This window comes from Leucopleurus acutus, assembly GCF_964270905.1.
Source record: "Leucopleurus acutus genome assembly, chromosome: 1".
Taxonomy (NCBI): domain Eukaryota; kingdom Metazoa; phylum Chordata; class Mammalia; order Artiodactyla; family Delphinidae; genus Leucopleurus; species Leucopleurus acutus.
The window spans coordinates 150,338,152-150,410,240 of NC_139142.1; positions in this window are offsets into that span (position 1 = coordinate 150,338,152).

Genomic DNA, 72,089 nt, shown 5'->3' on the forward strand with positions numbered 1-72,089 from the left:
CAATGCTCTTGGAAGTTCAAGTGTTCCAGGGGGCTTTCAGCCCAAGGCCCTCTGACACTGAGCTAAGGTCAGTCCTTAACCTCAAAGAAATCACAAGTTCTTAGGCTGATTGTAATACTGTACTCCTCTAAGGTAACTGAATTTCAGAGCATTTATCTAACTTTCTGCCATTGAACTCTGGAACAGGGAACCCTAATATACCTTGATAGTATCCAAATCTTTGGAGAAACAATGTGGAGTTACATACAACCCTTTTTACCCAAAAGACTTTGGTTTTCTTATGCAATTCACACCTTATCATTGACCAATTCTACATCAGGGTGGAGATAATTTTATCTAAGTCTCAAAAGCAAAAATACTTCTGGTCGTCATCCTAACAGTGGGTGTATTCTCACCTTCATTCACAGAACCTTCCTCACAGCCTCTACTTCTTATGACTTCCTTACCGTACAGCAAAGTACTTGTCAACATTCAAATCATATGACATTGTCATCATTTTTGGAAACATTTAAGATAACCAGAAACATTATTAAGTAAGATTTTGAATTTTATTCTAAATCCACTGAGAACTACACAACAGTTTGAAACATGATAAGAACATAATCTGAATTACACTTTAAGAAAATAACACTTGTTTTGGAAAAAATATATTTTAGAAGAACTAGGGTAAAAATGGACCAGAGCTTGGGCGAGGTTGGTCGTAGTGGACACAGAAAGAAGCAAAAAGAGTCAAAATACATTTTGCAGATTAACAGGAATGGGTGGCTGGATGTGAAGGAAGGGGTGTATAAGGTATGAAGGAAGACGTCCAGATTCTTCCATGAACAATTGTCTAGGTGGTAGTTCTCTCCCTCTCCCTGCCTCTTCTTTCTATATCTATATTTATCTATCACCCATCTCTATATCTACCTATCTATCATCTATCAATCTGTATCTATTTATCATCTATCTATATGTATCTATCTATCTAGATATTTTTTAAAGATTTTGGAAGGTCATATTTGGTTGTAAAAGATAATCATGACTTCAGTTTTGAAGGTTATGCTAAGAATTCTATAAGACATTCAAGGGGAAATGTCATGGGAGCAGTTGGGCATGCCGGTCTGGCACTCAGGAAGAAGATATGAGCTAAAGAAATGTTTGTGAGTTTTTGGTGTAGGGAAGTTGTCGTAGTCTAAGCAAAAATTATTAAGCAAGAGAAGAAAAGGGTTCAGAATATGGGCCCAAGGAGCTCTAATACGTGGGAGAGGACACACAGAAGGTATGATTAAGAAAACCACTCCTGTCTCCATCAGGATGAGCTTTGGGGTGAATTTCAGGGTTGCAGGGGAGTTAAAAGACAGTCTTGAATCTAAGGAAACTGTCAGAAAGAACATTTACATCCCTTGCTTCTCAAACTACAGTCCATGAGCCAACATTGATATCAACTCAGAGTTTGCTTGAAATGCAGGCTCTTGGCCCCCAGACCTTCTGAATCAAAATCTGCATCTTAATGTGAAGCTCTTAAAATGTGTGAGATGTTAATGCACTTGAAGCTCTCATGCAAATTCCTGTTTCTCAACCTTGGCTGCACATTACATTCACCAGAGGATACTCTTAAACTCCAAATATCTAAGTTGTAACCGGAAAAGATAATCAGAATCTCTGTGGAGGTGGGGTGGAGGAGGTGAAACTCAGATATCAGTATTTTTTAAGTTTCCCTGATGAATCCAATATGCAGAAAAGTTTGAGAACAACTGGTGTAAATGGAGGTAAAATCCTACAACTTTCAGGGGCAAGAAACAATCCACTACTTTATTCTTTTCTAATTCTAAGGGCTCTGACTCAGCTCCAGCCCACCTGAGTTGGTAGGGAATTGAGTTGTCCCCATCCTGCCTGGGAGTGTCTCTGTCTCTATGTCTATATCTATATCTATATCATCTGTACCATCCCCAAAGAACATATTCTGTATGATTCCAATCTTATTAGGTTCTAGAACAAAACCAGAGGCTAAAGTAATCTATGATGACAAAAATCAGAAAGTAGTTTTCTCTGTTGTGTGTGGGTGGGGGGAGTTGCTGAATTTACAAGGACACTTTCTGGAATATTGGAAATATTTTATATCTTCACAGAATGGAACATTTAGTCTGTATATTTTACTATATGTAAGCTATACCTCAATAAAAAATATAACTGCAGGAAAAAATGTGTTCGGACATCTGAAAAACCAAATGGAGGGTATCATAAACCAGGATAAATTTCACAAGAACCTAAGAACTTAAAGAAAATAAAACCATAAAATGGCTAATAGAAAACATTGCAACTTTACAGCAGGTAAGTCCCTTCCAAAGCTATTTAAATCTACAAGCCAAAAAGAAAAAGAAAAAATGGTCATACATTTTATTGAACTTTTTTCTCTGCTTAGAATTCCAGGTCGTGCTTTATAATCTCAGAGTGTTTAGCTTGCTTTAAGGTCTAGCAGATTGTGAATTATAAACATGTTATTATACTGAAAAGTGACCTGAAGTGGTTAAGATGATGGCTTTGGGCACATGTGTTGGGGGGAATGGGGGTTGGGAGGGATGGTGGGGGGAGGTGCTAAAGGAGAAAGTCTAGAAATGAGCTGCTGAATAATTGTCATGATTTGAAAACTCAGTACCTCACATGAGGCATGGTCAAGTTCAAGATCCTGGAAGTCTACAGAATTTGTAGATAGAACATGGTCAGGAGACGCTGGCTGGGGATGAGAGTATAAAGGGAGGGGAGACACAGCACGTTGGCATAGCATTCTGAACAGAGGAGTGGTGAGGTCAGAAAAACAATTTTTTTCAAATTTCATAATTATCTAAGATATTTTCATTTGAAGAACATGATTTTTAAGCTATCAAATTAGAAAAAAGACAATCAGTGTTGGTGGGGTAAAGATAAATGCATTTTTAAAATATTTGTCTGGTTTAAGAGTATCAACTGATGCCACCATCTGAATAATGCAGTCGGTGATCGTTGTTAAAAGTCTAAAATATTTGTTTATGCTTGACCCAGCAATTTCATTCCTAGAAATTTATCATAAGCTTATTTATGAGGACATCTACAAAGATTTAGCAAGAAGGATATATTTCAGCATTGCTTATAATATCAAAAATTTGGAAATGACTTGATAGGTTGAATGGTATCTCCATATAACAGAATGCTAAAAGAGCCATTAATATTTCATATGTGGTTATTGACATTGATTCATGCTTATGATAAAAGTGAAACAAAGACTCTACATCAGTATATATAGCATGATCTCATTTACATGTTAACACATACACACATGCACATCCAGAGGCTGTAGGATAGTGCAGTGGGATGACTGTCCTGAATGATGGAACATACAGATTTGTGGCTAATTCTTATTTGTTTATTTCTAGTGTGTTCTTCAAGAGCCATGGGTGTTTCTTGGGTAATTTTTTTTAAAAAGTTAACACTATAAAAAATTCACACTCTGGACCAGGGAAAGTAAATAAAGTATATAAATATGAATTAGCAAGCAGGAAGAAATACATGACAGCTGTTATAACTGAATCATAAGTTTGGCTCTGAGCTCTCAGTCAGCCAGATCATAAAGGGAAACACTCAACTTTTTAATTCTCATTCCCATGAAGATTAAATATATCATCTCCAAGGGAAAAAAAGCTCTAAACAGAATCTCTTACATGAGGCACTTTTCATATCTGTTGTATATCTTTATTTTTGGCTCTATCTGTTTTTCTGCCTTTTGAGTAAGAGGGATATGATTATAGATTTTTGTTGTTGTTTTAATTTTTTTTAAACTTGGGAAGAGCATCTATTCTAAACTCACATGCAATATAATAAGTTGTCAACATTCAGAGATTTTCATGTATATTTGTCACAAGATTGACTACTTTAACAAGATTTTAACTTCCAGCAACCAGAAAAGCATACTATTATTAATTTATTTTGTTTTTACTTTTTCATTACTATGTTTCTTGCCTTTCTGTTTTCTCTTTTCCTCCTTTAATGACACTGACAGTATGAACTAATTCAGTCTCTTTAAAAGTGGTTTAAAAGATCATGTAAACAGTAGGTACATTTCCTTCTTTCAATAAGCAGACTCGATCTAGATGGCAATCTTTTTGGCATGTGCTTTCATATTTCCGGTTCAACTTGAAGCTTCATAAAATGTTAGAAATACTTTGGTTTAGGTTTCTTCCAGTTTGGTGGAGAATTTTAACTGAATTCATAATCAGGGCAAATAGCCATTTAACTCCAGATTTCTCCTTTTGCCGTCCCATTTAAGATAACTAAGCTCTTGACAGAACGGAGTCAAGATGGCAGAGTAGGAGGACATGGAGTTTGCATCTCCTCACAACTACGACACTTACCAGGTGCTGGTGGGGGACCTCAGACACCTAAGGGGATGGGAGGAACCCCTGAGTGACTGTGTAGGATGTAGTGGGGAGGGAGGGGGGAGGAGAAATAGGGGTTAGATGGGACCAGTGCCCCTAAGGGGCAGGGGGATAGGGAGGGGTTCCTATACCCGAAGGGACCCACTCAAAGCAAGGGGATCAATGGGGATGGGGAGAGATCTTCAGGGGATGGGAGGATCAGAAGGGAAGGTAGCCTGCATTTTCCCCTCCCACTCAGCCCCCGGCAAGTCTGCTGAGGTCCCTGGCCTTATCCTCTGCCATCTGAGGCCACCTCTGACCATGTGGGTCCTGGAGCCATGGGAGGGAGTGGGGGAGGAAAACTAGAGACTAGATGGTACCAGAGTCCCTGAGGGGCGGCTGGGGGAGAGGAGGAGTTACTGTGCTCGGGAGGTGCACACTCATGGTGATGGGATCAACGGGGATGGGGAGAGACCTTTGTGGGATCAGGGGATCAGAGGGGAATGTGCCCAGCATTTCCCCCATCCACTTGGCCCCCAGCAAGCCTGCTGGAGTCATGGACAAAAGCCTGCAAATTCCAAGGTCCCCACCAGCTGTGCCAGGACTAAGCCCCAAACTTCCAAACCCCCAAGGTCTTTTTCCAGCCATGTAGTCCTAAGCCTAGGCCCCAGACCCCGCCTAAGCCATGCCCGAGCCTAAGAAGCCCCCCAACAGCCAAGGCATTTTCTGGTTTTTTTTTTTCTTTCTTTTTTTTCTGCTGTTGTGGTTCTGTTTTACCTTTTTGCTGTGGTTTCATTTACATTTTTATTTTTTCTAATAAATTTTTTAATTTTTCTAATTTCATATTATTTTTTATTCTTTGTTATGGTTCTGCCCTCTGCTTTTTATTGCCATGCTGTGCAGCTTTCAGGATCTTGGCTCCCAGGCCTGGGGTCAGGCCTGAGCTCCTGTGGTGGGAGCACTGAGTCCAAACTTCTGGACTATAGAGAACCTCAGACCCCAGGGAATATTAATTGGAGTGAGATCTCTTGGAGGTCCTCATCTCAGCACCAAAAACTGGCTCTACACAACTGCCTGCAAAATCCTGTGCTGGATGCCTCAGGCCAAACAACCCATAAGACAAGAACACAGCCCCACCCATCAAAAAAAAGATGCAATGACAAAAATATATGTTACAGAAGAAGGAAAAAGGTAAAAACCTACAAGACTAAACAAATGAAGAGGAAATTTGCAACCTACCTGAAAAAAAATTCAGAGTAAAGATGATCCAAAATCTCAGAAATAGAATGGAGGCATGGATCAAGAAAATACAAGAAATGTTCAACAAAGACCTAGAAGAACTAAAGAATAAACAAACAGTGATGAACAACACAATAACTGAAATGAAAAATACTCTAGAAGGAATCAATAGCAGAATAACTGAGGCAGAAGAATGAACAAGTGAGCTGGAAGACAGAATAGTAGAAATAACTGCCGAGAAGTGGAATAAAGAAAATAGAATGAAAAGAATTCAGGACAGTTTCAGAGACCTCTGGGACAACATTAAACATACCAACATTTGAATTATAGGGATCCCAGGAGAAGAAGAGAAAGAGAAAGGGTCTGAGAAAATATTTGAAGAGATTATAGTTGAAAACTTCCCTAACATGAGAAAGGAAATAGCCACCCAAATCCGAGAAGTGCAGAGAGTCTCATACAGGATAAACCCTAGGAGACACACACCAAGACACATAAAAATCAAACTAACAAAAATTAAATTCGAAGCAAAAATACTAAAAGCAGCAAGGGAAAAAACAAATAACATACAAGGGAATCCTCATAAGGTTATCAGCTGATTTTTCAGCAGAAACTCTGCAGGCCAGAAGGGAGTGGCAGGATATATTTAAAGTGATGAAAGGGGAAAACCGATAACAAAGATTACTCTACCCAGCAAGGATCTCATTCAGATTCGATGAAGAAATCAAAAGTTTTACAGACAAGCACAAGCTAAGAGAATTCAGTACCACCAAACCAACTTTACAACAAATGCTAAAGGAATTTCTTTAGGTAGGAAACACAAGAGAAGAAAAACACTCACAAAAACAATCCCAAAACAATTAAGAAAATGGTAATAGGAACATACATATTGATAATTACCTTGCATGTACATGGATTAAATGCTCCAACCAAAACACACAGATTCCTGAATAGATACAAAAACAAGACCCATATATATGCTATCTCCAAGAGTTCAATTTCAGACATAGGGACACATACAGACTGAAACGGAGGGGATGGAAATATATTCCATGCAAATGGAAATCAAAAGAAAGCTGGAGTGTCAATACTCATATCAGATAAAATAGGCTTTAAAGACTGTTATAAGAGATAAGGAAGGACACTACATAATGATCAAGGGATCAATCCAAGAAGAAGATATAACAATTATAAATATTTATGCACCCAACATAGGAGCACTTCCATACATAAGACAAATGCTAACAGCCATAAAAGGGGAAATCAACAGTAACACAATAATAGTGAGGGACTTTAACACCCCACTTACACCAATGGACAGATCATCCAGACAGAAAATAAATAAGGAAACACAAGGTTTAAATGATGCAGGAGACCAGGTAGATTTAATTGATATTTATAGGACATTCCACCTGAAAGCAGCATAATACACTTTCTTCTCGAGTTTACACAGAACATTCTCCAAGATAGATCACATATTGGATCACAAATCAAGCCTCAGAAAATTTAAGAAAATTGAAATCATATCAAACATCTTTTCTGAGCACAATGCTATGAGATGAGAAATCAATTACAGGAAAAAAAAAAAAACCTGTTAAAAACACAAACACATGGAGGTTAAATAGTGTGCTGGTAAATAACCAAGAGAGCACTGAATAAATCAAAGAGGAAATTTAAAAATACATAGAAACAAAAGACAGCAAAAACACAATGACCCCAAACCTATGGGATGCAGCAAAAGCAGTTCTAAGAGGGAAGTTTACAGCAATTCAATCTCACCTCAAGAAACAAGAAAAATCTCAAATAACAACTAACCTTACACCAAAAGCAACTAGAGAAAGAAGAAAAAAGAAAACCAAAAGTTAGTAGAAGGAAAGAAATCATAAAGATCAGAGCAGAAATAAATGAAATTAAAATGAAGAAAACAGTAATAAAGATCAACAAAAATAAAAGTTGGTTCTTTCAGAAGATAAACAAAATTGATAAAACTTTAGCCAAACTCATTAAGAAAAAAAGGGAGAGGACTCAAATCAATAAAATTAGAAAAGGGAGAAATTACAACTGGCACCACAGAAATACAAAAGATCATAAGAGACCACTACAAGAAACTATATGCCAATAAAATAGACAACCTGGAAGAAATGGACAAATTCTTGGAAAGGTACAACCTTCCAAGGCAACCAGGAAGAAATAGAAAATATGAATGGACAATCACAAGCAATGAAATTGAAACTGTGATTAAAAATCTTCCAACAAACAAAAGTCCAGGACGATATGGTTTCATAGGTGAATTTTATCAACATTTAGAGAAGAGCTAACACCTGTCCTTCTCAAACCCTTCCAAAAAAAATTGCACAGGAAGGAACACTCCCAAATTCATTCTACAAGGCTACCATGACCCCGATACCAAAACCAGACAAAGGTATACCAAAAAAAGAAAATTACGACCAATATAACTGATGAACATAGATGCAAAAATCCTCAACAAAATACTAGCAAACAGAATTCAACAACACATTAAAAGGATCATATACCATGATGAAGTGGGATTTATCCCAAAGATGCAAGGATTCTTCAATATATGCAAATCAATCAATGCATATTAACATATTAACAAAGACTATTAACATAGCATATTAACAAACTGAAGAATAAAAACCATGTGATCATCTCAATAGATGCAGAAAAAGCTTTTGACAAGATTCAACACCAATTTATGATAAAAACTCTCCAGAAAATGGCCATAGAGGGAAACTACCTCAACATAATAAAGACCATAGAGGACAAACTCACAGCAAACATCATTCTCAATGGTGAAAAATTGAAAGCATTTCCTCTAAGATCAGGAACAAGACAAGGATGTCCACTCTCACCATTATTATTCAGCACAGTTTTGGAAGTCCTAGCCACAGCAATCAGAGAGGAAAAATAAATAAAAAGAATCCAAATTGGAAAAGAAGTAAATTATCACTGCTTGCAGATGACATGATGCTATATTTAGAAAATCCTAAAGATGCCACCCACAAACTACATGAGCTAATGAATGAATTTTGTAAAGTTGCAGGATACAAAATTAATACACAGAAATCTCTTGCACTCCTATACACTAACTACAAAAGATCAGAAAGAGAAATTAAGGAAACAATCCCAGTTATCACTGCAACAAAAAGAATAAAACACTTAGGAATAAACCTACCAAAGGAAGCAAAAACCTGTATGCAGAAAATTATAAAACACTGATGAAAGAAATCAAAGATGACAAAAACAGATGGAGAGATATACCATGTTCTTGGATTGGAAGAATCAATATTGTGAAAATGACTCTGTTACCCAAAGCAATCTAAAGATTCAATGCAATCCCTATCAAATTACCAATGGCATTTTTCACAGACTAGAACAAAAAATTTTACAATTTGTAAAGAAGCACAAAAGACTCCGTATCACCAAAGCAATCTTGAGAAAAAAAAACGGAGCTGGTGGGCTCAGCCTCCCTGACTTCAGACTATACAACAAAGCTACAGTAATCAAGACAGTATGGTACTGGCACAAAAACAGAAATATAGATCAGTGGAACAGGATAGAAAGCCCAGAGATAAACCCACACACCTGTGGTCACCTAGTCTATGATAAAAAAGGCAAGAATATACAATGGAGAAAAGACAGTCTCTTCAATAAATGGTGCTGGGAAAACTGGACAGCTACATGTAAATGAATAAAATTAGAACACTTCCTAACACCAAAGACAAAAATAAACTCAAAATGGATAAAAGACATAAATGTAATACCAGACAGTATAAAAACTCTTAGAGGATATTTTTTTTTAACATCTTTATTGGGGTATAATTGCTTTACAATGGTGTGTTAGTTTCTGCTTTATAACAAAGTGAATCAGTCATACATAAACATATGTTCCCATATGTCTTCCCTGTTGCGTCTCCCTGCCTCCCACCCTCCCTATCCCACCCCTCCAGGCTGTCACAAAGCACCAAGCCAATATCCCTGTGCCATGCGGCTGCTTCCCACTAGCTATCTACCTTACTACGTTTGTTAGTGTGTATATGCCCATGACTCTCTCTCGCCCTGTCACAGCTCACCCTTCCCCCTCCCCATATCCTCAAGTCCGTTCTCTAGGAGGTCTGCGTCTTTATTCCTGCTTTACCCCTAGGTTCTTCATGACATTTTTTTTCTTAAATTCCATATATATGTGTTAGCATACGGTATTTGTCTTTTGCTTTCTGACTTACTTCACTCTGTATGACAGACTCTAGGTCTATCCACCTCATTACAAATAGCTCAATTTCGTTTCTTTTTATGGCTGAGTAATATTCCATTGTATATATGTGCCACATCTTCTTTATCCATTCATCCGATGATGGGCACTTAGGTTGTTTCCATCTCCTGGCTATTGTAAATAGAGCTGCAATGAACATTTTGGTACATGACTCTTTTTGAATTTTGGTTTTCTCAGGGTATATGCCCAGTAGTGGGATTGCTGGGTCATATGGTAGTTCTATTTGTAGTTTTTTAAGGAACCTCCATACTGTTCTCCATAGTGGCTGAACCAATTCACATTCCCACCAGCAGTGCAAGAGTGTTCCCTTTTCTCCACACCCTCTCCAGCATTTATTGTTTCTAGATATTTTGATGATGGCCATTCTGACTGGTGTGAGATGATATCTCATTGTAGTTTTGATTTGCATTTCTCTAATGATTAATGATGTTGAGCATTCTTTCATGTGTTTGTTGGCAGTCTGTATATCTTCTTTGGAGAAATGTCTATTTAGGTCTTCTGCCCATTTTTGGATTGGGTTGTTTGTTTTCTTGTTATTGAGCTGCATGAGCTGCTTGTAAATTTTGGAGATTAATCCTTTGTCGGTTGCTTCATTTGCAAATATTTTCTCCCATTCTGAGGGTTGTCTTTTGGTCCTGTTTATGGTTTCCTTTGCTGTGCAAAAGCTTTGAAGTTTCATTAGGTCCCATTTGTTTATTTTTGTTTTTATTTCCATTACTCTAGGAGGTGGGTCAGAAAGGATCTTGCTGTGATTTATGTCATAGAGTGTTCTGCCTATGTTTTCCTCTAAGAGTTTGATAGTTTCTGGCCTTACATTTAGGTCTTTAATCCATTTTGAGCTTATTTTTGTGTATGGTGTTAGGGAGTGATCTAATCTCATACTTTTACATGTACCTGTCCAGTTTTCCCAGCACCACTTATTGAAGAGGCTGTCCTTTCTCCATTGTACATTACTGCCACCTTTATCAAAGATAAGGTGTCCATATGTGCATGGGTTTATCTCTGGGCTTTCTATCCTGTTCCATTGATCTATCTTTCTGTTTTTGTGCCAGTACCATACCGTCTTGATAACTGTAGCTTTGTAGTATAGTCTGAAGTCAGGGAGCCTGATTCCTCCAGTTCCTTCTTTCGTTCTCAAGATTGCTTTGGCTATTTGGGGTCTTTTGTGTTTCCATACAAATTGTGAAATTTTTTGTTCTAGTTCTGTGAAAAATGCCAGTGGTAGTTTGACAGGGATTGCATTGAATCTATAGATTGCTTTGGGTAATAGAGTCATTTTCACAATGTTGATTCTTCCAATCCAAGAACATGGTATATCTCTCCATCTATTTGTATCATCTTTAATTTCTTTCATCAGTGTCTTATAATTTTCTGCATACAGGTCTTTTGTCTCCTTAGGTAGGTTTATTCCTAGATATTTTATTCTTTGTGTTGCAATGGTAAATGGGAGTGTTTTCTTGATTTCACTTTCAGATTTTTCATCATTAGTATATAGGAATGCCAGAGATTTCTGTGCATTAATTTTGTATCCTGCCACTTTACCAAATTCATTGATTAGCTCTAGTAGTTTTCTGGTAGCATCTTTAGGGTTCTCTATGTATAGGATCATGTCATCTGCAAACAGTGACAGCTTTACTTCTTCTTTTCCGATTTGGATTCCTTTTATTTCCTTTTCTTCTCTGATTGCTGTGGCTAAAACTTCCAAAACAATGTTGAATAATAGTGGTGAGAGTGGGCAACCTTGTCATGTTCCTGATCTTAGTGGAAATGCTTTCAGTTTTTCACCATTGAGGATGATGTTTGCTGTGGGCTTGTCATATATGGCCTTTATTATGTTGAGGAAAGTTCCCTCTATGCCTACTTTCTGCAGGGTTTTTATCATAAATGGGTGTTGAATTTTGTCAAAAGCTTTCTCTGCATCTATTGAGATGATCATATGGTTTTTCTCCTTCAATTTGTTAATATGGTTTATCACATTGATAGATTTGCGTATATTGAAGAATCCTTGCATCCTGGAATAAACCCCACTTGATCATGGTGTATGATCCTTTTAATGTGCTGTTGGATTCTGTTTGCTAGTATTTTGTTGAGGATTTTTGCATCTATGTTCATCAGTGATATTGGCCTGTAGTTTTCTTTCTTTGTGACATCCTTGTCTGGTTTTGGTATCAAGGTGATGGTGGCCTCGTAGAAGGAGTTTGGGAGTGTTCCTCCCTCTGTTATATTTTGGAAGAGTTTGAGAAGGATAGGTGTTAGCTCTTCTCTAAATGTTTGATAGAATTCGCATGTGAAGCCATCTGGTCCTGGGCTTTTCTTTGTTGGAAGGTTTTTAATCACAGCTTCAATTTCAGTGCTTGTGATTGGTCTGTTCATATTTTCTATTTCTTCCTGATTCAGTCTTGGCAGGTTGTGCATTTCTAAGAATTTGTCCATTTCTTCCAGATTGTCCATTTTATTGGCATAGAGTTGCTTGTAGTAATCTCTCATGATCTCTTTTATCTCTGCAGTGTCAGTTGCTACCTTTCCTTTTTCATTTCTAATTCTATTGATTTGAGTCTTCTCCCTTTTTTTCTTGATGAGTCTGGCTAGTGGTTTATCTATATTGTTTATCTTCTCAAAGAACCAGCTTTTAGTTTTATTGATCTTTGCTATTGTTTCCTTCATTTCTTTTTCATTTATTTCTGATCTCATTTTTATGATTTCTTTCCTTCTGCTAGCTTTGGGGTTTTTTTTGTTCTTCTTTCTCTAATTGCTTGAGGTGCAAGGTTAGGTTGTTTATTCGAGATGTTTCCTGCTTCTTAAGGTGGGCTTGTATTGCTATAAACTTCCCCCTTAGAACTGCTTTTGCTGCATCCCATAGGTTTTGGGTCGTTGTGTCTCCATTGTCATTTGTTTCTAGGTATTTTTTGATTTCCTCTTTGATTTCTTCAGTGATATCTTCATTATTAAGTAGTGTATTGTTTAGCCTCCATGTGTTTGTATTTTTTACAGATCTTTTCCTGTAATTGATATCTAGTCTCATGGCGTTGTGGTCAGAAAAGATACTTGATACAATTTCAATTTTCTTAAATTTACCAAGGCTTGATTTGTGACCTAAGATATGACCTATTCTGGAGAATGTTCCATGAGCACTTGAGAAAAATGTGTATTCTGTTGTTTTTGGATGGAGTGTCCTATAAATATCAATTAAGTCCATCTTGTTTAATGTATCATTTAAAGCTTGTGTTTCCTTATTTATTTTCATTTTGGATGATCTGTCCATGGGTGAAAGTGGGGTGTTTAAGTCCCCTACTATGAATGTGTTACTGTCGATTTCCCCTTTTATGGCTGTTAGTATTTGCCTTATGTATTGAGGTGCTCCTATGTTGGGTGCATAAATATTTACAATTGTTATATCTTCTTCTTGGATCGATCCCTTGATCATTATGTAGTGTCCTTCTTTGTCTCTTTTAATAGTCCTTATTGAGGATATTTTTTGACCCACCTCCTAGAGTAATGAAAATAAAAACAAAAATAAACAAATGATATCTAATTAAACTTAAAAGTTTTTGCACAGCAAAGAAAACCATAAACATGATAAAAAGACAACCCTCAGAATGTGAGAAATTATTTGCACACAAAGCAACGGACAAAGGATTAATCTCCAAAATATACAAACAGCTCATGCAGCTCAATATCAAAACAAAACAAAACAAACAACCCAATCAAAAAATGGGCAGAAAACCTAAACAGACATTTCTCCAAAGAAGACCTACAGATGGCCAAGAGGCACATGAAATGATGCTCAACATCACTAATTATTAGAGAAATGCAAATCAGAACTACAATGAGTATCACCTCACACCAGTCAGAATGGCCATCATCAAAAAAATCTACAAACAGTAAATGCTGGAGAGAGTGTGGAGAAAAGGGAACCCTCTTACACTGTTGTTGGGAATGTCAGTTGATACAGCCACTGTGGAGAACCTTATGGAAGTTCTTCCAAAATCTAAAAATAGAACTACCATATGACCCAGAAATCCCACTCCTGGGTATATACCCTGAGAAAACTGTAATTCAAAAAGACACACGTACCCCAATGTTCACTGCAGCACTATTTACAATAGCCAGGTCATGGAAACAACCTAAATGTCCATCGACAGATGAATAGATAAAGAAGATGTGATACATATATACAATGGAATATTACTCAGCCATAAAAAGGAATGAAATTGGGTCATTTGTAAAGATGTGGCTGGACCTAGAGTCTGTCACAGAGAGTGAAGTAAGTCAGAAAGAGAAAAACGAATATTGTATATTAATGCATATATGTGGAATATAGAAAAATCGTACATATGATGCTATTTCCAGAGCAGGAATAGAGATGCAGATGTAGAGAAGAGATGTGTGGACATAGTGGGGGACGTGGAGGGTGGGATGAATTTGGAGATTAGGATTGACATATATGCACTACCATGTGTAAAACAGATAGCTAGTGGCAATCTGCTGTATAGTACAGGGAGCTCAGCTCAGTGCTCTGTGATGAACTAGATGGGTGCGATGGTGAGGGGGAAGTGGGAAGGAGGTCCAAGTGGAGGGGATATATGTATACGTATAGCTGATTCACTTCACGGTACAGCAGAAACTAACACAGCATCATAAAGCATTATACTCAAAAACAAATAAAAAAGATAACTAAGCACTTAATTTTTGAAAGACCAGTGTCAGGTTGTCTCCCCATTTCCTCCCATCCCAACTTGGTTTTTTCCAAAGTACAGTTGTTATAAATAGTGCTTCATTAAAGGCAGTGAGCACCTGCTCTGCCTGGCACATTATGCACAAGTTTGCAATGTGTAAACTACCCTCACCAGAGTTTCCCCAAGTGTCACCTTGTGAGCCTTCCATGTCTGTTCAGGATTCTAAATTATGTCTGTGTCTTTAAAAACAGCAACATTTGTTTGATTTTTAAAGCAGTCTCTTGCAATGAAGTGATTCTAGCAGCAGAATGGACTCATGTCCCCATCTCCAGGTCTGTCCATCCTGGCTTAATTTTTCTCCCCAGTCCCCTGATAAGATGCAGCAAGACTAAAATAAAACAGGAATCCTGCTAATACTCGTATGAGTGTAAACATGCTCTACACGTATCTGTGCATCTCTGTAAGACATTTGATAAATGCTGTATACATATGCTTTTGGACACAGGTAAGATAAATCCTTATCTATACACATTTTTACAAGGGCAACTCTAGTTTTACTACGAGGAATAATAGTTTCTATGCAAAAGAAATACAAAAGGAAGTTGTAAGGTATACTTACTTCCCCAGTGTCCAGCCACTTAGCTTTTTGCTTCTTGAGATAAGGAGGCTAACAGCTCCCTCCAGCCTTCTCTTCTCTGCTCTAGTCCACCCCAAGAAGGTGCACACTAAGAAGTCTGGGTCCACATTTCTAAGAGAAGGACTGGGGAGGAAGCAGAGTCCATAAGGAAGATGGCAAGGACTTGTGAGAGAGACCAGGTATTGGGTGGGCAGGCTGATGGGGCCAAGATGGACAGAGGAGAGAGGAAGGCAACCACAGGGAAGCAGTCAGATCCTGCAAGCAGGGTGTCAGAGATGGACAGGCAACCAGGACAGGTAAGAGGGAACACACAGAGGCCACGGCCACAGAGGAATCAGAAAACGACCACAGAAGGGAGACTCACACAAAGCAGGGCTTTCAGAGAGTGGGGGGCTAGATCTTTTGACACTTTTCTTCCATCTGATGCAGTGTTATGGGCCAAGCATGATAATTTACAGGGGGTATTAATTTGTTATGGCTTCTGTAGCAAAATACCAGAGTGGGGGGTTTAAACAACAGACAGTTGTTTTCTCACCGTCTGGAGGCTGGAAGTCCAAGATCAAGGTGTTAGCAGGGCTGGCTTCTCCTGAGGCCTCTCTCCTTGGTTTGCAGATTATCATCTCCCCGTGTCCTCACGTGGTCTTTCCTCTGTGCATGTCATGTCCTAATCTCCTCTCCCTATGAGGACACCAGGCAGATCGGATAAGGCCCACCCTTATGACCTCATTTTAATATAATTACCTCTTTAAAGACCCTGTCTACAAATACAATCACAATCTCAGATACTGGAGGTTAGGGCTTCAACATATGGATTGTGTGGGGACACAATTTAAGCCCTTAGCACAGGAGAGGCCCTTAACAAATAGAAATAAGATATAAAAATGTAAGGAAAGTCCACAAATTCCAACATGCTCCCTTGAGCCTGCTCCCCATAGGCAGCAATAGATAAAACCTCACAAAATGTTCTGGGGGAAGGGAGGTGGTATGCAGTTCTAATGACCAGGCTGTTTGCATGACAGAAAAAGCAGGCACCAACATGCCAAAAGAGGGACTTTAGCTAGCCTCTAAAACTACCCAGAACTGGCCAAATTTCTAGACATTGTCTCACTTAAACATCATACCAAACAGCTTTTCTAGAGACAACTGCAAGTTCTTTTGCTTCTAAGGGGTCTCAGAGCTGAAGCTAATGGGTCAATGCTTGAGACAGTTTTGCACGAACTGTCTGCAGCGTATGCAGCACGGTCAGCACTCTGACTTGATCCTGTGGGTCAGAGCTGCCCCTCCTCATCCAGAGAAGCTCTGTTTCCTCACCACACGTGGGACCTGGGAGTGGTCTACATTTGGTGACAATCTAGTTCACTGAGAAAGCTAACACCTTGCTCACTAATGACTCTTACCAAGTATTTGAAATTTTCAAGGAAACCATCTATAAGATGGTAGAATCTGACCAAAGTTTCTCATTGGAAACATTAACGTTCATGATGTTAACACACCATGGGGAGGTCCTGCCCAGTACCCTGTGGGAAGGGTCACTATTCCATTCATCTGTGACAGCACGTCATAGCAACTGTTAAAATATTCAAAATATCCATATGAGCTGGCAAAGAGCTACTGCTCCCAATCCTTGTGCCCCTGTTTCCCCGGTTCCCATCCCCATCACCTGGGTCCTCCCCGCTAGCCCCAGATGGTGGTTAGTGCTGCACATAGCAGGCGGCTTCCAGGACCAGCTCAGACCCATGCCATCATCAAAGTTCACTGTGATGGGTGAGGCCAGAGCCCTGCTGGCTAGCTATTGTGAAAATCATTCTTCCCTAGAGGCACTTGGTTCAGTGGATATTTCTTTTTTGCTTAAGGAAATGGAAGGAAACTGGCAAAAAGTTCACATTTAATTCAACAAAGGATTACAGATTACCTTCTGGGTGCAATGTGTTTCCAGGTAATTAGGGAAGCTCTAACATGAATGAAACCTGGTCTTTGAACTCAAGGTGATTAAAGGCTACAGAAACTGCAGTTGCTGAAGCTGACAGATTTGACATTTCATAAACTGTATTTACCTTCTTAGATTGTTCTGATTATGATCTTCCTACTTAGGTTGACCTATTCAGGCTTATGGACCTGTTTCACCTACCTATTCTCTGCAGGTGCCTCCTTTTTGCCCTTCCCCTCCTGTCCAAAAAAGTAGTGAAAAGTAAATGGTCTGATGATGGCTTCTTCTAACCTTATCAGAGTACACCCAGAAGGGGACACAGAGTTCTGTCGTGCCTGCCCTGCCAGGCTTGCAGCAAGCACAACGTGCTGTTGTGTAACATTTAGTTTCAGTCTATCAATCCCTGTAAACACTGGTGAGTCAAGGTCTGTGGGAGCTCAGCAAGCAGTATCCATGACAACAGTATCTACAGCAGGGTATTCAGCATATGGGAAATAAGAAGGATCACCCACTCCTTTTTTGCAAGAGATCATATAATGAATAACTGAATATTTAGCAAGTCGAAACATTCATTTTATGCTAGTCAATACCACTTCCATGCTGTTTTTTAACCTGTATTTGATTCACACCATTATTCAAAAACAAGACAAAACAAAGAAAGGAAGGAAGGTAGGAAGGAAGGGAGGGAGGGAAGGAGGGAGGGAGGGAGGGAGGGTGGAAAGAAGGAAAGAAAAAGGCAGGCAGACATCCTGCTTAGTTTTGGTTTAAAATATTTCCAATGACTTTTTCTGAAAGAAAATACAATAAAGATGGTCTTCGTGAATTTATGACAACTCCAACCCATAGAAAAAGCCAGTGGAAAATATTAAACATGTTCAATAAATCTCAAGGTATAAGAATCTCATGAAGACACATGACTAAATTGTTCACTAAAGTTTCTTACACATGCCTGCAACTTACATGTATTTCTTACCTATCCCTGCTTCTTGCTCCAACACCCTGCTGTGGCAAACATTTTGCATCCATGTATGAGAAAGAAGGCAAGAAGAATGAGACAGACTGCAATGTGTCTGAGTACTGTCCAGCAACTTTAACTACCATATTATGCCAATTAAATTAATCATCAAATTCTAGTGTGTCAGAAATGGCTGTATTCTCTCATATCATCTTTTGTGTGCCTAAACAGAACAATGAGAGAACTCTGGAGTGATCAGAACATTTCACACAAGCTTCACCTAGTTTTAAGAACAGCACGTGGGATCTTAGTTCCCCGACCAGGGATCGAACCTGAGTTCCCTGCAGTGGAAGCACAGAGTCTTAACCACTGGACCGCCAGGGAAGTCCTGGCTTTAACTACTTTTTACCCTCCTAAATAACCGTCTTTGTAGAGATTCTGCCTCAATCTCCTAAGATGACGTCACAAAATGTTTTTAAGGGCAAAACTTTGATTTCCTTTATATTCTTCTCCATCTCCAGCCCATCTTCCTGTCAGAGTTGAGTAAAGCTTGGAAACTGAATAAAGTTCACAAAAAAGGCAATGCCTACAGAGGTTTAAAGAGGATTTTATTTACATTGACAATAGACCCATTGACATCACAGACATTTTGTTGTGGTGTCTAATCAATGTTCACCATGAAAATTAATCCCACATTTTAGCAAATGATTTTTGCAGCCAAAGAAAGAACTTTTGTGCAGTATTATTAAGTGTATCTCCTATCATCAAATAATAAATGTCTGGCATGTAGCTGGATGTGCAAATATAACTAGAGACATTAATAAGAAAACTACACATGAACATTTTGTTTCATGAATAAGCACAGTTCTAAAATTTTAAATTAGTTTCTAATGTATTTACATATTTATAGTCTTGCCTTATATTTGACATTCTCTATCACTAAATGGAATCTAGTATTATAGTCTGCATATCTTGCTAACATACAAAATTTTTTTTCATAGTTCATATCCTTGCCAAAGACTATTCATCATTATTCACTAGAGACAAGGTAAAACCACCGAAATGTTGTAATCTTTATTTTTCTTTTCAATATACTAGCAGGGTTTTATATAATACAGAAGTATTGTCATTGATCGTAATAAGTTAAAATCATTGAAATGGCAATTATGAATCACATATGTACATTTTGTACAACACTTCAGAATGGTGGCGTTTCAGAGAATAGACTTTAAATATACACTTGTGTTAAAATTAGGGTTGTTATCAAAACAATAAAATATGCTGACTTAAAAATATTTTCCCTATTTGGAGTTATCTTTATACTTAACTGTTAGATATAAAGTAAGCTACAAGGATATATTGTACAACATGGGGGATATAGTCAATATTTTACAATGACTATAAATGGACTATAACCTTTAAAACTGTGAATCACTATATTGTACACCTGTAACTTACATAATATTGCACAACAACTATACTTCAGTCAAAAAAAATATTTTCCCTGATTGGGTCTATCTTCTTGATGGCATGGATGCTCTGATTTATTACCTCAGAAGTTGTCGAGATAGATGAAAATAATCATTCAAAAAGTCATTTGAACTGGCAACCTTGTTTAAACTCAAGTGAATTATGTTTCCACTAGCCCATGCTCATTTCGTTCTTCAGCCACAAACAAGAAAACTAGTTTTCTGAATATATAAGCCCGAGGAAGAGTGTTTGTGGCAAATGTGTTTGACATTGATTGAAATGTCACTGGTTAAAGAAAGTTGTTGTGTGCCTGAAGACAAGACTGTGACAGTTGTGTCCTTACAGAGCAGATGGTTATGATGGCAGGTGGGGCATAAGGAAAAAGATGAAGATGATTAATGTGTCAAGGAGTCAGCAAACCTGGCTAAATAATTATAAATGTGTATTATGACTCTGCACATTCCATTCATTATCTTTCTTGTCCTTTATATAATATTTGGCATCGTTGATGGCTTTCTCTTGAAAAAGTAAAACAATAAAATAAAAATAAAAAACATCCCTGAGACTTCCAGGACACACACACTCCACAGAGTCCTCTTACCTTTGACCACACCTGCCCAGCCTCCTTTGTATGTTTCTCTTCCTCTGTTTGTCCTATATCTTGGTGCCCCCACCAAGTTCTATTCCAAGCCCTTTTTCCTTCTGACTCTGCACACATTTTTGCTTACTCTAATGGTGTACATTACCATGTGTATATTACCAGAAATCTTTATTTTCAACAGAAATTGTTCTTCCGGGTTTTAGACTACCTACTGGATTTTACCATGTGTACATCCCACAGAACCTCCAATCTTAAACTCAAAATCTCCTTTTATTGCTCATCTACCTGAGTTCTACGTCTAAGGTGATGATATTACTGTCAACTCATGTGCTCAAGCCAAAAACCTGGACACCATCCCCTTTCTCATAGTCAATCACCAAGCTTGGCCAATGTTACCTCCTAAATAGACTCAGTTAATTTACTTCTTTCTCCACCAACAGCACCCTAGACCAGGCCCCTCACTTATCTGAACTGTAGTATAACAACAGTTTTGTTCCTTTACATTTGCATATATCTAGAGACATCTTAATAAAGCATGAATATGTCACATGATTTCCTTTCATAAAATCCTTGTGTCAGTTTTCATTGTTTTTAGGATAAAGTCTTAACTCCTTGACATTGATTAAAAGAACGTGTGCCTCTGTAACTGTAGCTATTGTCTTTCAACCTTTGTACCCTGCCCTTCATTGATGCTGAATTCCTTCCTAAAATGGACCATATTATGGGACATAGCCTTTATCTAGGTGTTACCTCTATCTGGAACACCACTGCTATCATATGACTTCTGACTTTCCCTCCATAAACTAACACATTAACATCAATTATTCTCACTTTTCTGAGAAGGCTTCCCTGACCAACCTTCCCCCAATACTGAGATGCCCTTCCTTATACACTTTTAATCTTCCCTTTCACAAAATTTGTCAGTGAGTTGGGATTGTGTGTTTAATTTAGCCATGAGATTGAGAGTTGTGTCAGCATTATTCATTGCTATAGCCCTAGCTCAATCCTTGAGTTTTAGTAGGCACTTGATAAATATATATACTTTTTGAGTGAAAAAATACATTTTCTTCACAGTTCTAGATGTAAATACTCAAGTTTAAACCATTCAACTAAAAACAAACACTGTTTTCCTTTAATGGGTTCTGACATTTTTTATTCCATTTTCAACTTCTCTTGTGTCACCTAAAATAGGGGTAATTCATTTTATTCAGTACTAGTGAAGGGTTCAAAGCATGTTCAGTGATACAAGTCAGATAAAAGGACCTGATAAGACTTTGTGTCTGTGACAGACTCATCTCAGAACTGACAATGTGGATGGACTGATTTATTGATTAAATGTACGTACAAATATCTGCTCACTATTGTGCTATAAAGTTTACTTTAAAAGGCCAATTGTATAGAAGGAAGTAATGAGGTCAAGAATTCACTTTTACACAGTTAGCACTCGCAAATCCATATTCTAACTAAGCTATTTCCAGTGAACTATCAAATCAAATAATTCCTGCTGCAAGGCTAGCATTTATCCACCACCTATTTATTCCTTCCAACTTAGCGTGATAAGCACTGACATTAAATTCCCAAACTAGATAGCCGACTAGGTGATAAACAGAGGCAGAAAACAACTAGCAAAGGACAAAAATCCTGCAGAAGGAGAGTACCATCAGAAACATTTACCAGGCTAAAAAGGGCCATTGGACCATGAGGAGCATCAGTTATTAATGGAGCATGCATTAACTATTTTAAGCAGTTTGTTCAGATTGCTTGCAGGTACTTCTAATTATCTTTAAAAGATGGCAAAATTTAGTTCTGTTCTGCACAGTTTGGCAGCTAAAATAATAGAACATTGGAAATTTCCCTTACTAGTACTTTCTTTTATTTCATTATAAGTTGTTTTTCCTATAGTAATTACCTGGGGAGAGAGTAATAACTATGTCAAAAAAATGTCAGAGTAAATAATTTAAAACAACTACAATTTTAATATGTTTTGTTCTGTACATTATTTAATGCTAACTTGCAGTGAAATTGCTGAGGAAGTGTTGAATTTGTGTACCCAGCAAGCACAGGAATGCCGTTTGATGATGGAGATGCAATAAAAATAAAATCAATCATCATAATGTCATCATAAATGACCTATACTGAGCCCTGAAGACATTCCATCTAATTGTCTTTTTGAAGCATGCATTCTTTTATTATTTCTGCCATGATTAATAAATACTGTTACAAATTGTATTTCCTGAATCTAATAAGTTCTCAAAATTATAGTTCCAATTGTTTCTATTTTCTAAAAGACTTCATTAAAAAATATACTCTGGAATAATAGAAATCTTGAAATTCACACAGGTGTTGTAGATGCCTATCTGAGGCATGATTATCTCATTCATGTCTTATTCTTGACCCTTCCTTGAACATGGGCCAGTCTGAGGTCAAATGGCACTTTACTCCAAGAGCCCACTGCACTAGGGAAGCTTGTCAGCTCGCTGAAGTTACCATTTAGTCCTTCCATTTGTCATTTGTCTTGGCAGTACCTGTAAAATTTAATAATTCATTGTTTCTAAAAACATTGACTGTGTTCCTTTTATGTGTAAAGCATATTAGTAACATTAAGATGGAAAATGCATGGTTGGTCAATGCCTTCAGAGTCCCCAGCTGGTGTGAATGTAATAAAATATGCTAAATGAGTGGGGTCATGCATTCTGATTTTTGCCAGCAAAGAGGATGATTTCTAATTGGCCTTGGGAAGGGGCAGGATGAAAGAAGTCTTTCAGAAATTCATTGATTACTCATTATGCACTAGATCCAATCTAAATACATTATATGTATTGTCTTGGTGTTTATGTTTCAAACCTCTATGAATTTCCATTTATTATTGTTAACATTATGCCATTTAAAAAATGAAAATTTGGGAGTATAGAGAGTTTTAAGTAACTTGCCACAAACCCAGATTACACAGAGCCAGGTGGGGCCTACTTAAACAAGAGCAGCCTGGCTGGAAAGCTTTCACCCAACCCTCTGGACTGCTGGGTCAAGATCAGCCTTGTTCTTGAGTGGCTCATTTGGCACTTACTGCCTGGAAATTTTATTTAACATTTTTTTTTTTTTATGTTGTACTTTTTATTCTGTTCTTTTTTTTTTTTTAACATCTTTATTGGAGTATAATTGCTTTACAATGGTATGTTAGTTTCAGCTTCACAACAAAATGAATCAATTATATATATACATATATTCCCATATCTCTTCCCGCTTGCGTCTCCCTCCCTCCCACCCTCCCTATCCCACCCCTCCAGGCGGTCACAAAGCACCGAGCTGATCTCCCTGTGCTATGCGGCTGCTTCCCACTAGCTATCTACCTTACGTTTGGTAGTGTATATATGTCCATGCCTCTTTATCGCTTTGTCACCGTTTACCCTTCCCCCTCCCCATAGCCTCAAGTCCATTCTCTAGTAAGTCTGTGTCTTTATTCCTGTTTCACCCCTAGGTTTTTCATGACATTTTTTTTTTAAATTCCATATATGTGTGTTAGCATACGGTATTTGTCTCTCTCTAACATTTTAAACATATTCGTGTGTCCATAGACACTTTATAAGCATTCAGAGAGTAGGAGACCTTCAGGCCAGCAGAATAGCAAAGAAAGAACTTAGAACTTATAGATGAGTGAAATGAATTTAGGCCAGATGCCCTGAGGGTCAGAAAGCTTTTATGCACCTCCATCCACACCAAACTCACAGGCCAATCCTAGCTGGATTGAAAAATGGTGGAGTCGTATTTCCCAGCACCAGGTGGTAGAAGAAAGAACACTGGCCCCGTCTTGGAAGACTTTGTTCTAATTTTGGCTCTTTCTCTTATTCCCTTATGGTTTTCTGGACTCAAACACCAATCACTTGATCTTTCTGCACCTTGGATTTCACCTCTGCAAAATTGTGGACTAATACCTGACTACCTACTCCTTACTGTTTGGGTATAAAATTAGACAATTTATGGAATTGCTATGCAAACTTCAAAGCACTAGGAGAAAATGTAATCATTCATTGTGTACGTGCAAAAAATGTAAGCAGCCGAGATGGGAATGGGAGCCTCCATGAGTCTTGCTTCCTCTCCATAGGAAAGATTTTCACTTGGCTTCCAGGAGACAGCACCTGCCTGGTTTTCCTCCTACTTCACTAGCAGCGCCTTCTCAGATGTTAACTGTTGATGCCTCTTCATCTTGACCTTTTAAAACTGGAGTACTCCAAGGCCTGGTCCTGGGTCCTCTTCTCTCTCTCACTCTCTCCATAATCTTACCCCACGTTCAGATGTTCAATGCCATGTAGGTACTAGTGACTCTCAAAATTACATCTTCGATTTAGCACTTTCTCCAGAACTCTAGAGCCAGTATCCAGGGTGATAGTTTAAAAAGAAAAGAAAACTAAACTATGTGACTGACTGATCAATGGACAAATTCCAAGATGTAATATAGACAACAGTGTTAAAACGTATCAGAAAGCATCATATTTAGAAATCTTGAAATAAAAGGAGGGTAGGTATGAATCTGCAAAGCTACTGACAAGTTCTTAGACAAGCCAGACTCCTGGTTCCCAGACTTCTTTACTCTGAGCTGCTCCTGGCACTATGTACCCAGGACCAGTCTCTGGCTTGTCCTCATCAGAATGGAGGGATTTTTGGGAGAAGAAACTTAAAAAAAAAGAATTTTTTCCTTTAAAAATCTTCTAAAGATTTATTTAAAAGCTTTTGCACATCAAAGGAAACCATATACAAAATGAAAGGACAACCTACAGAATGGGAGAATATATTTGCAAACGATGTGACCAACAGGGGATTAATTTCCAAAATATACAAACAGCTCATACAGCTCAATATCAAAAAAACAAACAACCCAATCAAATATTGGGCAGAAGATCTAAATAGACATTTCTCCAAAGAAGACATACAGATGACCGACAGGCACATGAAAATATGTTCAACATCACTAATTATTAGAGAAATGCAAATCAAAACTATAATGATGCATCACCTCACTGCAGTCAGAATGGCCATCATCAAAAAGTCTACAAATAATAAATGCTGGAGAGGGTGTGGAGAAAAAGAAACCCTCCTGCACTGTTGGTGGGAATATAAATAGGTGCAGCCACTATGGAGAGCAGTGTGGAGTATCTTAAAAAAACTAAAAATAGAGTTACCATATGATCTTGCAATCCCATTCAGGGGTATACATCTGATAAAAACTAGAATTGGAAAAGGTACATGCACCCGAGTGTTCACAGCAGCACTACTTATAATAGCCAAGACATGGAAGCAACCTAAGCGTCCATCGACAGATGAATGGATAAAGAAAATGTGATATATATATATATATATATATATATACACACACACACACACATATACACAATGAAATATTACTCAACCATGAAAAAGAATGAAAATGCCATTTCAGCAACATGGATGACCTAGAGATTATCATACTGAGTGAAGTAAGCCAGACAGAGAAAGGCAAATATATGACATAGCTTATATATGGAATCTAAAAAAAAAAAAAGATAAAAATGAACTTATTTACAAAACAGAAACACACTCACAGACATAGAAGAGAAACTTTTGGTTACCAAAGGGGATGTGGGATGGATAAATTAGGAGTCTGGAATTAACATATACACACTATCTATAAAATAGATAACCAACAAGGACCTACTGTATAACACAGGAAACTATACTCAATATCTCATAACAACATATAATGGAAAAGAATGTGAGAAAAAATATATATATACATATACACACATATATATATATGTATATGTATAACTGAATCACTGTCCTGTACACCTGAAACTAACACAACAGTGTAAATCAACTATACTTCAATTTAAAAAAAATAGATTTATTTTTAGCTCTACTTGAGCAAGGTAAACATTTTCTCAATCCCTAGGATATTTCTCCTCCTTACAAATATTTGAAGCTCCTTTAACCATGATGACAAAATCCATTATTCCACAGTGAGAGAGACAGAGCCCCCAAATTTAAATGCTTTTCAGAACATTTGTATTTAATATAATTGAATCTAATCTAATCTAAATTCGATTCAGTAATCAAGCAAAATATAAATAGCTGACAATGGATGCCTTCATATTTCCATAAAAGGAAGAGCTTAAGTGACTTAGAAGGCTCAAGGTGCTAAATATTGGGGTCGCTCCAATGAAGGGAAGGGGCACATGATAGGAGGATGAAAATGACAGGTAAGTGTTTTATTTTATTGATTTATTTATTTTAACTGCTTTATTGTAGTATAACTGCTTTACAATGGTGTGTTAGTTTCTGCATTATAACAAAGTAAACCAGATATACATATACATATATCCCCATACTCTTCCCTCTTGCGTCTCCCTCCTACCCTCCCTATCCCACCATTTTGGGTGGTCTCAAAGCACCGAGCTAATCTCCCAGTGCTATGTGGCTGCTTCCCACTAGCTGTCTATTTTACATTTGGTAGTATATATAAGTCCATGCACTCTCTCACTTTGTCCCAGCTTCCCCTTCCCCCTCCCCATGTCCTCAAGTCCATTCTCTACATCTGCGTCTTTATACCTATCCTGCTTCTAGGTTCTTCAGAACCACTTTTTTTTTACTAGATTCCATATATATGTGTTAGCATATGGTATTTGTTTTTCTCTTTCTGACTTACTTCACTCTGTATGACAGACTCTAGGTCCATCCAACTCACTACAAATAACTCAATTTCATTACTTTTTATGGCTGAATAATATTCCATTGCCACATCTTCTTTATCCAGTCATCTGTTGATGGACACTTAGGTTGCTTCCATGTTATGACTATTGTAAATAGAGCTGCAGTGAACATTGTGATACATGACTCTTTTTGAATTATGGTTTCCTCAGGGTATATGCCCAGTACTGGGATGGCTGGGTCGTATGGTAGTTCTATCTGTAGTTTTTAAAGAAACCTCCATATTGTTCTCCATAGTAGCTGTGTCAATTTACATTCCCACCAACAGTGCAAGAGGGTTCCCTTTTCTCCACACCCTCTCCAACATTTATTGTTTGTAGATTTTTTGATGATGGCCAATCTGACTGGTGTGAGGTGATACCTCATTGTAGTTTTGATTTGCATTTCTCTAATGATTAGTGATGTTGAGCATTCATTCATGTGTTTATTGGCAATCTGTATATCTTCTTGGAGAAATGTCTATTTAGGTCTTCTTCCTATTTTTGGATTGGATTGTTTGTTTTTTTGATATGGAGCTGCATGAGCTGCTTGTAAATTTTGGAAATTAAGCCTTTGTCAATTGCTTCATTTGCAAATATTTTCTCCCATTCTGAGGGTTGTCTTTTTGTCTTTTTTATGGTTTCCTTTGCTGTGCAAAAGCTTTTAAGTTTCATTAGGTCCCATTTGTTTATTTTTGTTTTTATTTCCATTTCTCTAGGAGGTGGGTCAAAAAGGATCTTGCTATAATTTATGTCATAGAGTGTTCTGCCTATGTTTTCCTCTAAGAGTTTGATAGTGTCCGGTCTTACATTTAGGTATTTAATCCATTTTGAGTTTATTTCTCTGTATGGCGTTAGGGAGTGTTCTACTCTCATTCTTTTACATGTAGCTGTCCAGTTTTTCCAGCACCACTTTTTAAAGAGTCTGTCTTTTCTCTGTTATATATTCTTGCCTCCTTTATCAAAGATAAGGTGACCATATGTGCATGGGTTTATCTCTGGGCTTTCTATCCTGTTCCATTGATCTATATTTCTGTCTTTGTGCCAGTACCATACTGTCTTGATTACTGTAGCTTTGTAGTATAGTCTGAAGTCCAGGAGCCTGATTCCTCCACCTCCGTTTCTCTTTTTCAAGATTGCTTTGGCTATTCGGGGTCTTTTGTGTTTCCATACAAATTGTGAAATTTTTTGTTCTAGTTCTGTGAAAAATGCCATTGGTAGTTTGATAGGGATTACATTGAATCTGTACATTGCTTTGGGTTCTATAGTCATTTTCAAAATGTTGATTCCTCCAATCCAAAAACATGGTATATCTCTCCATCTGTTTGTATCATCTTTAATTTCTTTCATCAGTGTCTGATAGTTTTCTGCATACAGGTCTTTTGTCTCCTTAGGTACGTTTATTCCTAGGTATTTTATTCTTTTGGTTGCAATGGTAAATGGGAGTGTTAACTTAATTTCTCTTTCAGATTTTTCATCATTAGTGTATAGGAATGCAAGAAGTTTCTGTGCATTAATTTTGTATCCTGCTACTTTACCAAATTCATTGATTAGCTCTAGTAGTTTTCTGGTAGTGTCTTTATGATTCTCTATGTACAGTATCATGTCATCTGTAACCAGTGACAGCTTCACTTCTTTTCTGATTTGGATTCCTTTTATTTCTTTTCCTTCTGTGATTGCTGTGGCTAAAACTTCCAAAAATATGTTGAATAATAGTGGTGAGAGTGGACAACCTTGTCTTGTTCCTGATCTTATTGGAAATAGTTTCAGTTTTTCACCATTGAGAATGATGTTGGCTGTGGTTTTGTCATATATGGCTTTTATTATGTTGAGGAAGGTTCCCTCTATGCCTACTTTCTGGAGAGTTTTTATCATAAATTGGTGTTGAATTTTGTTGAAAGGATTTTCTGTATCTGTTGAGATGGTCATATGGTTTTTATCCTTCAGTTTGTTAATATGGTGTATCACATTGATTAATTTGCATATACTGAACAATCCTTGCATTCCTGGGATAAACCCCACTTGATCATGGTGTATGATCCTTTTAATGTGCTGTTGGATTCTGTTTGCTAGTATTTTGTTGGGGATTTTTCATTACATCTATGTTCATCAGTGATATTGGCCTGTAGTGTTCTTTCTTTGTGACATATTTGTCTGTTTTTGGTATCAGGGTGATGGTGGCCTCGTAGAATGAGTTTGGGAGTGTTCCCCCCTCTGCTATATTTTGGAAGAGTTTGAGAAGGATAAGTGTTAGCTCTTCTCTAAATTTTTGATAGAATTCACCTGTGATGCCATCTAATCCTAGGCTTTTGTTTTTTGGAAGATTTTAATCACAGTGTCAATTTCAGTGCTTGTGACTGGTCTGTTTATATTTTCTATTTCTTTCTGGTTCAGTCTCAGATGGTTATGCTTTTCTAAGAGTTTGTCCATTTCTTCCAGGTTGTCCATTTTATTGGCTTATAGTTGCTTGTAGTAATCTCTCATGATCCTTTGTATTTCTGCAGTGTCACTTGTTACTTCTCCTTTTTCATTTCTAATTCTATTGCCTTGAGCCTTCTCCCTTTTTTTCTGGGTGAGTATGGTTAATGGTTTATCAATTTTGTTTATCTTCTGACAGAACTAGCTTTTAGTTTTATTGATCTTTGCTACTGTTTCCTTCATTTCTTTTTCATTTATTTCTGATCTGTTCTTTATGATTTCTTTCCTTCTGTTAACTTTGCAGTTTTTTTGTTCTTCTTTCTCTAATTGCTTAGGTGTAAGGTTAGGTTGTTTATTTGAGATGTTTCTTGTTTTTTGAGGTAGGATTCTATTTCTATAAACTTCCCTCTTAGAATTGTTTTTGCTGCATCCCATAGGTTTGGGGTCATCATGTTTTCATTGTCATTTGTTTCTAGGTATTTTTTATTTCCTCTTTGCTTTCTTCAGTGATCTCTTGGTTATTCATCAAGGGTTTTAGATTAGGCAATATCATGTAGTCATCCTTGGTTATATTCAACAAAGGGAAATTTTACAGGCTTTGCTTGGGAACAGAGCAGAGGTAGCTAGCACTGAATCACAGACATACCCTGTTTCTGTCCTTCAAGGCCCCTCCAGGTGGTTGAGCCTAGCCCGGGGAAACTGACTCTAGATAAGAGCGCAGCAGGTTGAGGACCTTGGCATAGACTGAATGTTTGTTTCCACCCAAAATTCATGTTTAATCCTAATCCCCAATGTGATGATATTTAGCAGTGGGCTGTTTGGGAGGTGTCCAAGACATGAAGGTAGAGCCCTCCTAAATGAGATTAGTGCCCTTATGAAGGAGACTCTAGAGAGCTAGCTGGCCCCTTCTGCCTTATGAAGACCCAGCTGGAAGACAAATGTCTATGAACTGGGAAGGAAGCAGGTCCTTGCCAGACACTGAACCTGCCAGCATCTTGATCTTGGACTCCCAGCCTCCAGAACTGTGAGAAATGAATATCTATTGTTTGTAAGCTGTCCAGTTTGTGGTGCTGTGTCACAGCAGCCCAAACGGACTGCTTCTCCCTTTCTCCTCCCCATCTCTGTTCCCCACTACTGTGTCCATTTTTTAAATATGGCTGATTTTTTCATATTAAGAGGACTAGTTAACCAAGTATTACTGCTCTTAAAATAAAAATTAACTAATTCTGTGACTATAGCACAAGAAGGAACAGTTTGTATAAATGCAGTTGTCTCTCTGTTGAGTGAATTTCTCACACAATTTTCCTCTCTGTCAGTTAGCTATATTTCCATAAATAATTCCCACTTTATAGCCTAGTGTAAAGACTCATGACTCTACCTCTCTACTTATAAAAATACTGCTTATAATTCTCCATATTATCTTTGGTCAAGTATGGGCACATAAAACAGACTGAATCGAAGAGTCTGAAAAGAAAGTGTGCTTACAGAAAAATGGTTTTCCATAATCCCTTCCACAATTCAACAATGTATCTATTCAGGTGCTAACAAAAATAGCAAAGGTCATGATATATTCCGATTATAATTTGATGGATTGTTAAAAAACATTGCCCATTTATTTTAAGAATACACCATAAATTTTTTCTTCCCTCAGTTCAGAGACTAGACACAAACTTGAATGCAAGTAGTCACACAGAGATGAGATATCAAGAAATATATAATGTTTTCCCCCAAATTTCCTCATGGTCTCTAAAATGAATATCTTTCTCATTTACACCGCCAGGATTCCTATTGTTATTCTCATGTCTTACAATAATTTCAAGTCCATAAATAACTTTGCCTATTAAATCTTAACATGTCAGAGAATTGCCTATTTTTCTATGATTATCAGTTCACTGGACTATTAAATCCACTTATTCTGTATTTGGTAAAATGGCCTAGAGAAACCATGAAATTATCTCATGCTGTGAACAGAAGGGGCAGCTTAAATCCATAAACAACTTGTTAGCACAGGTTTCAAACCTTTAAATATTCACTTGGTATGACTCATGTTCAAGACCTTATTTCCACATTATTTCTAAATGTACAAAAACAGAATTGATTGGTTACTGGAGTCAGATTTATAAGCTCAGCCCTCAATGTTTTCCTCCCTTGGTGATCAATTTCTTCAGGCTGGGTAGCAAGAACATCCCCAACCCCTGATCTTGCCCAAAAGTAAATAGAGGACTGCGGATGCATTCCAAGGTATTTGGAAACCTCGTTCTAACATAAGGACCATTCCTCCTATTGGAAAGAACACTGAGGAACCACAGATGGTTCAGGAACACACAACTGGGCCAAGTTTTAACATTTTGGTGTTGCCACATTGGGTTTTGTTTCCCAGTAACAATGCAGCCAAGTATTTTGAAACTCCTGCCTCTGGCAGGAGGCTGCTTCTTACTCAGGAGAGCTAGTTTTCTAAGGACCCTTTTTTTTCTTCATCAGATGTATAAGTCAATGCAACTACCTAGTAATATCTGTGGCCCACAGGTGTCATACTTTAATTTTAATCTGGGCTACTCACAGCTCCTGGAAACAAATGATTGAAAAGCATTTTATTTTTTATCAGTTTCTCACCTTTATGAAGTGAGGCAATGTTACTCTTGCATCATTGCAAATACAGTGATGGGTGATGTGATATTTCCTTTTTACATGAGTAGCAAAATGAGGTTGTGAATGAAAAGCTCCATCATAATTTTTCTCTTAAAACTGATCATTATCATTTATGAAGCTCTAATAAGTCACCCAAAGTTGGATGTGGCCTGTTTCTGTGTGTGCAGTGAGAGTTGGGAGGATGTGAGAGGAAGCCCAGAGGGTCTGCCTGCACCTGTGTTGGAAGGGCTCAAAGCAAGCCTGGAGCCTGATGGGACTCAAGCTTCTGCTTTCTCAAGGTAGGTATGTTTTTTCAGTCATGAATTGCAAAAGACTTTGTGTGGAAAGACTCAGAATGTGCTCAGCAGATGAGCTGCAGCGGCCACCATGACTCACTGGCTCACGTGTGTTTATATGCTTCTTGCTGTGCTACTTTCTCATGCTCTTTTGGAGACTTTTCTTCCAAATTGAAAATGGTCCCTAAAAATTAAAAATCAGGTCATGGGAAAAGTCATTTCTTGAAGGACCAAACTGCTGAAACTGCCTGGGTTTTCTGTCCCTGACGTTCCCCTTCCTCCCTGTCCCTGGCCCACTGTCATTAGGTGTGTGACACTGGAAAAGACAAAATGCACCTTCCTTTTCCACTGAGCTGTCTTGTACACTCAGCTATGTTGGTGCTGAGATTCTCTCTGGCTTCAGTTGGTTAGTGGTGGAGCACTAAATCTCACCAGAAGGACACAGAATTCCCTAAGTGCATACTCTGATGTGCCAGCCTGGCCAGTCCGCAGGAAGAGTACACAGACCGGCTCTGCCCAGAGGCCCCAGTCAGGTGAGAAACAAGGGCAGAAGGATGGTGAAGTTCAAAGTAGTGACCTGACCTACCTCTGAACTTGTGCAAGCATGTCTCTACCATCCTTAAGTCAGCACCAATTCCTGAGCCGTTTAAGTCACTTTGTTTATTGCTTTGTCAGAGAAGTACATGAGATGCTTTTCCAAACATGGAGACACTAAGCATTCTGAAGCTAAGTCAGGATAAGTCTCAGTAGTTGGTTCTGCTGTCATGGGCTTGTGTGATGGTGAACTTTGTCTTTTCTTTAGTGACAAGTTTCCTCTCCAGAGACCACAACAATGCCTCTGGTTCTATCTTTGTGCCTCACATAAAAAGACATTAAAATAGCCCAAGATACGTGATAGCATTTCCACTCTATACTACCTTTAGATTGCATGCCCTCAGTCATAAATCGATTTCTTGAAATAATAACTCCTAGTTTGGAGATTTTCCCCATACATTCAGCATTAAGGCTTTCTGGGAAATATTTTTAGTTATCTCCAATTCTAACTCTATTTTATTAACAAAGACCTGGAAAGGTGAGGGATATGGAAAAAAAATAAGTGCATGATCAATTCCCAATATTCTATATAGGGCATAATGAAATGATTTGCTATTAGATGTGATAGTAATGGATTATTACAATGTTTCTTTCCCAAGGAAGTTGGCAATGTCTCAGTCCTGTTCCAGGTCAGTTACTTGTACCTTCCTTGTCTATAGCAAAAGTGAATGTGTGAAAATATATCCAGTAGAGTAGGGCAAATAGCACATGTTCTTGGGTGAGTCTTTGACTAATAAACTAGGCTGTCTCATGAGGACTTCTCTGTACCCTAATGCTTTGGGGCTGAAGAAGCCATTATTGCCCTGAGCCCACACCCGAGCCTTCTGATGAGTGTAAAAGTCAGTCCAAACCACAAGCAGCTCAGAGCTGACTGCTAGGTGGTTGTGGTATAGAACCTCATTACCACTACAGGCAGATAAAGGGAGACCAGGTGAAGAGGAGTACCATGTGAGAACACATTGTACCTTGATGCACTGGTGTCCCTGGGGCTGCGGTTCAGTAATAGACTCCATTCCATGGGCTACAAGTGGTGAAGACATGATTCAGCACGTTTCAAAGGTGGATTTATTGACTATGGATGGGGGAAGAACAGGGTTTTAGCTGGTGGTGACCAGAAGGGGGGCTCCGTGCCTCCTGACTGGCCCCTCTCCTCCCACAACCTCCCTGAGACTGGGGCGTGGTGCTCATGTCTGTGCTCACTTCCTCACGAGTCACTGTCAAAGAGGGAAGGAGGTCCATGTCTCCTGGCTTCCATTTAGAAGTCCTGGGGGACACTTTTAATATGGCTGGCTTGGGGCTTTGCATCAATAAGAAGAATAGTGATGGCTCAGGGCGATTTTGATGCTTACAGTCATACCCAAAGGTCCAGGTCTGCTGTCAGAGTCAGTGTGTAGCAGGTACACATGGGCACGGAGAGGGTGGCATGGGTATTGTACAGAGAGCACTTGCCAATGCTGGGTCAGTACCTTCACCTCTGTGCACAGCTACTTTCCAGAGAAGGTGAATCAGAACACCGTTCTTTTGCCCTGGGGTGAAGTACTGGTAGATGGAAGGGAAGGGAGGGCCCAAAATAAATCTTTCCTTCTTTCTTTCTTCCTTCTCTCCCTCCTTCCCTCCCTCCCACCCTTCCTTCCTTCCTTTTTTAATATAGGAAAATATTTACATATTTCCAACTTTCTTTGGTGGAGATCTTAAGAGCACATTCAAGATGTAAAAGGTCTGGAAATGAGGCGGCACTGAGACTACCTTTAGGTCTCTCCTGCTATACACACGGGTTCTGAGAGCATGTCCTGTGGTTTCAGTAGGGCGCTTTCATCAATGTACCATCTTGCACCTTCATTTTCTCTACTGGCCGTAATTGTAATCTGGTATTTTTTAAAAAAATATTTCCACTAGGTTACCTGTTGGTATGAACCACAGGCATCAAAAACTGAGCTTCTTTACTCTTTACTCAGACTTGATGAAAAAATTCTATTTTACTCAAGAACTGCTAATGCTAAAATGCTCCGAAACATGTTCCAAGTCACACTGTAACAGCAACAGGACCAGAACTCCAGATATCCTGGCTCTTAATTCACTATCATATACAGTTTTGCTGTATCGTGGAGGCTTGTGTCTTCATCCATGCAAAGTTCAGCATTATAATTTAAAATGAACACTTTTACAAGGTTTATATACTAAGTATTTAATAATTTGTATAATCATTTCAGTTTTTATAGATTATTATTTATCATATTGCTATGTAGCCAAACCAAACATTTCTAATTTCATATTAGCTTCCTTTTGCTGCTGTAAAAATTACCACAAAATTAGTTAATTTAAAACAACATGAATCTATTATCTTACAATTCTGGAGGTCAGAGCCCTGAAATGAAGTGTCAGCAGAGCTACCCTCCTTCTGGAGCCTCTAGGGGAGAATCCATTCCTTGCCTTTTTGTTTCTAGAGACCACCCACATTCCTTGGTTTATGGTCCCAAATCACTCAGATTCAGGCTGCCTGAATGACATTCAGAAATGTCATCACATTTTCTTCTCTTACCCACACTCTCTTGTTTCCCTCTGTAATTTATAAGGACTCCTGAAACTGTGAACAAGCCCCTGTGTCCCTGTCTTTTGAAGTAAAAGGCTGACTGAAGAGTTAATGATTGGGAAACGTGAAGATGGAGAAACAAAGAATAGATGTTGGGCTGGAGAACTGGTAAGAGTTTAGACTATAAGTCTGCCTAGTGGCAGAATCACTGAACTCACAGTTCCCTGACAGACATAGATAAAGGCCTGACACACATTCCTAAGTTGTTTTTATAGGAAGCAGACCCCCACCAGATGAAAACTGCTGCTCACAAGCACGTAGACCCCAGACTGGTTGAAAACAGAAGGTTGATAATGCTGACTCCCAATTACTTCATGACCAACCAATGAATGTCCACGAGTTGATCACGCCCTGCTCCTTGAACCATTACTATAAGACTCCTTACTACCCCTCCAGGGTAGGACACACAGTTTTGAGAGCATTAGCCCACTGTAGCTCCTTTGCCTGGCAAAGCAATAAAGCTATTCTTTTCTATTCAGCCAAAACTCTGTCTCTGCATTTCTATTTAGCACAGGTGAACAGGGGCTAAGTTTTGGCAGCACTCCCATGCTTAGAAGTCCTTATAAATTAGACTGGGCCCACCCAGTTAATCCAGGATCATCTCCCATCCCAAGATCCTTAACTTAATCAAAGTCCCTTTCCCATATGTAGTCACTGGTTCCAGGTACTCATGCCAGGTACATCTTTGGGGACTGTTATTTTGCCTACCTATTCTCTGGAAATAAGCAGAGAGAAATCTAGAAAAGGAGAAGCTGCCCCAGTGTCCTTCAGTGGCTCCTGTATTTGTAACCCAGACCCTAACAGGAAGATCCCCACACAGAACACTCAAGTGGTGAGAATCCTCCCCTTTCCCAGCTCACCTGATCCACGCTGACTCGGCCATTGGGTGGGGTTTCAGGGGAGGTCTTCACGGGAAACAGGAGGAATGGATAGGGGGTTCCTTTAGCTAAAGTACCTGTGTGACTTAAGGGGAGTCGAGGATAAGCAATCTGACTGCACGGGACAAATGTAGACTAGCTGGAGTCTTGCCCCTGGGGCTTTGCGTAAACCAAGGAGAATGAGGCCTTCCTCATGACTGAGAGCAAGGGCCAATGGGAGGGACCTGCTGGGAGAAGGTGGGTCTGTGGTGAAATAATCTCAGAAGGTACAGGAAGCCCTTGCTACTGCCTTCTGTTCATCGTTGGCCACTCTTTTTCCTTTTCTCATGTCTCAGTATTTTATCCTTGTAGAGGAATATCTACTATCAGATGACCGCAGTTAAAACAGGCTATGCTCTTCAGGATGTACGCATGCCACCACCCCTGGCCCAATGGACTGGCCTCAAGCTGCAGTGGAGGCAGGCTCAGGTGCTCTTCACCTTTCTTATGCTTCCCTGGTCAATATACAATCAAAACACAATGACAGGAAGAAAGCCCACTCTTTCGAGGGGATAAATGTTCTTAGTGTGTCCTCACATTAAGTAGGCATTCTGCTTATTCTTTAAGAAAAATTTTTTATTGATGTATAGTAGATGTACAATATTATGTAAGTTACAGGTGCATAATATAGTGATTCACAATCTTTAAAAGTTATGCTTCATTTACAGTTATTATAAAATATTGGCTATATTCCCTGTGTTGTACAATGTATCCCTGTAGCTTATTTTATACCTAATAGTTTGTTCCCATTAATCCCCTATGTCTATATTGCCCCTCCGCCTTCCCTCTCCCCACTGGGAACCACTAGTTTGTTTTCTATATCTGTGAGTCTGTTTCTTTTTTGTTTTATTCACCAGTTGTTTGTATTTCTTAGATTCCACTTATAAATGATATCATAACAGTATTTGTCTTTCTCCATCTGACTTATTTCACTTAGCATAATATCCTCCAAGTCCATCCATGCTGTTGCAAATGGCAAAATTTCATTTTGTTTCATGGCTGAATAGTATTCCATTGTGTATATATACCACAGCTTCTTTATCCATTCATCTGTTGATGGACACCTAAGTTGCTTCCATATCTTGGCTATTGTAAATAATGCTGCAATGAACATTGAGGTGCTTGTATCTTTTCAAATTAATGTTCTTGTTTCTTTTGGATATATACCCAGGAGTGGAATATATACTGGGTCATATGGTAGTTCTATTTATAGCTTTTTGAGAACGCTTTATACTGTTTTCCACAGTGGCTGCACCAATTTACATTCCCACCAACAGTGTACAAGGGTTCCCTTTTCTCCACATCCTCACCAACATTTGTTATTTGTGTTCTTTCTGATTATAGTCATTCTGACAGGTGTGAGGTGATATCTCATCGTGGATTTCTTTTTATTTGGCTGTGGCATGCAGCTTATAGAATCTTAGTTCCCTAAATAGGGATTGAACCCAGGCCACAGTGGTGAAAGCACTGAGTCCTAACCACTGGACTACCAGGGAATTCCCACTCTCATTGTGGTTTTGATTTGCATTTCCCTGATGATTAACAATGTTGAGCATCTTTTCATGTGCCTGTTGGTCATCTGCATGTCCTCTTTGGAAAAATGTCTATTTAGATTTTCTGCCCGTCTTTTAATCAGGTTGTTTGTTTTTTGATGTTGAGTTCTATGAGCTGTTTATAGATTTTGGATATTAACCCCTTATCAGTCATATCATTTGCAAATATTTTCTCCCACTCTGTAGGTTGTCTTTTTGTTTTGTCTATGGTTTCCTTTGCTGTGCAAAAGCTTTTAAGTTTAATTAGGTCCAATTTTTTTATTTTTGCTTTTATTTCCTTTGCTTTAGGAGACAGATCCAAAGAAATATTGCTAAGATTTGTCAGAGAGTGTTCTGCCTATGTTTTCCTCTAGGAGTTTTATGGTATCCAGTCTTACATTTAGGTCTTTAACCCATTTTGAGTTTATTTTTGTATATGGGATAGAAGGTGTTCTAATTTCATTCTTTTATATGTAGCTGTCCAGTTTTCCCAGCACCACTTATTGAAGAGACTGTCTTTCCTCCATTGTTTATTCTTGCCTCCTTTGTCATAAATTAATTGACCACAAGTGTATGGGTTTATTTCTGGGCTTTCTATTTTGTTCATTGATTTATGTGTCTGTTTTTGTGCCAGTACCATTCTATTTTGATTACTGTAGCTTTCTAGTATAGTCTGAAGTCAGGGCGTGTGATTCCTCCAGCTCTGTTCTTCTTTCTCGATATTGTTTTGGCTATTTGGGGTCTTTCATGTTTCCATGCAAATTTTAAAATTATTTGTTCTAGTTCTGTGAAAAATGTCATTAGTATTTTGATAGGGATTCCATTGAATCTATAGATTGCCTTGGGGAGTATGGTCATTTTAACAATATTAGTTCTTCCAATCCAAGAACACAGTATATCTTTCCATCTTCAATTTCTTTCATCATTGTTTTATAGTTTTCTGAGTATACATCTTTTACCTCCTTAGGTAGGTTTATTCCTAGGTATTTTATTCTTTTTGATGCAGTGGTAAATGGAATTGTTTCCTTTCTGATAGTTTGTTGTTAGTGTAGAGAAATGCAACATATTTCTGTATATTAATTTTGATCCTCCAACTTTTCTGAATTCATTGATGAGCTCTAGTAGTTTTCTGGTGACATCTTTAGGATTTTCAATGTATAGTATTATGTCATCTGCAAACTGTGACAGTTCTACTTCTTTGTCAATTTGGATTCCTTTTATTTCTTTTTCTTTTCTGATTGCTGTGGATAGGACTTCCAAAACTATGTTGAATAAAAGTGGTGACAGTGGACATCCTTGTCTTGTTCCTGATCTTAGAGGAAATGCTTTTAGCTTTTAAATTAATTTTTAATTAAAATGTTTTAATTTTTAAAAAATATTATGTTTGGGCTTCCCTGGGGGCACAGTGGTTGAGAGTCCACCTGCCGATGCAGGGGACAAGCGTTCGTGCTGCGGTCTGGGAAGATCCCACATGCCGCAGAGCGGCTGGGCCCATGAACCATGGCTGCTGAGCCTGTGCGTCCGGAGCCTGTGCTCCGCAACGGGAGAGGCCACAACAGTGAGAGGCCCACGTACCACAAAATTTTATATATATATATTTTATATAAAAATATATATATATAAATATATATATATATATATAATGTTTGTCTAGAGTACTCCTGAGTAACTCCAGATATGCGGATCCATTGCTTCAGTTATATCAGGAGATAGGCATCAATATGTCCCCAGATAGATAGTAAGTCAGGGAGTTCCCTAGAGACTGGACCAGGAGTCTTTCCCATGGTGAACAGGAAGTCAGGTAAGTGAAGTGGAACATGAATTCCTTCAGGAGATGGAGGGACAGGGCCTTTCTGGGTAAGAGGACATTATGCCAGGAACCTATGAGAAATTTCCAAAGTCAGATTCTCCCTCTCAAAGAACAAAGCCCTGTAGGTTATCTGATCTGGACTCCATTATGCATTTGAGCCCTGTAACAAACTGGCCCTATTCTAAATCCATACTCAGATAGGAGCTTCTAACTTTACCTCCCATGGGATTGTGCCTGAGACTCTTGGCACATGACAGCTATGACTTTACTGGACATTGTATAATAGGCAGTCTTGTGTCCTGGGTAAAGCCCAGGACACCCAGGCTTGGGCTGCTGAGCTTGAGGGAGTGAGGTCATCGCCTGGTCAGTGCCACTGTGTGGGCACCTTTTTGAGCAATGTATATTTGTTTTCTGTTTCTTTACAGATTTTTAAAAAAGAACTTCCCCATTGTTATCCACACCTCCAGAAAAACTGAGTTATAGAGAACAGAACAGGGAGATTCCACCTAACTGACCACATATTCCTTATTAATGTGTAGCATGTCAATCTCAGGGAATCCCAGAGGCTAAACTTGATGACCTCGGGACCCTACAGCAGAACAGAGAAGCAGCTGCAGTGTCTGGCAATGTTTGCCTGTATCTTAGATAGACCATCATAACCTGATGGTGTCCCTACCTGTCCTACTGAACATCACCATTGGGGCCATTCACACCATCTTTATGGAATTCCTCTCCATAGAGGAAAGCCCAATGCAGAGGCTTATGTCTGCAAATGTCCTGGGCCTGTGGGAAGTTGGTCTTCGTGGCCTTGCATGACTCTATAAAAACCACCTTGCCATTACTCCCTCCCTCTGTTATCTCATATGCTCTGGCAGTTCAGAATCTCCATCTTTTCCAATCCAGGTCTGTGCTCCAATCACAAAATGTCCACAGTTTCATTGAGCCCTACATCCTCAATATACCTGCATTACCTGGGGTCTGATCAAGGTAGCTCACTTCTAAAATGAGCTCAGTTGGTGTTTTGATTTCTTGAAAGGGAACTGGCTGACATGAAGAAGCATCAATATAATTCATAGATTCAGCATTTTGACAATATGGCACAATTTGTCTTCTGTACCTTTTTATAGAGAGCAGACCAGGTGTGTGAGTGGGCAGAGGGGAGAGGGTGACTGCCTGGCTGATTGGACTCAGGGAATGATGCAGAAGCCTATTTCCCTTCTCAGTTGTGCTGAGCAAATGAGCAGGTGCAAAGTTATTTTTAATTGAGCTCCACACCGTGGGTCTACACAGAACTGAAGCTGTTTGTTGAGACCAGCTTTCTGCACATTCAGAACTACTCATGGACCCAATGAGGACACTTCAGTTAATCAACTGTGTCATTTATAAAGACAAGAGACTTTATAGATAAAAGTACTAACCACTCCAAAAGAGTGCTCAAAAGAGCACAGAGAGAAATTAAATGCTTCCAAAAGACAGCTCGGTAGAACAATTGAACTCTCCAGCAGAATTTTCCATGGTGATAAATGTTCTATATCTGTTCTGTCCAATATTGTAGCTTCTAGTCACATGTTTATTGAGCACTTAAAATGTGACTTGTGTGACTGGGGAACTGAATTTTTAATTTTGTTTAATTTTTTAAACATCTTTATTGGAGTATAATTGCTTTACAATGGTGTGTTAGTTTCTGCTTTATAACAAAGTGAATCAGCTATACATATACATATATCCCCATATCTCCTCCCTCTTGCATCTCCATCCCACCCTCCCTACCCCACCCCTCTAGGTAGTCACAAAGCACCGAGCTGATCTCTCTGCAGCAACCCACTAGCTATCTATTTTACATTTGGTAGTATATATTAGTCCATGCCACTCTCTTACTTCGTCTCAGCTTACCCTTTCCCCTCCCCATGTCCTAAGTCCATTCTCTACATCTGTGTCATTATTCCTGTCCTGCCCCTAGGTTCTTCATAACCTTTTTTTTTTTGATTCAATATATATGTGTTAGCATACGGCATTTGTTTTTCTCTTTCTGACTGACTTCACTCTGTATGACAGACTCTAGGTCCATCCAACTCACTACAAATAACTCAATTTCATTTCTTTATATGTCTGAGTAATATTCCATTGTATATATGTGCCACATATTCTTTATCCATTCATCTGTTGATGGACCCTTAGGTTGCTTTCACATCCTGGTTATTGTAAATAGAGCGGCAATGAACACTGTGGTACATGACTCTTTTTGAATTATGGTTTTCTCAGGGTATATGCTCAGTAATGGGACTGCTGGGTCATATGGTAGTTCTATTTTTACTTTCTTAAGGAACCTCCATACTGTTCTCCATAGTGGCTGTATCAACTTATTTTCCACCAACAGTGCAGGAGGATTCCCTTTTCTCTACACCTTCTCCAGCATTTATTGCCTGTAGATTTCTTTTTTCTTTTTTCTTTTTTTCTGGTACGCGGGCCTCTCACTGTTGTGGCCTCTCCCGCTGTGGAGCACAGGCTCTGGACGTGCAGGCCCAGCGTCCATGGCCCACGAGCGCAGCCGCTCTGCGGCATGTGGGATCCTCCTGGACTGGGGCACAAACCCACGTCCCCTGCATCGGCAGGCGGACCCCCAACCACTGTGCCACCAGGGAAGCCCTGTCTGTAGATTTTTTTGATGATGGCCATTCTGACTGGTGTGAGGTGATACCTCATTGTAGTTTGATTTGCAATTCTCTAATGATTAGTGATGCTAAGCATTCTTTCATGTGTTTGTTGGCAGTCTGTATATCTTCTTAGGAGAAACGTCTGTTTAGATCTTCTGCCCATCTTTGGATTGGGTTGTTTGTTTTTTTGATATTGAGTTGCATGAGCTACTTGTAAATTTTGGAGATTAATCCTTTGTCAATTGCTTCATTTGCAAATATTTTCTCCCATTCTGAAGGTTGTCTTTTTGTCTTGTTTATAGTTTCCTTTGCTGTGCAAAAGCTTTTTTTTTTTTCTTTTTCACACACACACACACACACACACTGTAATTTATTTTTACAAGAGATAAATAAACTGACACCAAGCATTGTAAATGGATGACCACAACAAAAGCAACAATGATTGCAATTACTAAACACGAAACACGCTCATACTATGTCATAATATTGACATTCAGTTCAGTAATCCTCCACTGTAACAGCTCCTTTACTTTGCAGTGAAAATTGATTTGTATATTTTTTGCCTCTGAGTCCTTGTGGGATTTTTTTTTAATTCAAACAGAAAGTCACAAAAATTATAATCATCCTCATCAGTTCACTCAGTCCCATGTAATTAATTTCTTTTTTCATCTTGATCTTTTGTTAGCACTTTTATTAATTCATCAGTTTTCCATTAGAGTTTTGAACATACTTATTCATTCAGTTTAGTAGTATAGTCAGTTACCAAAAACCTGTATTTGTCAGTCTTTTCCATGGATTCCTTGAAGATGAAACCCTTTTATAGGAACATATTTACAAAAGCATCAGAGTACACCCAGAACTGTCTGGAAATGACAAAAGATTTAAAAATGACCATGGTTAAAGATTTGATGGGGCTTCCCTGGTGACGCAGTGGTTGAGAGTCAGCCTGCCGATGCAGGGGACATGGGTTCATGCCCTGGTCCGGGAGGATCCCACATGCCGCGGAGCAGCTGGGCCCGTGAGCCATGGCTGCTGGGCCTGCGCATCCGGAGCCTGTGCTCCACGGCGGGAGAGGCTGCAACAGTGAGAGGCCCGCATACAGCAGGAAAAATAAAAAAAAAAAGATTTGATGAAAGTTCATAATAATGCAATTGACAAGGAAATTTAGTTATTTCTGAGATATACATTTTAAAGTAATAACTAGAATTATGATTTATAACATTATACCAGAACAGATAAGATTTTTGAAATTTCATGTGATATCTGAAACATTTATATTAACATATATCCATACAAATAACCCAAAGAAAGTTTAGTATTAGTTGTTTTTTTGTTTGTTTCTTTGTTTGTTTGTTTATACTGCAGATTCTTATTAGTCATCAATTTTATACACATCAGTATATACATGTCAATCCCAATCACCCAATTCAGCACACTACCATCCCCACCCCACCGCAGTTTTCCCTGCTTGGTGTCCATACGTTTGTTCTCTACTTCTGTGTCTCAGCTTCTGCCCTGCAAACCAGTTCATCTGTACCATTTTTCTAGGTTCCACATACATGCATTAATATACGATATTTGTTTTTCTCTTTCTGACTTACTTCACTCTGTATGACAGTCTCTAGATCCATCCACGTCTCAACAAATGACTCAATTTCATTCCCTTTTATGGCTGAGTAATATTCCATAGTATATATGTACCACATCTTCTTTATCCATTCGTATGTTGATGGGCATTTAGGTTGCTTCTGTGACCTGGCTATTGTAAGTAGTGCTTCAATAAATATTGAATAAATATTGGGGTGCATGTGTCTCCTTGAATTATGGTTTTCTCTGGGTATATGCCAGTAGTGGGATTGCTGGGTCATATGGTAATTCTATTTTTAGTTTTTTAAGGAACCTCCATACTGTTCTCCATAGTGGCTGTATGAATTTACATTCCTACCAACAGGGCAAGAGGGGTCCCTTTTCTCCACACCCTCTCCAGCTTTGGTTGTTTGTAGATTTTCTAATGATGCCCATTCTAACTGGTGTGAGGTGATACCTCATTGTAGTTGCTTCCATGATCTGGCTATTGTAAATAGCTCAGCAATGAATATTGGAGTGCGTGTGTCTTTTTGAATTATGGTTTTCTCTGGGTATATGCCCAGTAGTGGGATTGCTGGGTCATATGGTATTTCTATTTTTAGTTTTTTAAGAAATGTCCATACTGTTCTCCATGGTGGCTGTATCAGTTTACATTCCCACCAACAGTGCAACAGGGTTCCCTTTTCTCAACACCCTCTCCAGCATTTGTTGTTTGTAGATCTTCTTATGATGCCCATTCTAACTGGTGTGAGGTGATACCTCATTGTAGTTTTGATTTGCATTTCTCTAATAATTAGTGATGTTGAGCAGCTTTTCATGTGCTTCTTGGCCATCTGTATGTCTTCTTTGGAGAAATGTCTATTTAGGTCTTCTGCCCATTTTTGGAATGGGTTGTTTGTTTTTTAAAATTGAGCTGCATGAGCTGTTTATATATTTTGGAGATTAATCCTTTGTCCGTTGATTTGTTTGCAAATATTTTCTCCCATTCTGAGGGTTGTCTTTTCATCTTGTTTATGGTTTCCTTTGCTGTGCAAAAGCTTTGAAGTTTCATTAGGTCCCATTTGTTTATTTTTGTTTTTATTTCCATTACTCTAGGAAGTGGACCAAAAAAGATCTCGCTGTGATTTATGTCAAAGAGTGTTCTTCCTCTGTTTTCCTCTAAGAGTTTTATAGTGTCCAGTCTTACATTTAGGTCTCTAATCCATTTTGAGTTTATTTTTGTGTATGGTGTTAGGGAGTGTTCTAATTTCATTCTTTTACATGTAGCTGTCCAGTTTTCCCAGCACAACTTATTGAAGAGACTGTCTTTTCTGCATTGTATACCTTTGCCTCCTTTGTCATAGATTAGTTGACCACAGGTGTATGCGTTTATCTCTGGGCTTTCTACCTTGTTCCATTGATCTATGTTTCTGTTTTTGTGCCAGTACCATATTGTCTTGATTACTGTAGCTTTGTAGTATAATCTGAAGTCAGGGAGTCTGATTTCTCCAGCTCCGTTTTTTTCCCTCAAGACTGCTTTGGCTATTTGGGGTGTTTTTTATCTCCATACAAATATTAAGATGATTTGTTCAAGTTCCATAACAACTGCCATTGGTAATTTGATAGGGATTGCATTGAATCTGTAGATTCCTTTGGGTAGTATAGTCATTTTCATAATATTGATTCTTCCAATCCAAGAATATGGTATATCTCTCCATCTGTTGATATCATTTTTAATTTCCTTCATCAGTGTCTTATAGTTTTCTGCATACAGGTCTTTTGTGTCCCTAGGCTGGTTTATTCCTAGGTACTTTATTCTTTTTGTTGCAATGGTAAATGGGTGTGTTTCCACAATTTCTTTTTCAGATTTTTCATCATTAGTGTATAGGAATGTGAGATTTCTGTGCATGAAATTTGTATCCTGCAACTTTACCAAATTCATTGATTAGCTCTAGTAGTTTTCTGGTGGCATTTTTAGGATTCTCTATGAATAGTATCATGTCATCTGCAAACAGTGACAGTTTTACTTCTTCTTTTCCAACTTGTATTCCTTCTATTTCTTTTTCTTCTCTGATTGCCGTGGCTAGGACTTTCGAAACTATGTTGAATAATAGTGGTGAGAGTGGACATCCTTGTCTCATTCCTGACCTTAGAGGAAGTGCTTTCAGTTTTTCACCTATGAGAATGATGTTTGCTGTGGATTTGTCGTATATGGCCTTTATTATGTTGAGGTAGGTTCCCTCTATGCCCACTTTCTGGAGAGTTTTTATCATAAATGCATGTTGAATTTTGTCAAAATCTTTTCCTGCATTTACTGAGATGATCGTATGGTTTTTCTCCTTAAGTCTGTTAATATGGTGTATCACATTGATTGATTTGCGTATATTGAAGAATCCTTACATCCCTGGGATAAATCCCACTTGATCATTGTGTATGATCCTTTTAAAGTGTTGTTGGGTTCTGTTTGCTAGTATTTTGTTGAGGATTTTTGCATCTATATTCATCAGTGATATTGGTCTGTAATTATCTTTTTGTGTAGTATCTTTGTCTGGTTTTGGTATCAGGGTGATGGTGGCCTCATAGAATGAGTTTTGGAATGATCCTTTCTCTGAAATATTTTGGAAGAGTTTGAGAAGTATGGGTGTTAGCTCTTCTCTAAATGTTTGATAGAATTCATCTGTGAAGCCATCTGGTCCTGGGCTTTTGTTTGTTTGAAGATATTTAATCACAGTTTCAATTTCATTACTTATGATTGGTCTGTTCATATTTTCTGTTTCTTCCTAGTTCAGTCTTGGAAGGTTATACCTTTCTAAGAATTTGTCCGTTTCTTCCTGTTTGTCCATTTTATTGGCATAGAGTTGCTTGTAGTAGTCTCCTAGGATGCTTTGTATTTCTGTGGTGTCTGATGTAACTTCTCCTTTTTCATTTCTAATTTTATTGATTTGAGTTCTCTCCCTCTTTTTCTTGATAAGTCTGGCCAGTGTTTATCAATTTTGTTTATCTTCTCAAAGAACCAGCTTTTAGTGTCATTGATTTTTGCTGTTGTTTTCTTTGTTTCTATTTCATTTATTTCTGCTCTGAACTTTATGATTTCTTTCCTTCTGCTAACTTTGGGTTTTGTTTGTTCTTCATTCTCTAGTTCCTTGAGGTGTTCCTTAGTTCCTTAAGGTTAGATAGTGTACTTGAGATTTTTCTTGTTTCTTGAGGTAAGCTTGTATAGCTATAAACTTCCCTCTTAGACCTTCTTTTGCTGCATCCCATAGGTTTTGGATCATCGTGTTTTCATTGTCATTTGTATTTTTTGATTCCTCTTTGATTTCTTCAGTGATCTCTTGGTTATTTAGTAACATATTGTTTAGCCTCCATGTGTTTGTGTTTTTTACGTTTTTTTTCCCTTTAATTCATTTCTAATCTCATAGCGTTGTGGTCAGAAAAGATGCTTGATATGATTTCAATTTTCTTAAATTTACTGTGGCTTGATTTGTGACCCAAGATGTGATCTATCCTGGAGAATGTTCTGTGCACACTTGAGAAGTGTAATCTGCTGTTTTTGGATGGAATGTCCTATAAATATTAATTAAATCTATCTGGTCTATTGTATCATTTAAAGCTTCTGTTTCCTTATTTATTTTCATTTGGATTATCTGTCCATTGGTGGAAGTGAGGTGTTAAAGTCTCCCACTATTATTGTGTCACTGTTGATTTCCTCTTTTATAGCTGTTCGCAGTTGCCTTATGTATTGAGGTCCTCCTATGTTGGGTGAATATATATTTATAATTGTTATATCTTCTTCTTGGGTTGATCCCTTGATCATTATGTACTGTCCTTCCTTGTCTCTTGTAGCATTATTTTAAAGTCTATTTTATCTGATATGAATATAGCTACTCAAGCTTTCTTTTGATTTCCATTTGCATGGAATATCTTTTTCCATCCCCTAACTTTCAGTCTGTATGTGTCCCTAGGTCTGAAGTGGGTCTCTTGTAGACCGCATATAGATGGGTCTTGTTTTTGTATCCATTCAGCAAGCCTGTGTCTTTTGGTTGGAGCATTTAATCAATTCATGTTTAAGGTAATTATCGATATGTATATTCCTATTACCATCTTCTTAATTGTTTTGGGTTTGTTTTTGTAGGTCTTTTTCTTCTCTTGTGTTTCCCACTTAGAAAAGTTCCTTTAGCATTTGTTGTAGAGCTGGTTTGGTGGTGCTGAATTCTCTTAGCTTTTGCTTGTCTGTAAAGCTTTTGATTTCTCCATGGAATCTGAATGAGATCCTTGCTGGTAGAGTAATCTTGGTTGTACGTTCTTCCCTTTCATCATTTTAAGTATATCATGCCATTCCCTCTTGGCTTGTAGAGTTTCTGCTGAGAAATCAGCTGTTAACCATATTATAGGAGTTCCCTTGTATGTTATTTGTCATTTTTCCCTTGCTGCTTTCAATAATTCTTCTTTGTCTTTAATTTTTGCCAGTTTGATTACTATGTGTCTCTGCGTGTTTCTCCTTGTGTTTGTCCTGTATGGGACTCGCTGTGCTTGCTGGACTTGGGTGGCTATTTACTTTCCCATGTTAGAGAAGTTTTCAACTTTAATCTCTTCAAATATTTTCTTGGGTCCTTTCTCTCTCTCTTCTCCTTTTGGGACCTCTATAATGTGAATGTTTTTTTTTTTTTTTTTTTTTTCGGTATGCAGGCCTCTCACTGTTGTGGCCTCTCCCGTTGCAGAGCACAGGCTCTGGACGCGCAGTCTCAGCGGCCATGGCTCATGGGCCCAGCTGCTCTGCGGCATGTGGGATCCTCCCGGACCGGGGCACGAACCCGTGTTCCCTGCATCGGCAGGCGGACTCTCAACCACTGCGCCACCAGGGAAGCCCAATGTGAATGTTTTTGCGTTTAATGTTGTCCCAGAGGTCTCTTAGGCTGTCTTCATTTCTTTTCATTCTTTTTTCTTTAGTCTGTTCCACAGCCGTGAATTCCACCGTTCTGTCTTCCAGGTCACTTATCCGTTCCTCTGCCTCAGTTATTCTGCTATTGATTCCTCCTAGTGTAGTTTTCATTTCAATTATTGTATTGTTCATCTCTGTTTGTTTGTTCTTTAATTCTTCTAGGTCTTTGTTAAACATTTCTTGCATCTTCTCGATCTTTGCCTCCATTCTTTTACCAAGGTCTTGGATCATCCTCATTATCATTATTCTGAATTCTTTTTCTGGAAGGTTGCCTATCTCCCCTTCATTTAGTTGTTTTTCTGGGGTTTTATCTTGTTCCTTCATCTGGTATATAGCCCTCTGCCTTTTCACCTTGTCTATCTTTCTGTGAATGTGGTTTTTGTTCCACAGGCTGCAGGATTGTATTTCTGCTTGCTTCTGCTGTCTGCCCTCTGGTGGATGATGCTATCTAAGAAGCTTGATGGGAGGGACTAGTGATGGGTAGAGCTGATTGTTGCTCTGGTTGGCAGAACTCAGTAAAACTTTAATCCATTTGACTGTTGATGGGTGAGGCTGGGTTCCCTTCCTGTTGGTTGTTTGGCCTGAGACACCCAACACTGTAGCCCTCCTGGGCTCTTTGGTGGGGCTAATGACAGACTCTAGGAGGGCTCATGTCAAAGAGTACTTCCCAGAACTTCTGCTGCCAGTTTCCTTGTCCCCACGGTGAAACAGAGCCACCCCCAGCCTCTGCATGAAACCCTCCAACACTAACAGGTAGATCTGATTCAGTCACCCCTGGGGTCACTGCTCCTTCCCCTGGGTCCCGATGCACACACTACTTTGTGTGTGCCCTCCAAGAGTGGAGTCTCTGTTTCCCTCAGTCCTGTCAAAGTCCTGCAATCAACCCTCACTAGGCTTCAAAGTTTAATTCTCTAGGAATTCCTCCTCCTGTTGCCGGACCCCCAGGTTGGGAAGCCTGACGTGGGGCTGAGAACCTTCACGCCAGTTGGTGGACTTCTGTGGTATAAGTGTTCGCCAGTCTGTTAGTCACCCACCCACCAGTTATGGGATTTGATTTTACTGTGATTTCACCCCTCCTACCATCTCACTGTGGCTTCTCCTTTGTCTTTGGATGCGAGGTATCTTTTTTGGTGAGTTCCAGTGTCTTCCTGTCAATGACTATCCAGCAACGAGTTGTGATTCTGTTGTTCTCGCAAGAGGGAATGAGAGCATGTCCTTCTACTCTGCCATCTTGGTTCCTTCTGTGCAAAAGCTTTCAATTTTCATTAGGTCCCATTTGTTTATTTTTGTTTTTATTTCCATTTCTCTAGCAGGTGGGTCAAAAAGGATCTTGCTGTGATTTATGTCATAGAGTGTTCTGCCTATGTTTTCCTCTAAGAGTTTGATAGTGTCTGGCCTTACATTTAGGTATTTAATCCATTTTGAGTTTATTTTTGTGTATGGCATTAGGGGGTGTTCTAATTTCATTTTTTACATGTAGCTGTCCAGTGTTCCCAGCACCACTTTTTAAAGAAGCTGCCTTTTCTCCATTATATATTCTTGACTCCTTTATCAAAAATAAGATGACCATATGTGCGTGGGTTTATCTCTGGGCTTTCTGTCCTGTTCCATTGATCTATCTTTCTGTTTTTGTGCCAGTACCATACTGTCTTGATTACTGTAGCTTTGTAGTATAGTCTGAAGCGTGGGAGCCTGATTCCTCTAGCACTGTTTTTCTTTCTCAATATTGCTTTCGCTATTCGGGGTCCTTTGTGTTTCCATACACATTGTGACCTTTATTGTTCTAGTTCTGTGAAAAATGACATTGGTAGTTTTATAGGGATTGCATTGAATCTGTAGATTGCTTTGGGTTGTATAGTCATTTTCACAATGTTGATTCTTCCAATCCAAGAACATGGTGTATCTCTCTATCTGTTTGTATCATCTTTAATTTCTTTCATCAGTGTCTGATAGTTTTCTGCATACAGGTCTTTTGTCTCCTTAGGTAAGTTTATTCCTAAGTATTTTATTCTTTTTGTTGCAATGGCAAATGGGAGTGTTTCCTTAATTTTCTTTCAGATTTTTCATCATTAGTGTATAGGAATGCATGAGATTTCTGTGCATTAATTTTTTATCCTCCTACTTTACCAAATTCATTGATTAGTCCTAGTAGTTTTCTGGTAGCATCTTTAGGATTCTCTATGTACAGTATCATGTCATCTGCAAATAGTGACAGCTTTACTTCTTCTCTTCCAGTTTGGATTCCATTTATTTCTTTTTCTTCTCTGATTGCTGTGGCTAAAACTTCCAAAACTATGTTGAATAATAGTGGTGAGAGTAGACAACCTTGTCTTGTTCCTGATCTTAGTGGAAATAGTTTCAGTTTTTCACCATTGAGAACGATGTTGGCTGTGGGTTTGTCATATATGGTTTTTATTATGTTGAGGTTAGCTCTGTCTATGCCAACTTTCTGGAGGATTTTTATCATAAATCGGTGTTGAATTGTGTCAAAAGCTTTTTCTGCATCTATTGAGATGATCATATAGTTTTTCTCCTTAAGTCTGTTAGTATGGTTTATCACATTGATTGACTTGTGTATATTGAAGAATCCTTGCAGTCCTGGGATGAACCCCACTTGATCATGGTGTATGATCCTTTTAATATGCTGTTGAATTCTGTTTGCTAGTATTTTGTTGAGGATTTTTGCATTGCTTCTATGTTCATCAGTGATACTGGCCTGTAGTTTTGTTTTTTGTGACATCTTTGTCTGGTTTTGGTATCAGGGTGATGCTGGCCTCATGTAATGAGTTTGGGAGAGTTCCTCCCTCTGCTATATTTTGGAAGAGTTTGAGAAGGATAGGTGTTCCCTCTTCTCTAAATGTTTGATAGAATTCACCTGTGAAGCCATCTAGTCCTGGGGTTTTGTTTTTTGGAAGGTTTTTAATCACAGTCTCAATTTCAATTCTTATGATTGGTCTGTTTACATTTTCTATTTCTTCCTGGTTCGGTCTCAGTAGGTTGTGCTTTTCTAAGAATTTTCCATTTCCTCCAGGTTGTCCATTTTATGGGTATATAGTTGCTTGTAGTAATCTCTCATGATCCTTTGTATTTCTGCAGTGTCAGTTGTTACTTCTCCTTTTTCATTTCTAATTCTATTGATTTGAATCTTTGTTTTTTTCTTGATGAGTCTGACTAATGGTTTATGAATTTTGTTTATCTTCTCAAAGAACTAGCTTTTAATTTTATTGATCTTTGCTTTGTTTTTTTCACTTCTTTTTCATTTATATCTGATCTGATATTTATGATTTCTTTCATTCTGCTAACTTTGGGATATTTTTTTCTTCTTTCTCTAAATGCTTTAGGTGTAAGGTTAGGTTGTTTATTTGAGATGTTTCTTGTTTCTTGAGGTAGGATTGTATTGCTATAAATTTCCCTCTTAGAACTGCTTTTGCTGCATCCCATAAGATTTGAATCATCTTGTTTTCATTGTCATTTGTTTCTAGGTATTTTTTGATTTCCTCTTTGAATTCTTCTGTGATCTCTTGGTTATTTAGTAGTGTACTGTTTAGCCTCAATTTGTTTGTATTTTTTACAGATTTTTTCCTGTAATTGATATCTAGTCTCATAGTGTTCTGGTTGACAAAGATACTTGATACAATCTCAATTTTCTTAAATTTACTGAGGCTTGATTTTTGACTCAAAGTATGATCTATCGTAGAGAATGTTCCATGAGCACTTGAGAAGAATGTTTATTCTGTTGTTTTTGGATGAAATGTCCTATAAATATCAATTACGTCCATCTTGCTCAATGTTTCATTAAAGCCTGTGTGTTCTATTTATTTTCATTTTGGATGATTTGTCCATTCTTGAAAGTGGGGTTTTAAAGTCCCCTAGTAGGATTGTGTTACTGTTTTATTCCCCTTCTCTGGCTGTTGACATTTGCCTTATGTATTGCAGTGTTCCTATGTTGGGTGCATGAATATTTACAATCATTATATCTTCTTCTTGAATTGATCCCTTGATCATTATCTAGTGTCCTTCTTTGTCTCTTGTAATGGTCTTTATTTTAATGTGTACTTTTTCTGATATGAGTATTGCTACTCCAGCTTTTTTTTTTGATTTCCATTTGCATGGAATATCTTTTTCCACGGCCTCACTTTCAGTCTGTATGTGTCCCTAGGTCTGAAGTGTGTCTCTTGTAGACAGCATATATATGGGTCTTGTTTTTGTATCCATTCAGCAAGTCTGTGTCTTTTGGTTGGAACATTTAATTCATTTACATTTAATGTAAATATCGATATGTATGTTCCTATTGCCGTTTTCTTAATTGTTCTGGAATTGTTATTGTAGGTGTTCTCCTTCTCTCCTCTTTCCTGCCTAGAGAAGTTCCTTTAATATTTGTTGTAAAGCTTGTTTTGTGGTGCTGAATTCTCCTAGCTTTTTTTATCTGTAAAGCTTTTAATTTCTCCATCTAATCTGAATGAGGTCCTTACTGGTTAGAGTCATTTTGGTTGTAGGTTTTTCCCTTTCATTACTTTAAATATGTCCTGCCACTCCTTTCTGGCCTGGAGAGTTTCTGCTGAAAGATCAGCTGTTAACCTTATGGGGATTCCCTTGTATGCCATTTTTGTTTTTCCTCTGCTTCTTTTAATATTTTTTCTTTGAACTTAATTTTTGATAGTTTGACTAATATGTGTCTTGGCGTGTTTCTCTTATGATTTTCCAGTACAGGACTCTCTGTGTTTCCTGGACTTGATTAACTATTTCCTTTCCCATATTAGGGATGTTTTCAACTTTAATCTCTTCAAATATTTTCTCAGTCCCTTTCTTTATCTCTTCTTCTTCTGGGACCCCTACAATTCGAGTGTTGGTGTGTTTAATGTTGTCACAGAGGTCTCTAAGACTGCCCTCATTTCTTTTCATTCTTTTTGCTTTATTCTGCTCTGTAATAGTTATTTCCACTATTTTCTCTTCCAGGTCATTTATCTATTCTTCTGCATCTGTTATTCTGCTCTTGATTCCTTCTAGAGAATTTTTCATTTCATTTATTGCGTTGTTCATCATTGTTTGCTTGCTCTTTAGGTCTCTAGGTCCTTGTTAAATGTTTCTTATATTTTCTCCATTCTATTTCCAAGTTTTTGGATCTTCTTTGCTATCATTACTCTGAATTCTTTTTCAGGTAGACTGCCTATTTCCTCTTCATTTGTTTGGTCTGGTGGGTTTTTACCTTGCTCCTTCATCTGCTGTGTGTTTCTCTGTCTTCTCATTTGCTTAACTTACTGTGTTTGCGATCTCCTTTTTGCAGGCTGCAGTTTTGAATTTACCATTGTTTTAGTGTCTGTCCCCAGTGGCTAAGGTTGGTTCAGTGGGTTGTTTAGGCTCCTGGTGGAGGGGACTAGTGCCTATTTTCTGATGGATGAGGCTGGATCCTCTCTTTCTGGTGGGCAGGACTGTGCCTGGTGGTGTGTTTTTGGGTGTCTGTGACCTTATTATGATTTTAGGCAGCCTCTCTGCTAATGGGTGGTGTTGTGTTCCCATCTCACTAGTTTTTTGGCATAGTGTGTCCAGCACTGTAGCTTGCTGGTCATTGAGTGGAGCTGGGTCTTAGTGTTGAGATGGAGATCTCTGGGAGAGATTTTGCTGTTTGATGTTACATGGAGGTGGGAGGTCTCTGTAGGACCAATTTCCTGAACTCTGCTCTCCCACTGGCCTGATCTCCAGCTGGTGCATCAACACCCTGTCAGCCACATGGCTCAGAAGAAAAGGGGGAAAGAGAAAGAAAGAAAGAAAGAAAGAAAGAAAGAAAGAAAGAAAGAAAGAAAGAAAGAAAGAAAGAAAGAAAGAAAGAAAGAAAGAAAGAAAGAAAGTTATTAAAATAAAATAAAATAATTATTAAAAATAAAAAAATTAAAAAGTAATTGAAAAAAGAAAAAAAAAAGAAAGAAAGAAGAGAGCAAGCAAACCAAAAAAACAAATCCACCAATGATAACAAGGGCTAAAAACTATACCAAAAAAAAAAATTGTACAGACAGAACCCTAAGACAAATGGTAAAAGCAAAGCTATAGAGAAATTCACACAAAGAAGTATACACATACACACTCACAAAAAGTGAGAGAGAAAAATTATATATATATATATATATATATACATAAAAGGAGGAAGAGAGCAACCAAATCAATAAATAAATCTACCAATGATAATAAACTCTAAATCCTAAACTAAGATAAGCTTAAAACCAGAAGCAAAGTAGATGCAGAACGCAAACCCAAAGTCTACAGTTGCTCCCAAAGTCCACCCCCTCAATTTTGGGATGATTCATTGTCTATTCAGGTATTCCACAGATGCAGTGTACATCAGTTGATTGTGGACATATAATCCACTGCTCCTGAGGCTGCTGAGAGAAATTTCCCTTTCTCTTCTTTGTTCACACATCTCCTGGGGTTCAGCTTTGGATTTGGCCCCACCTTTGTGCATAGGTCACCTGAGGGCATCTGTTCTCTGCTCAGAAATTTCAGGGAAAAAGTAGCAGCTGATTAGGGGGCTCTGGCTCACTCAGGCCGCAGGCAGGGAAGGGTAAGGAATGCGGGGAGATCCTGCAGAGGCAGAGGCTGGCCTGATGTTACAACAGCCTGAGGCGTGCTGTGTGTTCTCCTGGGGAAGTTGTCCCTGGATCACAGGACCCTGGCAGTGGCGGGCTGCACAGAATCCCAGGAAGGGAGGCGTGGATAGTGACCTGTGTTTGCACACAGGCTTCTTGGTGGCTACGGCAGCAGACTTAGCATTTCATGCCTCTCTCTGGTGTCCATGCTGATAACCACAGCTCGTGCCCATCTCTGGAGCTCGTTTATGCAGTGCCCTGAATCCCCTCTCCTTGCGCATCCAGAAACAATGGTCTCTTGCCTATTAGGCAGTTCCAGACTTTTTCCCGGACTCCCTCCTGGCTAGCTGTGGCACATTAGCTCCCTTCAGGTTGTGTTCACACAGCCAACCCTAGTCCTCTCCCTGGGATCTGACCTCTGAAGCTGGAGTCTCAGCTCCCAGCCCCCACTCACCCCAGCGGGTGAGCAGACGAGCCTCTCAGGCTGGTGAGTGCTGGTTGGCACCAATCCTCTGTGCGGCAATCTTTCCACTTTGCCCTCTGTCCCCTATTGCTGTGCTCTCCTCCGTGGCTCTGAAGCTTCCCCCCACGTCCCCCTCAACTGCGCCAGTGAAGTGGTTCCTAGTGTGTGGAAACTTTTCCTCCTTCACAGCTGCCTCCCAGAGGTGCAGTTCTTGTCCCTATTCTTTTGTCTCTGTTTTTTTCTTTTTCCCTACCCAGGTATGTGGTGGTGTTTCTTGCCTTTTGGGAAAGCTGAGGTGTTCTGCCAGGATTCAGTAGGTGTCCTGTAGGATTTGTTCCACATGTAGATGTATTTCTGATGTATTTTTGGGGAGGAAGTTGATCTCCACATCTTACTCCTCTGTCATCTTGAAGATCTCCCCAATTTTGTTTAATTTTAATTTAAGTAGTCAGATGTGACTAGTGGCTATCTTTTGTAGAGAGCACAGGTAGCGTGGTTTAGCAATAAAATCTATGGTAATAGCTAAAGAATTGAATGTAATAGCTAAAGAATTGAATGTAATTACTAAAAAATCATCCTCTTGCCAACCCTACATATATTTGGGTTATTCTGTTACTTGTAACTGAAAAAGGAATATAATAGAACTTGATAAATTTTGCCATTTGAGTCAAATGCTTATCACATTGTGCTTATATTTGGATAAGTAAAGAAGCCCATACCTGCAAACTATATTTTAATCTGATATAACTTCCAGTGGAGATATAATGACACTGTCTTTTCCATACATGAGGCTAATGAAACAATATTGTGCCTTTTACATTTATTTAAGGAGATTTTCATCGCCAATATAAAGAGAAGGAAAAGTTTTAGAAAATGTTATGCCTTTGTAGTATTTCAAAAATAGAAACTTCAAGAGGAGGAAAAATTCAATCACAATTACTTCTGGCAACATAAAAGTTAGTGCTAGTCCCAAGATCTCTGAAAATGTTTTATTCAATCAGTCTGTTGGTGCAAGTTGTATTTCCCTAGCAACAAAACAGCACATATGCTTTTCCTTCCAATGTAGTTAGTTACTGAACAAAATTTATATTATTTATATTACTATTTATATTTTTCTGCAGAATGAAATAACAACTCACATTTACCGAGCACTTGCTAAGTGTCAGGCACACTTCTTGTAACTTACATGTATTAACTCCTTGTATCCTTGTAAGAACACTGTAATGTCGGTTACTATTATTATTCGCATATTATAGTTGGATAAAGTGAGAGAGGAGTTAGGTGTTTCCCAACGTTAAATACTAGTGAAGAAAGAGGGCTCTAGCTTTGTGACTCCATTCACACAAGTTAATCTATATATTTAGTCCCTACTAACTGATTATAGTTGTACTAAGTTGTGAGAATGTAAAACTGAAGAAAATATTTTCCTCATGCCCCTGTCTATTCAGAGAGACATACATAAACCAAAAGATAGAATGTATTTAAGTTTTTGCAATTACATCCCTATATGCATAAGTTTTTTTTTTCCTTTTCAGCAATCTGTGTCCTTGCCTTATAGATCTGTCAATCAAGACTGTTGGCCAATAGGGTGGATACATGTTTGAAGAGAGCCACTCACATGTGGCCTGAAGTCAGTAGCATCAACATCAGGGAACAGGCTAGAAAATACAAATTCCCAGGCCTGCCCAGAGATACTGATTCAGAACGTGCCATGGGGTTTGACTTTTGGATTAGACTTCTTTACTTAGCAAAAGGCCTTTAAGACTCATCCATGTTCTTGAGTGAATCAGTAGTCCATTTTTGTTTATTGCTAAGTATTATTCCATTTTATGGACTCTCACAGTTTGTTTATCCATTATGGGGTGAAGGACATCTTGCCTGTTTAGAGTTTGGAGCTACTATGAAAAAAGCTGCCATAAACATTTTTATACAGGTTTTTGTATCAGCAAAGGTTTTCAATCACTTGAGTAAACACCTAGGAATGGGAATGCTTGATTGTATGGTTAATTTTATAACAAGCTGTTTTCCAAAGTGGTGTTATCATTTTGTATCTCCACCAGTGAAGAATGAGATTTCCTGGTGCCCTGTATCGTTGCCAATATTTGGTATTGTCCTCTTTTGTTTGTTTTGTCATTCTAATAGTGTGTAGTGGTATCTCATTGTGGGTTTAATTTTCATTTCCCTAATGACAAATATTGTCAACTTTGTCAGATGAACATCTTTTCATATGCTTATTTGTGACCTTTATATTTTATTTGGTGAAGTGTTTGCTCAGATATTTTGCCCAATTTTCAAAATTGCATGCTTTATTTTCTTACGGTTGAGTTTTTAAGATTTCTTTGTATATTCTAGACACAAGTCCTTTATCATAAAAATAACTTTTAAAATATTTTTCTCCCAGTCCGTGTCTTGTATGTTGATTTGTTTAACAATGTATTTCCCAGAGCTAAGATTTTAATTTTGACAAAGTCCAATTTCTCAGCTTTTTCTTTTATAGGTCATGACTTTTTTTTTTATGACTTTTTTATTGTATCAGGTTTTCTTCTATGGTTTCTTTTGGAAGTTTTGTAATTAAAATTTTATATTTCGGTCTATGACCCATTTGTATAAAGTGTGAGGTATGTGTCAGTTCATTTTTTTGCATGTGAATGTCCAATTGTTCCAGCACCATTTATTGACGATTGTCCTTTGTCCATTAAATTGCTTCAGCACCTTTGTCAAAAATTAGTTGACTATATTTGTGCGAGTCTACTTCTGAATTCCATTTTTGTTCCTTGATCTATCATTCTTCATAAACTTCATGTGGATCATCTGGGTCTTCCTACTTTGTTCTTGTTCAGATTTATTTGGGCCACTCTTATTTCTTTGACTTTCCATATAAATTTTAAAATTAGCTTGCCAATATTTACAACAGTTTACTGAGATTTTATTTAAGACTGTGATGCATCTATAGATCATGAAGTGAAGAATTAACATCTTAAAAATCTTCTTAAAATTCTTCTGATCCTTAAACATAGCATACTTCTTCATTTAGAATTTAAAAAATAATTTTTTTTCTTTCATCAGTGTTTTGCAGTTTTCAGCATACAAATCTTGCACTTGTTCTGTTCGATTTGTACCTAGGTACATTGCATGTGTGTGTGTGTATTGCTATTGGAAATGGTTTTATCATTTCAAATCCCAATTGTTCATGCTGGTACCTAAGCTACTAAAGAGTACAGATGACTTTTGTATATTGATCATGTATAAAGATGAACTTGCTAAACTGACGTTAGTTCTAGTAGCTTTTTTTGGTAGATTCTTTTGAATTTTCTATAGACAATCATGATGCCTGGCAATTAAAACAACTTTGTTTCTTTTCCTTTGCTTTTTTCCCCTCTTTATCTCATTGGCTGGGGCTTCCAGGACAAAGTTGTTCCAGATTCTGGGGGGTAGGGGAGATACTGCATCTTTTACCATTAAGCATGATGGTAACTGTGGGGTTTCTTTTGTGGATAATCTTTACTAGGTTAAGCAAGTTTTGTTTAATTCCATTTGCTTAGAGGTTTTTTTTTTCATGAACGGATATTGAATTGTATTGAATGCTTTTTCTGCATCAATTAATGATCATCATATGGTTTTTCTAATTAGTCTTTTAATATAGTGTATTATATTGATTGATTTTCAAATACTGAGCCAGTCTTGCATTCTAGCATGAACTAGTGACATGATATCCTTTTTAAATATTCTGTGTTCAATTTATTATTAATACTCTGTTGAAGATTTTTACATCTATGATCATGAGGGATTTTGGTTTCTAGTCTTTCTTCTCGTGATTTCTTTGTCTTTTTTGGGTATTAGGGTAATACTAGTCTTATAAAGCAGGTTAGGAACTGTTTTCTATTTTCTGGAAGAGATCATATAGAATTTGCTAGTGAAATCATATGGACCTAGAGTTTTCTCTCTTTTTCTTTAGGGAGAGGGAGCATGTTTAACTGAAAAGTCTACTTTAAAAAATAGATATAGGGCTATGCATATTATCTTTTTTTAGTAAATTTTGATTGGATTTTGTCTTTAAGGAATTAGTCCATTTTGTCTAATTTGTTGAATTTATGGCCACAGAGTTGTTTTAGTGTCTATGAGGTCAGTACTAATGTTCCCTTTTTTATTTCTGATATTAGAAGTCTGTGTTTTTTTCTCTCTTTTTTTTTCTGTCAATCTGGTAGATTTTATCAATCTTGTAAAAATCTTTTTAAAGCATCAGCTTTTAGTTTTATTGATTTTCTTATTTTCTCCTTTGATAATTTTTGCTCTCATATTTATAATTTGCTGCTTCTGCTAGCTTTGGATTTATTTTGCTTTATTCCCCAATAGTTTCTCAAGGTGGATATTTAGATAATTGACTTGAGAGCTTTCTTATTTTCTGTAATGGTCATTCAATGCTATAAATTTCCTCCTAACCATTGTTTTAGGTACAGCCCGCTAAATTTGACATGTTGCATTTTCATTTTCCTTTATTTCATTAAAAAAAAAGTCCCTTGAGACCTCCTCTTTGATCCTTGAGTTATTTAAAAGTGTGTTGTCTAAATATTTGAAGGCTTTTTGGATACTCTTATTGATTTCTAGTTTAATTATATTATGATCTGGCACATACTTTGTATGATTTCTGTTCTGTTAACTTCATCATGGTTTATTTTGTGACCTAGAATCTGGTCTGTCTCAGTGAGTGATCTGTGTGCATTTGCGAAGAAAGAGTTTTCCAGTGTTGATGTTTGGGGTGCCCTGCAAATAGCAGTTAAGTCTAGTTGGTGGTCGTGTTTGTATAGCCTTAAAGAAGGGCCACCCTCAAGTCCCCACGCCTGCATTTTCCTAGGGAGATGACTCCTGCCCCCGGGGTTTAGAAGTCTCCCTTGTTCCATCCACTCTGGAAGAGTGTGCCTGTTTTCTTGTTCTTCTAGTGCCCTGTTTGGTTTCTTATCACCAGGGCTTTATTTTCTCCTCACTCAGCAAACAAAGTCCAGGCCCTTTCCACAGATGAACTAGCTTCTTTTCTGTGCATGTGTCCATATTATTCACTCATTTTAGTCATTTTGTCACTCAGCAAATATTTATTGAGTGACTAATGTATGCCAGGCTGAGAATAATGTCATGAACAAAAGAGAACAGAAACCCCTGCCCTCAAAAAGTTTGTGTTTTGTGGTTCTTCTTCATCCTAAGTCTGTGAGGTAATCAGATAATACAACCACAATTGGCTGATCATCCTGCTCCATTTTCTAGTTAGGATGCCAATATTATAGAGGGTCTGGTTGTGATTTTGAGGCACTCTTTACTAGGAAATGCAAGTAAGGAAAGGCTGGGAGATGAACATTTGTGACTGCTTCCTCTGCTCTGAGCTCTGGGTGAAGAGCTGGTTAAGGACTGTTTGTTTGTTACAATCTTGTGGGAACGCTGGCCAACAGACCCAAGGGATTAAGGGGTGCCTCCCCTGAGTGACAGCCACAAAAGCTGGGGCACCAGACATGCACACAAACTCTTTCCAAGGAGATGCTGGTGACCTAGGGCAGGGCAGAGGGACAGCATGAAGACAGTGCCCATCAGCCTCCCCCATCTCCAAAGAGGATGGCAGCAGGTCCCTTGAATTTTTTAAATTAGAACAAGAGTCCTCACAAACCTGTTAAGAACTGTTTCTTTTTTTACTATAGTCTTGTGGGTCTCATGAATGCAAACTCCATTGGTTTTCAGAGCTACATGTTTTGGGGGCTTGTCCCTCAGGTGGAAGTCTTAAAAGTTGGGGTGCTAGATCCCAAACCCTTTGCTCCTCAGGGAGAAGTTGGGAGTTGTGATTTTGCTCCTGATCATACACTGTCATGCAGGATGTGCAGTTGTGGTGAGACTGTGTCTCTGCCTCTCCTACCCATTTTGATATGGATTTTTTTCTTGTTCTTCTGATGTGTAGGAGTCACTCAGCTAGTGTCTGGATTTCTTTCAGAGAGAATTGTTCTGTATATAGCTGTCGATTTGGTTGTCCAAAGGAGGATGAGTTCAGGAGCCTCCTAGGTTGAAATCTAGAACCAGAAATTCATTGAATTTCTATCATGAAGACTGCATGCTTACTTATGTAGCTTACTTGTGGTTATGAATACATCGAATCTCACTCTGGCTGTGCTTCAGCCAGGTTGTTTTTGTGAAGACACGATTTCTGTCTGTGGTTTAGAGTCTCCCTCGAAAATGGCCAAACATCACCACTGTTGGAGAGGAATAAAATTTCCCTTATCCTTCTAGGTTTTTCTGGCTGGTCTAATAATTAAATCGACATGAGACAGATTCATAGGAGAAAAATTGAACAAAAGTTTAATAAGGGCTTCCCTGGTGGCACAGTGGTTGAGAATCCGCCTGCCGATTCAGGGGACACGGGTTCGTGCCCCGGTCCGGGAAGATCCCACATGTCGCGGAGTGGCTGGGCCCGTGAGCCATGGACACTGAGCCTGCGCGTCCGGAGCCTGTGCTCCGCAACCGGAGAGGCTACAGTAGTGAGAGGCCCGCATACCGCAAAAAAACAAAAACAAAAACAAAACAACAACAACAACAAAAGTTTAATAACATGTATACATGGGAGAGACCCAGGAAAACTGAGTAGCTCCCAAAATGGCCAAAACCCTCACCTTACAAACCATCTTCAGCTAGAGATAAAAAAGGATGTTGGGGTAAAGGTTTGGGACTTCAAAGAGGAAGATGGCAGTTCACATGGAGATGGAAGAGCAAACATTTGATAAATAAATGTTCGCTAAGCCAGCAGAGACAATGGGACACAGAGTGGACTCTGAACTCTAAGAGTCTCCTCACCACATGTAGCCCATATTCTCTGCAGACATCTCTGGTAATCACTCTACTCCTATAACAGGCCCTCTGTCTAAATTCTTTTCAGGCAGTTAGAGGGAAGGTCAAAGTCTTTTCCTAAGTCTTTTGGGCCTTGATTGCTTCTGGCTTAGTGATCTGAATGCCAGAGACATTTGGAGTGTTTCTCCCCTACTCCACCCACCAGACTGTGTTGCATCAAATCCTCTTGCCTCCAGGTCCTTGCACAGTCCCAGACCCACTGTCTCAGAGGCAGTGACTTCACTGGGTTTATCTACTCATGCTGAGGTGTAAGAGCCCATATCCATGCCACTGGAAATGCAGAGCATCAAAATACTATAAGGATGCCCCTCTGACTGATAGGAGGTGAGGATCTGTTAACCCGTTCTTCTTTCTTCCTCCTCTGTTTGGGAGGCCCTGAGATTCAGGCATTCCCAGCAGACGGGCCCACAACATTGAGCAGTCAGCTGTTATTTGCACCAGGCAGCCAGTTCTCTCTCCTTCCCTCCTGGAATTGTGTTCTGTAAATGGCAATGTATAACTTTTGCCTCTGGCTTTGCTTTCCAGGGAAACCAAGCTAAGATGTCATTCTTTCCCAGCAAATATCAACTTGTAAGGGTGAGATGACACCAAGGGCAAAGATAGAGAAGAAAGATTAAACAAAACATCTCAAAAAAAGCCCGGCATCTATGGTGTCTGCTCCTCTGTGTCTCGCTCCTCTCTTTACCCAGCCTCATTCTTAAATAGCCCCTGTAGGAAGCATCTCAAGGGACCAAGATCTAAAATGTACCTTATGGGAATGGGTCCCAAGTATTTTAACTTTTATCATTGACAGATAAGCAATGGAAGGCAATGTTTAAAGTAAAATGTATTCGATTAAAAAGAGCGAGTTAGGCAAGATGAGTAAGTTCCAGACATCTGCCGTACAACAGTGTCTGTAGTTGACAATACTGTGTTAGTCACTTAAAAGTTTGTTAGGAGTGTAGAACTCATGTTAAGTGCACTTACCACATTATAAAAAATACAAAGGGGCACAGGAACATTTTGGAGCTTACCTTGGCTGTGGTGATGGTTCCACAGGTATATCAAACTCATCAAATTGTATACATTAACTATATGCAGCTTTTTGTATATCAATTATACCTCAATAAAGCTGTTAAAATAATAATAGGGGAAACTTTGCACTGGGAGAGGGGATACATGCAAAATTTGTGCAGTATCCACTCAGTTTTTAAAACTGTAAACCTAAAACTTCTCTAAGAAATAAAATCTAGTGATTTTTTTTTTTAATGAGCCATCTGTCCCAAGGAGATGCAAGTGAAAAGTTAAGTCAGAGGCAGACAGTCAAAAGGTAAGAAAGCATTGCCTGGACTAGAAATTAAGATGCAAGAATCTGGGCTTCTAGAGATCAGTTCCAAAGACAAAGTGATAATAATGTGTAGTCAGAAAGGCATCAAGACTGGGGGAAAAAGAACTGCAGTGTTGACTAGTAGAAAAATAGTATAAAAATAGCACAGAAAATGGAAAGAAAAGCTTGTTGCAAGGTGACTTCCTTTTCGTCTCAGAGCGAAAGCTCATAGTAGAAATATGAAAAAAAAATGAAAAGAACTGTTCTTTAAAGAATACTTCTACCTCAGAGGCACGTTTGAAATGCAACTTCCTATTTAGACATCATCTTGTCAGACACCTGTCTTTCCATGTTTTCGTCTGTTACCTGGTCCTGTGTGTGGCAAATGAAACCAGCTGTGTAGGGCAGGAAGATAGCAGAGGCAAATGTAAGTTTGTTTTTTTTCTGCACAGAAAAACGTGTGCGGTGTTTTTCCTGTTGAGCATGAAATGTCAGCAGGAAGGGGAGGGTGTGGTAACTCCTAGCACAACCTCCGACATCACAGACTGCTTTACAGCTTTTGGCTTATCTCAATCACTTAATTGAACAAAAATTATTTGGAGAATGACATGGGTCAGCTAAGAAAGATTCTGCTAAATGTAACATTATTGAACCTAATAGAAGATGTAGGGGAAAGTGGACACATAATGTATAGTAGTAATTATGAGTTGAGCACTAATTATTGATATTTGCCAGGACTCACTCTGCCAAGTGCATTTCGTGTCAACTCTGAGAGGTATATACTATTGTTAACCTTTTTTAAACATGAAGAAATGGACTTTGAGAAACTAACCATATGCTGACCATCACATAAGTGCAGAGAACAGAGACAAGACATTAGCATCCTGCAATGCCCCACATGGTGCTCAGAGATGGTGCTGATGCCCACAGAGGAGGGACGCTCACTCTGTGCTGTGGCTTACAGGTACCATTTCTAGTTTACACAAAACCTTGTAAGGCAAGGGCTTATTCTTATTTTACTGATGAGAAATCTGAGGTTCAATAGCTGATAAGTTTATCCAAGGTGACATAGTTAACAAGTAAACAAGTCAGAATCTGAACACAAACCAACTGGACTCCAGAATGTAGGGCACCCTCATTTGCTCTGTTTTGAGTTTGAATATACTAATGTTACCAAACACAAGTTTGTGTGCCTGACGCACAGTGAGGCACACTCCAACCAAAATGTTGGAGTTTGGAGCAGAGAAAGATTTACTGCAGGGCCATACAAGGAGACAGGTGGCTCATACCCCCCAAAACCTCAAAATCCCCAAAAGGTTTCAGCAAAGCATTTTTAAAGGCTAGGTGGGGGAGGGGTGTGGTTAGTTATTGCAAATTTCTTGGTGTAGGAATCCTTTGTTCTCACAGCTGTCCATGTAGGTCAGGTCATGGTCAGATCATGATGTTCCTATAAACCTCCAAGACAAATGTTTCTTCAATTTATATCTCTGCATGAATGAACTCTTAAAAGTCAGAGCCCTGAGAATAGGATATTCTATATATTTCAGGCTATAGGTGACATTCTTTTACAAAAGGTGCAGAGTCAGTATGACTAAGCACAGGCGACAGAGTACAAGGTTTAGAGGTAATGGAATAGATTCAATATGGAGTCAGATTTGTTCTTCCCTATTACACTAATATCATTATGGGTATGAAGCTTCCAGTATATCACCAGCTGGTTGTTGAAGCTGAAAATGTATTCTTTTCTGTCTGCTCTTAGACAAGTAGGTCATATAACTCTAGTGCTCTGTCTAGAGTTAGCCAAATGAACAAAAAAAGGTCATTAAACAGTTAAGCACAATCAATCTAACATTCCTTGTCAGTTTGTCTCCCAGAGGATTTACTACAAGGTAGACTCAATCAGTGGTATAACCACATTTTTTGTACATGGGAAAGCAAATTTCTGCAGGAGAGAACTTGGGAATCAATAAAGAAATTGTGATTTTCTGAGAGTGGGATCCTAGAAAGAAGCAGCTTCAGGAAGCCAAGAATCCACTGCTGGTGAGTCGCTGTCCAGTTACACTGCACCTACCAATTAGTTGTGTTCTTTATATTATCAGCGGACTAGAACCCCAGGGTCATTATTTGTCTGTGTGTCCTGGAAGGAATCTCAGAGGTAATTTAACTTAAACCCTAATTTCTCAGATGAGAACATTGAGACCCTGAAAGGTAAAATGTCTAGCTAAGTTCACGTGTTTTGAGGTGGAAAAGAAGAATAGAATTTCTCCGTAGTAGGAAAGAAAAAAAATCTGACTCCATATTAGACCTGTTTCTTTTACTTTAACCTTTGTATTCTACTGCTTTTGCTATAAGTTAATCACTAAAAGAATGTTGCCTACAGCCTGAAATATACAGGATAGCCCATTCAAGGCTCTGACCTTTAAAGGTATAACACTTTCCCATTCATATAGAGATAAAAAGTTTCAGAAAAGAGAATAACATTTGTCTTGTTGGAGGTTTACAGAAATATCATTATCTGATCTATGTGGACAGCTGCAAGAACTATACAAGAAGTTTGCAACAACTAACCATGCCCCTCCCTCACCTTGCCTTTAAAAATGCTTTGCTGAAACCCTTTGGGGAGTTTGGGGTTTGGGAGGGTACAAGACACCTGGCTCTTTGCATGGACCTGCAATAAAACTTTCTCTGCTCCAAACTCTGATTTTTCAGTTTGTTTGGCCTCACTGTGTGTCTGGCACAGAAACTTGCATTGGTTAACACCTCTTGTCCAGTATCTCACCCAATATTCAGCTTGGAGTCCAGGGGCTGCCAACACTGGTGGTTCCACAGGCTCAGTGGACAGCTGCCCTGAGGTCTGTGGTGATGAAAGCAGGCTATCAGTGTGTGGAGAAATGTGGGTCTGGAAGCATCCACTTCCCACCCTGAACACTTCCCTCCCTTTCAGTAGAGGGCAATTCCTCTACTCACCTTGTGGTATGCCCCACATTCACTTTGATGCAACTGACAGGGAGTAACTTAATCCCTGTCAGTATCACCCAATCTTCCAACACAAAATCTGAGACAGAATCTTGGAAACTAACATTTAGTTAGTTTGGAAACTAAACTAGTTGGAAATTTGGAAACTAACATGTCTTATATTCAAGATGGTAGGCCAGTACTTTTCACACTTACATCATCTTATTTAATCCTCATAATGATGTGTCAGGTAGTAATTATCTCTGCACTACTGGGGAGGTAAACAGGTTCAAAGAAGTCCAATGATGGTTCTTCCCTGTCAGGAAGTGAGTGAATGGAGGTCTGTGTGACTCCAAAGCCCAGACATCTTGAGAAGTGTTTAGTTAGAGCAATAGCCTCATCATGAAACAGCCCAATAAACAAGTACAGTTCCTTTCCCCAAGTTTGTGATTTACAGCTAAAGCAGTGGCAGATTTTTCTATTGTTTTTTAAATTAGAGGACTGATATTAGAGAATAAAACTGCAAAATGGAAACCCAAGCTGATAAGTCCATGGAAAATGGATACTTAGGCTGCATTTATATATCTACTGTCAACACTTACAGAGCCTAGATTAATAGAGCAAACAGAGTGATGGTGATTACCCTGGTAACAAAATCACCATTAAGCCTTGCTGGAGGAGGAAATAAAAAGCTCCAACATCTGTCAGGTTCAACCAGAGTTCATTGAGGATAGAAAAGTTCACATGCTCCTTTTTTTCCCTTAAAATTAGAGATAGCAGAATGAACACAGATCACCTAGTGACTAGGAGCCCAGTGGCTCAGAGCTCCCACTAGGGTCCAGGGAGAAACGTGGAGTGACCCAGCAGCACTCACACAACCTTTTGGGGTTAAATCAGAATTATTCCCATGAAAAAGTGAACCATTGCCAAAAATTTTAACACTTCATTAAACCAAATTTAGCCCCCAATTTCAGATTCACTTTTAAAGGAACTTGTTAACATTGGAATTGGCTTCAATAACCAAAGCCATCTGGCCATTTTTCAATTGCCCTTTTTGTCTAACTAGATGAAGAGGTAGTCTCCATAAAAATTAGTTTTTCTTATCTTCTTGGGCAGAACAGTGTAAGCACATCCCCTCACGTGAAAAGAATAGCAGTTCTATCCTGGTGTTTATTGAAACTTTCCCCACCCCAACCCCCACCAGCATTTCACCCTGCCATCTATTGGTTTGGTAATATCTTGCTATACTTATCTTTTTAAAAATTGAAATACATTTGACCTATAACAGGGTTCCCCAACCCCTAGGCCGAGGACTGGTACCAGTCCTTGGCCTGTTAGGAACTGGGCTGCACAGCAGGAGGTGAGCTGTGGGTGAGCGAGTGAAGCCTCATTTGTTGGCTCCCCATCGCTCGCATTACGGCCTGAACCATACCACCACCCCCACCACCGTCCACGGAAAAATTGTCTTCCATGAAACTGGTCCCTGGTGCCAAAATGTTGGGGACCACTGACCTATAACATTGTGTAAGTTTAAGGTGCACAACATGTTGATTTAATACATTTGTATATTGTAATATGATTGCCATTGTAGTGATAATTAATAATCATCTCTATCATGTTATATATTTATCATTTCTTTTTAGCGATCAGAATACTTAAGTTCTACTCTTTTAGCCTGTTTGAAGATTATAATACAATACTGCTGTCCGTATACACTATGCTGTGTACTACTTGCTACAAGTTTGCAGCCTTAAACATGTGTCCTATCCCTCCATTCCCTGTCCCCTGGTAACCACTGTTTTACTCTGTTTTTCTGAGTTTGCCTTTTTTAGATACCTCATACAAGTGACATCATATAATATTTGTCTTTCTTTCTCTGACTCATCTCACTTAGCATAATGCTCTCAAGATCCATCCATGTTGGCACAAATGGCAGGATATCATTTCTCATGGCTGAATAATATTCCACTTGACCAACAGGCCCATGAAAAGACACTCAACATCACGAATCATAAGGGAAATGCAAATCAAATCCACAATGAGATATCACCTCACACCTGTTAGAATGGCCATGATCAAGAAGATGTATTGATAGATAACAAGTATTGGAGGGGATAGGAAATCCTTGTGCACCGTTGGTAGGAATGTAAACTGGTTCAGCCACTATGGAAAACAATATGGAGGTGCTTCACAAAAGTTAAAAATAGATCTACCATATTGCCATACTTTTTAAAGGCATGTAGACACACAATTGTACCCACTAAAAGTAATGGGTTTTGTTTGCTTTTTTAGATATCATTTTGCAATGTGTTTTTTTTCACTCAGTAGGATGTTTTTGGGTTTGTTCATTCCATAAAACTTTACCTTATCATGTCCAACTGCTACAGTATATTCTCTAGCATGCATTATCCATTCCATTATTGATAGTATGTTCCAATTTTCTTACTGTTCACAAACTAGGCTCTGAAAGCCACCATTGGCCATGCCTGCTTGTTCGTATTGGGTTTCCTTATGATCATGTGGTAGGTTGTGTTCTAATGATTCACATATCATTTTTATCCTGCCCCTGCCATGCTTCTCAGCAGGCAAATCACATTCCCTGTCCCATCACTGGCCTTGGACACGTGGCGGTTGCCACATCAGAATGGATGCTCTGCTTGTGGCAGTGTGGTCCATCTCTCCATTCTGCCTTGGGAACAGCACATCTGAGATAAAGGCTGCTTCTCCCCACACCATGGCTCCAGAACGTGAGCACATGCAGAGAGGACCAGAACTGACCCAAAGCCCCATGTTGGGTGACTGAGAAAGAGATGTTTATTGTTATCTCACACTGAGATATTAGGGTCATTCAAAACCATACATAGGACAAGCTGAAAAGTGCTATTGAATTCTGAGGAGAAAAAGGGTTGAGTTATAAGTTTAGATTGATTCCACAAATATTTTGAAGTGGGATATTTTGCACATAGTATTCTAGATTCTGGGGATCATAGCAGTGAATAGCAGTGAAGAAAGCCAAGTTCCCACTGGGAGGGTGCTTACAGTTTGTGCAAATCATAAAATTTTATGTTTTAATAGATACTGCCAAACTGTCCTCCTCCCTCCTATTTATTTATAAAGGGAGAAAGAGGAAATTTAGGGTGCCTATTCTTTCCAGCTTTCTTGTCTTCTGTCCTCCAGTCTTCAAAGAAACGTTTTTGTTCTGAGCATGGACTTGGCAAAGCAGGATTTAAAGTAACCCTCACCCTAGGGACCCTGACAGTCAGTCTGGCTGCTGGTACTCCACCAGCAAAATTCCCTCCTGGCTTGGCTTTGCTTTGATTCCTCAGCACAATGGGATGGCTCTGGCTTTACTTACACAGGGACAAATGGGATTATGGAAGGTCGTGGTGACCCCTGCATGAAACCTGAGGTGGGAGCAGGCCTTCTGTGGTTGCATCAGCATGATGGGCCATGGAACTGATGGGGCTTAGGGCAGTGGAGGGAGTAGGGTGAGCAGGGAAAGGGCAGCTGTTCCTGGAGGGCAGGGTCAGCAACTGGGGCCCGTGGGCCACATCACAAGGGAGACTGGGAAGGGAGGGGAGAAGAAAAGAACCTGACTCACATTCCCCAGGGAAAGATGCACCTCAGAGGATGACAATACCCTCCCTGCCATTGTCCCAATGTCCTGGCAGTTGTGGACAAGCCCCGGCCCCTGAATGTCTTCCAAGTCACACATTATTCACCAGCCCTTTCTCTTCTGTTCTCTTCAACACCTAGTGTCCTACTAAGCTGGTGGCTTTGTTCTGAAGTATTTGGCTAGGATCCTGGTCTCCTGATGAACAACTCTTGTCAAAGTCTTTTTTAGAGAAGCTGAGGACAGCTACTATTCTCAAAGAAGACACCGGTTCTCCAGAACTTCCCCCCTGGTTAGAGGCCTTGAGTCCAGCTGGCCTCTGCTCCTGGTGCTGCCTGCCTCTACTTCCCTGCATCTCTCTGGGCTCCAGCCTCTATTCTAGGCACCTTCCTCCAGCTCCCACCCTCCCCAAACCTAGTTTCTCTACCTGGTCTGTGACACTGAGTCCTCATGCTCTCTCCCAGTCAAGTGCACAGGGTTATCAACATGCTCCTGTGCTCTTGAATTGCCTGGATAACAGTGTCTTCAGAAAAATGCCTAAAGAGTTCTTGCTTTTGAATCTGGGTGTAGGAAAAGCATACTACCCAAGAATCAGCCACAATTACACATTAGCAAACATGTACATAATGATATAGATTGCTTACTTTTTGCATGTACTATTCTAAGAATTTTACATATATTAATTGTCACACAACCCTATGAAGTAATTCCTTTTTAAAGATGAGGAAATTGAAGCAGAGAGAAGTTAAGTACCTGACCCAAGGTCACACAGCTATTCAAGAGGCATCATTGGAAGGAAGCCAGGAAACTCCTAGGTGATACAATTCTGGAGACAGAATGAATTTCTTTCCGTCAATGAAAGAGTTTCCTAATCAACATTACTGATGATTTCTTAAAAATTTCAAAGGTTTATGAGCACGAGTTTGTTGCTATATTACCATATTTACTGAATATATTTTCTGGAAAGTAATTTTAATAAAGTTTACTCTCAAAAAAATAAGTAATCTCAATCCAGAATTTGTGCTCAACGCTGCCTTTAAATTAAATGTTAAGGAGGCAAATAATGCAGTGGTGAATATTAGGGAGTAAAACCTTTGAATTTGCTAATTCCTTGATTGTAAGGCATGAGGGTGAGACAGCAATAAAGAATGACTCCCAAGTTTCTGGTCCTGGTACTCGCAAGAGAGGAAGGTAATCAAAAGACAGAGTCACTGGCTTTGGGGAATAAGCTGAGGGACTTGGATTAAGTTTTGGTGCCCTCGGGACTGTGGGTGGATGGAAGGCACCCTCAGGACAGCCTGCCAGCTGGACCTCAGTTGCTCAGTTTGTGTCCCAGGAAGTCAGACTCCAGCCTGCCTCTAGGCCCCAAGCTTCCCCTCTTTATGACCTGGGAGAGTTGAGTCATTGAACGCTGGGACCATTGTTTTCTCACCTGTAATGTGCTGATGATGGTAGTTCCTGCTTCATGGAACCAT